Genomic DNA, 72,089 nt, shown 5'->3' on the forward strand with positions numbered 1-72,089 from the left:
GAAGTGGCAGTGGAAAGATCTTGGGATAGAATGGGACGTGTATCAATAGGATTAATTTATAGGAAACACTGAAAAGTGCAAAGTGTAATGTACCACTATACCACCATAAGGTGGTATAGTCAGGGCTATGATCTAGAAATTTCCTAGATTTTTTAACAAACTTTTTACATTAGTATTTTTTTGAAATTTTGCATGTCTGCGTACCTACTCTCAGTTAACTAAATCAGGCTCTCTGATAGTAAGTCCTGGGGACCTCTGATTTTTTTTATAGCTCTCCTTCTACAATATATTTTATAATACATTTGAAATAAATAATACTATATAATTACACAAAATATAGAATATATATTTAAATAATATATATCTACTTTATTATTGATATTATAGTTCAACTTAGATGGCAATAAACATGTATGTGACTGGCCAAAAAGAAAGATTATGATGAATGAGTCTCATGATTAAGGTTAAGGTTGGTTAGAAAATCATGGGAAGTGCTTAATTCCAGAATTTTACTTTGGAAGCAGTGAAATACAGTAAATTATTTTAAGCAAGTAATGATTCTACAAATGATGTATTTTAAGGGAATTATTATGGTTTCTGTAAATAATATTCACCAATAAACTTCCAGTGACTTAGAGTTATTCTACTCATGTGTTTGGAATCAATATATTTAGAACAACATGATTTTAAACCAAGTTTATTCAAAATTTTGGTAGAAATGAAAACTAATCTGTAATCTTCTAAGCATTATGTTTGTCTGATGTTGAAAATCAAACATACATTGTTATTATGATTTTAATGTACAGTTATATTTTATACGGTAAGAAATTTATTTAAGTGGAAAATCATTAGATTTTACTGTACTATTGATTTTCAGTTTATGAAGTGAATTAAAAATTACTGATTTTTAAACTCAGAAACAAAATTTATATACCAGCGCTTTTTATTTACTAAAAAAAATGATCATCTTTAGCTTTGTTCTTTGGACTAATGAATTCTCTGGTGGAAGTTAAAAATCCTAATTTGGTGAATTAAAAACAGTCTATTTTTCATTACTCTGGGGCATACAGAGTGACTTATTTTATGATTTCTGAAGTTGCATATCTTTTCTGATCTTCCCTAAAGCAAAAATTGTGTGCCACCTTTGTAAACTTTTCCTTACATTTGGATCTGTCTCTGAAGTGACTTTTAAGAACTATCTAATTCTGATCAAGAATTCTGTTTCTCTCTGAAAAATTCCCTTCTGTATCTGATTTTGGATGACATGATGGTGATTACCTTTGTTCCTACTTAGATATGTTGAGATTGCCTCCAGGCTTTGAAGTTGTGAGAGGTAAAGAAAAGATGAAATACAAATACGTATGTGCTGTTTTCATATGGAAATGATATTCTGAATGAGAAATAACTTTTTTGTTGGCATGCACTGGGTCTTATAGAATAAATTAAGAGGCACTTGGAAGACAGGCTGCATGTATTTTCTTATAACTACACTAAGATACACTATTGAGTAAATAAAGACCAAACCTTCCAGGATTTTAAAGGATAATTGAAATTTTCATTAAATTTTAGCACCTAAGAACTTGAAGATTTTATGTTTATTTCTATGTTTGAAGCACATCCATTTCATTCTTAACTTCCAATTTCTTTTGTAAGTAGTTTTATACTTTATCCTTTCTGATAATTAAAGCTGCATGTTTTCATGGCAAAAAAAAAGAAAAAAAAAAGTGATACAGAAGGGTATAGTGACACTTTCTTGTAACCTCTCCACTCACACTTAATCACTATTCACCTTTTAGTATACATCCTTTCAGACTTTCCTGTCCCTATGAAATGCAGTCTGTAATGCCTCATTCTGGGGGTATCTTTGGTGGCCCTGTTTGGGTTTTCCTGTTTCTCTTTTTGTTGAGCGTTCTCTTTTAATGTGCTTTTCTCCATTCTATCTATAAGGGCCTCCCTATTTATCTCTTATTTTGGCTTCTCTGCCTTTCATCTTTTCTGTCACACTTTTGCTGTTTTTCACATTCTCTGTATTCATATTCATATGTATGGAATATGTGAGTATATATATATATATATATATATATATACGTGCAAGTGTGAGTATTTATACATATACTTATATCAAAATAAGACCATTATACACATGCTGCCTTGTAATTAAAAAAAACTTTCTATAACAATCAATATAGATCCAAAGCTCCATTTTTATTTATTTTTATTTTTTAAATTTATTTTTATTTTTTTATTTTTTTTAAAGATTTTATTTATTTATTCATGAGAGACACAGAGAGAGAGAGAGAGAGAGAGAGAGAGAGAGAGGCAGAGGGAGGAGCAGGCTCCATGCAGGAAGCCGGATGTGGGACTCGACCCCGGGACTCCGGAATCATGCCCTGAGGTGAAGGCAGACGCTCAACCGCTGAGCCACCTAGGGATCCCCAAAGCTCCATTTTTAATGACTGAGTGGTGTTCTATGGTATAGTGTGGTATAGATTTAATCTATTCACTGAATCCTTTTAAACAATTTTTTTTGGACATTTAGGTTGTTTCCAGTTTTTTGATTACTGTATTTAGTCCTTTCATTGCACATTTTTATGTATTTATTCAAAACATGTATTTATTATGTATTTATTCACTTTTTAGTAATTGAAATAAGTTATTACTATTACTAATAACACTTACTGTAAACATCCTTAATCCAATGTTCTAAATTATATAAACTTAGAAATTCACTATTAAGCTAAGCTCAAAGTAGTTTTTTTTTTTTTTTAATTAACTTTTATTGGTGTTTAATTTACCAACATACAGAAAAACACCCAGTGCTCATCCCGTCAAGTGTCCACCTCAGTGCCCGTCACCCATTCCCCTCCAACACCCGCCCTCCTCCCCTTCCACCACCCCTAGTTCGTTTCCCCGAGTTAGTCAAAGTAGTTTTTATGAGACTTCCCTTTCTTGGGAAAGATCAGTTTTCTTTAAATAATAAGATTTTTTTTCAGGATTTTATTTATTTATTTATTCATGAGAGGTATACACCGAGAGAGGCAGAGACATAAGCAGAGGGAGAAACAGACTCCCTGCGGGGAGTCCGAAGTGGGACTTGATTCCAGGACCCCAGGATCAGAACTTGGGCTGAAGCAGAAGTTCAACCACTGAGCTTCCCAGGCATCCCTAAAAAAAATAACATTTTATAAGGCGTTACTAGCAATTATTGGTGGGATGTGGCTTTTTGTTGTTTTTGGACATTTCTAACAGTGTATTGGCTGATGAATATATTCTGAGCTCTCTTCTTTATGACTAACAGGCTCAGTGTCTAGAGAAAGGCAATTAGGGTTATGGCTGTTGTTTAGGATCCAAAGAGCAGAATTAAGCAGTACAGTCACATAAGGAAGGAGACTTACCACCTTGCCCAAAACAGTCAGATCAATCATATTCTTTTCTCGCAACAGCAGGCCCTCCTTTTAAGTTTTGGCTCCCCATTCTTTAGTTCTTTGTCTAAATAAGCTCTAAGCTGCTTGAGATAGGAGCCTTGTTTTCACTGTGTTGTTTTGTAAAATGCCATATGCACACATGACATTTTGTAGATAATAAAAACAGCAATGATTATAGGCTGTTGGTAGTCCTCTGTTGATATCCCTGCTGGTAACAATACACTAAGATATCACTTGACATTCTATTGAGTTAACAGAAACTGTTGTGTTGATTTTTACTGCTGTTAAGAGCAGAGAGAGTATTGATTTTAATCAGAAGGAACAGGGAGAAATTGCTTTGACATGTGTTTTTTACTTGATCTTTGAGAATGTTATGAAAAAATAAGAAGAGTAAATAATAATCTATGCGGAGTTCTTTCAAAAGGGCTGAAAGGTTGTTTGAAAGTAGTGACCCCAGGGTAGAGATTTAGTCTGGGAAATGAAATATTTAATCAGCCATCTCAAAGTAATTTCTTGCATGAGTGTTAAAAGCCTTTCATTGGAATATGAAATAATTGTATTTTTAGTCAACCTGTGATTGAAATATTGAAAAAGTGGTTTAATTTGTTCATCACTTTAATATTTATATATTTATTCATTCAACAAATAATAATCACCTGCAGTAGGCTGGTGATGTCCTAATCTCTGGAGGGTACGCTAAGGAACAAAGCAAATAAAATGGGAGTCTTAATGGAAGTTCCATTCTGGAGGAGAAATATTCACAATTAAAAAATGTTATATAATATGTCAAGGGGCAATAAGTACTGTAGAGGGAAACATAGAGCAGGTTAATAGAAGATAATAAAAGATGATGGAGGCAATAAAAGACACCAGTGTACGTGGATTGATAGTAGGCATTTTACATGTCATAGTTAGGGATAGTGACTCTGGAGAACTAAAGAAGCTCTGAGTCAGCCATGTAAGTATCTGTTGAAAGAATACTCCAGGCAGAAGGAAGAGCAAGAACAAATGTCCTGAGGCAGGAATATGTTCAAGAGACTGCCAGGAAGTCTATGTGACTGGAAGAATAGCAGATATCACCAAGGAAGGTGTCAGATTTAGATTTTATAAAGCCTTGAAAGCCATTATATGACTTTGACTCTTATCTAAGTGAGATGGGAAGCCAGTAGACAGTCATAAGACAAAAGTGACCAGATCTTACTTTCACTGAAAGGGAAAAGTCTGGATGCTATAAGAATACCTACAAAGGTGGTCAACTGGAGAAACACTAGAGTGGACTAGTTGAAATCCAAGCAATGGGAGATAGTGGTCTGGATCTGGGTGATAAAAATAGAAAATGTGAAAAGTGATTAGATTTTTTGCCATAGTTTGGAGATAGAGGTGACAGTTTCCTGATGGATTCGATGTTGATTGTGAAGTAAAGCAAGCAAAGATGTCAAGTCTGGATGTTGCAGAGTTTAGTGTTTAGTTTCTAGTTCTATGAGAGGTCATGACTGCACATGTAAATTTGGCAGTCATCAGCATAAAATTGACATTTAATTCCATTAAAGACAAGAAAGCCGGAAGAGACCATTTCTGGAATAAGTTTAGATAGAGAAGTTCTGAGAGCTGAGGGTTAGGGGTTGGAGGATCAGTAGTGAAGACTGAGAGGTGAAATAGTGGCATGTAAGCAGAAAAAAAAGAGTAATGCTTCAGAGGCTGAGTGAAGTAACTGCTTCTGGAAGGAGGGAGGAATGCCCCGAGTTGGAAGCTATGGAGAGGCCTAGTAAAATAAGGCCTGAGTTGGTAGCTGGGAGTTATTGGCCATCTTGTGAGTTGTTCAGAGGAATAATAGAGGCAGAGTCTTTCTGCAGTGAGAATAAGAAAATAAAAAAATAGCAGTATAGATAATTATTGAGGTTTGCTATAAGCAGAATGGGATTGTTGAGTGAATGGCCAGACAACACACATGCCGGGTGTACTGGAACAGTGTTTGTTTGGTGAAAACTCATAGGGGCAGGATCAGTATCAGAAGCTTGAGCCTCCGCTGTCCTGTGCATTTAGGGCAATACATAGAGAGCTAGCAGGTTGAGTGTCAGATTTCTGAAGAGCTACTTTGATATGAGGCTGTGGGGCTTTAAAGCTGCACCAGCTCCTCTCCTGATGTTATCTGGGACTATAGTGATACTTTGATTCTAGCCTGATTCCTTCAGTCCCTGCCCTACCAGCTCACAGGGCAGGGGTTCAGGTTTCTGGTCGCCCGTGATTGATTACAGTAAGTACTAAGTCCCCAGTTTCCATGGGAGCTCTGTAAGACAGTGAATTCTTTTCTGGGAGCCCAGGCTAAGAGATTAGTCTTGGCAAGGTAAACCTTATTATCTCTTAGGTCACCAGAGAGGCAGTAGAAGGGTATGGGAAGGTTTTTCCTTAACTTCTTTCCCTCTCCTCTCCCCTCCCCTCCCCACCTTTCCTCCTTTCTTTGCTTCCTTTCCTTTGATGTGCAATATTGCAGATTTTATATGCTCATAGGAATAATCTTCTAGAAAGGAAAAACCATTGAGAATGTAGGAGAAATAGTCACTGGAGTGATTTCAGTTGAGAAGATAAGAGGATTAAGATTCAGTAATAGTGAAGGGTTTGGCCTTTTTGAGGAGAATAGATAGCTCATTCCTGTTAGAGAAGACAGGGTTTATAAGCATAAATATGCTTATGTTGGGGTCAAAACTAGTGGCCATTCTCTTAGGATTGCATCTAATTTCTTAGTGAAACAGACATTTGCATTGAGAGCAAGGAGACAGAAGCAGGTGTTGGAGTGATTCTAACAATGTGTGATTAACAATTTTATTTTCCCAATGAAAACACATTTTATTAATTACATGCCCTGAAAAAAGAAACTACTTTCCCTCTCTTGCGGAGGATTGCATTTTGTGGATTTCTGGTAGACAGTCTTGGCTAAATCCCTTTAGCTTTTGGTCAAAAGTTTATTTTCATGGGGTATGTTCCATATGAAAAAAACCTCATTTTTATGGTGTTTTGTGATTTGAGTCATGTTAGATGGATTCTGTAAACATCACACAGAAATAAGCAAAATGTACTTGTGCTTATGTGGCATGTATGTAGAAGAACCTGTTCTTAGTAAGCATACAAATATGTTTAAAATTCAGTAACCTTCACGTGGCTCATAGCAGGCAAAAGCATGACATTTGAAATTGTGTCTTCATTGCCTTCTGAGGGCATAGAATGATTGACACATTCTAACCTATTTATAACTGCGAGACTGAACCAGTTATTCACATAAATTCTCTTCCCCCCTACATTTGGAGTTTAGATAATTGGATTAAATTATAGCAAAATAAGTTAGAACTGCTATGATTATACTCTCTTGGTGGATGGGGAGACTGGCTATTCTGGAAAAATGCATTTATTTTCTATGTGTCATTATTATGTATGATTCTTGAAAAAGCAAGGAAAACTCTTCTATTTCAAAATAAATAAAATAATAGATAATAATTGGATTCCATAATCCTCGACTTTAATATGGAGTTAAGGTTGCACTAAATGACTCCTATACACCCTTCAATTACAAAATTTTATGATCTCTCAAAATTGTTTTAGCATGTGAGCCATTCGTAGCTGAGTAAGTTATTAACTTAGATGATGCCATATACTAGTATTCCAACACCTCTGTTTGTTGCTTCTGAGATAGCATTTCCTTAGTTCCCTTTGAGATGATTTTGCCTTTTTACTTCAAGTTGTTAAGATAGCTCAAATAGAAATGGGAATTATTTCAAACCTCGTATCTTAATAGCAGGAGTCTGGAGGCAAAATTTCCACAGAACTTGTCAAAACCGCAAATTTCCAGGACCCATCTTTTAAGCTTCTGAAATAATGATTTGAAACTAGGCTTAGAAATCTGCATTTAAAAAAAAAGAAATATGCATTTTAATAATTACTACTCAGGTAATTCTGAGGCGGTTGGCCAATCCCCACTTTGGAACATGGCCCAAGTTAACATGTAGAATTTATGTAGTTTTTTTCATTAGTGTGATTTAGTGACACTGGACATGAGGACTAACTGCCATGACGCTTAGCTAAAAGTCAAAAGATGATGAAAATTAGCAAAGTTAATAGAAAGTAAAGGGCTATGTGGCCGGGTGACTCTTACCTGTTAATTTTTGGGGTTGTCATGATGTTGGAAATAAACTGAACCTGGGAGAAGTTTATAAAATATTGTAATGGGAGAAAGTATCTTAACTAAATTTCATTCAAATGTTTAACCCTTGGAGTGGGTTGGGAGACACTCACACATTGAGTTCTGGAAGTAATACCTCATGTTGTAAAAAAAAAAAAAAATCTCAGGTATTTTATAAACTGGATCAGCTTTGTCCTCTGTTCGTGTTTCTGGAACTACAAAGCAACAGTTTCTGAAATTATGATCCTTGAATCTGTAACATAATCTATCATCCATTCATCCTTGGACTCTCTCTTGAGCCCAGAAAGCCGTCATGTTGGAAGTTAGCGGAGATGAAGAATCCTGCTGCACTATACTGGTAAATTTCACTCTTCCTACCCCCTCCCCCTTTTTTAATCTGGTAGTTTGTTCATATCTGGAACTTCTCTAGCCCAGGGAAAATCTTCTTCCATATTTTGCCTTTAAAAATTGTGTTTACATTTTTAAAAATGACAAGCTCCATAAAAGTGAAGAATGGTGACAAATGTTTATTTTACAAACCCTTAATATTTTCAACTGTAATTGGCAATATTAGCATTGCAACCAATATTTTAAAGAATTCTTCTCTGTTTCCTTTGCTTCAAGTGTACTCATTTCTTCCTGGGGGGTGAAATCCTACCAGTTCTTTGAAGTTTAATTAACTTACTTTCTCTGGAAATGTCCCCTGATCACCACTCTTAGCCTTCCTATCCTCCTTAAATGAATTGCCTCTTCCTCTGAGTTTTCATAACAATTTGAACATGATACTTATCAACTTGTAAGCTCCATAAGTAGCATGACCATATGTCTTGATTTGCTTGGGTCAGCTTTTCTGGCATAAGTATTAGCAGAGCCCCTTTCATTAGAAGTGTCCCAGTTTGGATAATAGATAATATCTCCATCCCATAGTGAAGGGGCTTTTTATTTCTATTACTTAGCCTGTTGTCTGAGTCTGAATTGATTTTATCATTTAATGGCTATCAGGATTGTTAGAGGTCTGGAAGAAGCCTTTGGTATTTTATAGGTATTATTAATTATATCTATTATTTATAGGTATTAATGTTCAAAGACAGCTGAAGTAGGAGCCCATGAAAGCCATTAGGTACTCCAAAAGAGGAAGAGATAACTTGGTCCAGACTTTTTGAGGAATTGGCTGTACCTAAGTCCATGGTATCTGACTGCTGATCCAGAGGAATGTCCAAAGGAGAGGGAATGCCCTCAAAGATGCTTTTATTGTTTGATGTAAAAAAAAAAAATAGTGTCTAGGTAGTAAGTTAAATATATTTATTGGATTGTCCTTTATTTTAAAGTTATGCCTAGTGTTAGACTATTGTTTGTAAGGTAAGATTTTCTTCCTTTTTTGAATTGGTGGTAATTGAAAAGGTCTTTATCTTTCCTTATCAAAATAAGAAGTTGGCAACTCCCAAGTCCAAACATTGGCTAAGAAAAATGGGCTGGGAGTGGAAGGTGCTAACTGGACTCACAAGGTAAGAATAATGGAAGGGCAAAAACTTGTCAATGTAGAAAGACCTGTCACCCTTCCTGTCCACTTCTAAAAAATCAGAGGGATAGTATCTATTTTGTTCATTGGTTTATCCTTGGGTCTTACACAGCCCACTAGACAGTAAGTATTCAATAATTATTTGTTATATACATAAGTTAATGGGCTCCATGAACAAATTACTCTACTGAAAACATCTGAAGTGACCAACTTGGCAAACAGTTGGGTTAGTTGTGCCCTATTGGGTATGCAGCCCTCACTGTGAGTAGGGATCCATGACTCCCACAGTTATTGGTTCTTGCCTTGGTTCTCTCACTCAAAGTTTTAGCAAAGGATTCCATTTTTATGTATGTGGATTATTGTAATGGTCTCCTTCTTGTTTTTAATTTTTTTAAAACATTGTGGCAAAATTAACATAAGATTTATCACATTCACCATTTTTAATGGCGCAGTTCAAGGGCGTTCAGCTCATTTACACTGTTGTGCTACCGTCACCACCATCTATCCACAGAACTCTTTTCACCTTGCAAAGTGAAAATTCTATAGCTATTAAACAATTGCTTCTTATTCCCTCTTCCTCCAGCTCTGGCAACCATCATTTCCACTTTTTGTCTTTGTGAATTTGACTATTCTTGGTACTTCATATGAGTGTAATCATACAACATTTGTCCTTTGTGACTGACATATTTCACTTAGCATCATGCCCTCAAGGTCCATTCATGTTGTAGCATATTTCAGAACCTCCTTCTTTTTTAAGGCTGAATAATATACCCTAAATATATAGATATATACCCTACATACCCCAAAATGGAATCACTGGATTATATGACAATTTTATTTGTAATCTTTTGAGGAATCACCATACTGTTTTCCATAGCAGCTGCAAACGATGCAATTTTACATTTCTACCAATAATGCATAAGCGCTCTGATTTCTCCACTTACTTGCCAATAACTGCCATTTTCTGTTGTTTTTGGTAGTAGCCATCATAATGAGTGTGATGTAATGATCTCTTACCTGCCTTCTTTGTTGCCAGGATCTTTCTGTTCTGATCCATCCTCTTCACTATAGCTAGAGCATTTTTTCTTACCTTATAAATCTGACCATATCGAATCTATTGACTCCTGATTTCTCTTGTTTTGAATTCTAAGTTTCTTCACATGCTAACTTCTCAGGTCTCATTTCTATCCACTCTGTACTCTAGTCATAATGATGTATTTGCTCTTCTTTATGTTCACTATTTGCTTTCATGTCCCTATGACTTTATACTAGTGATTTCTTCAGCTTGGAGTGCTTGTACCTTTTCCCTCATTGATTTTCCATTTGTACTATTACTTTTCCATAATTTTTTCTTTACATGTATATTGAACAGCTCACTTTAAAAAATTTAGTTCTCATTCCAAACAAAAAAATCCATGAAATAATGGGCTTAATAACCTGATCATGTTAATTCTTAACACATCTTAATAAATACATTATATAGCACAGAAATTAATCTTGAACACCACCAGTGCTGTATGTACTACATTTTGTGAGAAACTGTGTGAATGCATCTTCCCTCTCTATCTGACCAGCTCCAACTCCCCCTTAGGTAAGTAGTATAGAGAATCATGGTGTTGGCTCTGTATTTAGAGGAGTGGGTCCAAATCCTGACCTACTGCTTACAAATTGTGGGATGTTGAACATGTTATTAACCTCTGTGAGCTCCAGTTTCCTCTTTTGTAGAAAGGGGATGATGACAGTTTTTACCTGGAGACTTCCTGTGAGGAGTTATTAGGGTAATGCTTGCGGAACTCAAGATTATCTTAGTGTTCTGGCTCTCCTTTTTTCCTTCATATCGTTAAAAGATGATCAATGTTTGCTTCTGTAAATTCATTCAAAGTTATTTCATTATGAAATTGATGAAAATAAAAGTAGAATTGAATCAATTCAGGATATGCTTTTTTTATAATAAATTTATTTTTTATTGGTGTTCAATTTGCCAACATACAGAATAATACCCAGTGCTCATCCCCTCAAGTGCTTTTGTGATTATTCCATTATAAGGTTAGTAATTATAGTCATTTAAACTTGACTTTTCTGAGTCCCTAAAGTAATATTTCAGAGCCAAATGGGAGGTCAAGTTGACCTTTAGGATGTTTTTTCCTACCTGTTTCAGTCACCATCTACAAGATTAGTCAATTTAACTCTAAGTTAAATACAGGCCGAAGGCTGTGAAGCCAAGTCTTCAACCACTGCCTCTTTCTCTGCAATCCCAATGGCTTCAAAGAAAACCACATAACACTGAGTATTTACTTCAATCTCTACTAGTGAAAGAACACAGGAACAGTTGGAGAAATTGGTTCTATCTCTCAGCCTTATTCTTTTCTTAGTCTCTTGTGTCCTGGTTAGGTTTTTCCCTATCCTCTGTCATGTTCTCAGCCACCCTTTGTCCTTGGAACTGTCCCTTCCTTTAATCTTTTTTCCTCAAAATGAAATGAAAGTTCTTTTATTTACCCTTTCTATCAAAATCCTTTGTGCAAAGAAACTGAAAGAAGAAAAGAAGAAAAAATGAAGATAGAGGAGGAAGAAAGGGCAAACAATTGAAGAGCTGCTTGAGAGCCAGAGTTACTTCTGTAACTCTGACATTTAACTCAAGTATTGACTTTTTTGTTATATGCAAATGGCTTTGTCTGCATTTCTGAGATGGTAACTACCTTGGATAGAAACTGTACCTCTGCCTTCCCCCCTGGTACTGTGCAAGTACAGAGTGAACATTCCATAAGCAGTGATATCATATTTTCATCTTCAAATTTAAAGATTCTCTTTGCCATTTAAGAGATATTCAATGAAGATAATACCATTTTTTTTCCTGCCAGATATGTTTCGGTCATAAGCATTGAATAACAACAACAACAACAACAACAACAATAATGATATTTACTAAGTAATTTTATTTCCATGTCAATAAAAAGGAAAGCTGGGTATGATTTTCCTTTGAAATGATCCTCTTTTGGCTTGTTATTAAAAATATAAAAAAAATTTTCCTTAGTAGTTGCTTAACATATTTATGTATCCAAGACCTTTATCTTACAACTTTATAGACTTCCAACATTTAACCCACGTGAACCTGACATTTCAGATAAAGTAGGTGTTATGGCAGTGATAGTTGAAACTTCAGAGGTGTTTACTGTTTTTCAGGCATCTAGTTTCAAGTTTTTATGATCCCTTCAGAGACATTAGACCTTTTGATCCTAATACAATATTTTTTATTTAAGAAACTAATTAGACTATTTGTCAATAATACTCATTAAATGAAAGGTCATATCTTTTGGCAGAAAATATGAATTATGGATCATGCAAGTAAATTTACTAGAGAATTCAAATTATAGTTCTAAAGAAGCTCACAAGTTTAGTTTGGTAAGTGAGTTCTTCGTACTCTTAGCTAAAATTAATCAATTCTGGCAGAAGGAATGATATCTTGAATACAAGAAGACTCAGATCACCATCCTTTTTCCATTGATTGATTTCTCCCTAATTTCTGTGAAAAGCTGTGTGTCAAAAGAAACTTTGTTTTTATGTTGTCATAGCAAAATCTAATAACAATTATTATTTAAAACAACCTCTATGGCAACAGAAGAGATTTAATTATATATTTCCATGAGAAATGTAATCAAATTGTATAAAATAAAATTAAGGCAAATAAATCCACTTCTGGAGTAGCTGCAAATGGAAGCATCTTCAGCAAAAAAAATATGTGAATGATCGGATGGGATATGGGGCATCTGAAGGATGATGGACTGCCAGATATTTCCAATTATTAATTTGAATTAAAGGATTAAAATATAATGTGTATATAATTTTTATGTAGAGAAAGAAGGTCTTTTAAATATAATTTTAGGGATCCCTGGGTGGCGCAGCGGTTTGGCGCCTGCCTTTGGCCCAGGGCGCGATCCTGGAGACCCGGGATCGAATCCCACATCAGGCTCCCTGTGCATGGAGCCTGCTTCTCCCTCCGCCTGTGTCTCTGCCTCTCTCTCTCTCTCTGTGACTATCATAAATAAATAAAAAATTAATAAATAAATAAATAAATATAATTTTATTTGTTGCCTGCTTTTATCCCCCTCTTTTAACAGTTCATGTACTAATATGAATCTCTTATTTTGATCAACATTGGCTTACTCTACAGAGAACTGGAAACCTAGATTTGGAGGTGTTTGGTTAATCTCACACAGACTCAGAGACTAGGTCAGTCTTTAAGCCAAGCCTGGGTAAGGCCAGGATCTGGGCTTCATGGCAGCTACATTTGTTCGAATAGCATATATTGGCTACAGCTGAAAGTTGGCTGTAGCAGCGCTAACAAGGTCTTTCTAAGAAGTTCTCTGTAAGATTGACAGAGATTCTAGATTAGCAGCTGCCAACAGTGACTGAGGATAGGAGAGTTAATAGTTCAAAACTGGTAGAGAACCCGTGGTTAGGGAAGCAGGGAGTTAGCGGTCAGAGAGTGCCCTAATTTAGAAGCATTTCGTTGTGCTGGATGTCTCAGAGTAAATGATTGGGATCTCCAACTCAATGCCAAATGGTTGCTGCATCTTGCAGGTATTTCCCCATGAAACACTCAAACAAACCTCAGTATTCCAGAACTGTGGAGTTTATTTTAAAAACCACATTATAGGGGAGGGGCAAGATGGCGGAGGAGTAGGGTCTCCAGGTCACCTGTCCTCAGCAAATTACCTAGAAAACCATCCAATCATCCTGAAAACCTACGAATTCGGCCTGAGATTTAAAGAGAGACCAGCTGGAATGCTACAGTGAGAAGAGTTCGCGCTTCTATCAAGGTAGGAAGACGGGGAAAAAGAAATAAAGAAACAAAAGGCCTCCAAGGGGGAGGGGCCCCGCGAGGAGCCGGGCTGAGGCCGGGGCGAGTGTCCCCAGGACAGGAGAGCCCCGTCCCGGAGGAGCAGGAGCTGCACCGAACTTCCCCGCGGAAAGGGGCTCCCGGGGAATTGGAGCAGGATATCCCCAGAAAGGCGGGGACGCCCTCGGGCTCCCTGGGACAGTAACAGAGGAACTGCGCCCCGGAGAGTGCGCCGAGCTCCCTAAGGGCTGCAGCGCTCGGCGGGGCCCGGAGCAGCTCGGAGGGGCTCGGGCGGCGGCTCCGCGGAGGGGGCTGCGGGGCTCCGGGAACAGCTCAGCGGCGGCGGCTCGCGCAGAGGAAGAAGCTCCGCGCGGAGGGGGCTGCGCGGCTCCGGGAACAGCTCGGAGGGGCTCGGGCGGCGGCTCCGCGGAGGGGGCTGCGCGGCTCCGGGAACAGCTCAGCGGCGGCGGCTCGCGCACAGGAAGAAGCTCCGCGCGGAGGGGGCTGCGCGGCTCCGGGAACAGCTCGGAGGGGCCCGGGCGGCGGCTCCGCGGAGGGGGCTGCGCGGCTCCGGGAACAGCTCGGAGAGGCTCGGGCGGCGGCTCCGCGGAGGGGGCTGCGCGGCTCCGGGAACAGCTCGGAGGGGCTCGGGCGGCGGCTCCGCGGAGGGGGCTGCGGGGCTCCGGGAACAGCTCAGCGGCGGCGGCTCGGGCGGAGGAAGAAGCTCCGCGCGGAGGGGGCTGCGCGGCTCCGGGAACAGCTCGGAGAGGCTCGGGCGGCGGCTCCGCGGAGGGGGCTGCACCGCCGGGAGCGCGAATCCAACAGCGCAGGCCCCGGAGCACAGGGCGCCGGGACACAGCCCAGGATCCGGCCTCCCCGGGACAGGCAGAGGCCGGGAGGGCCCAGGACAGCAAGGACGCTCCTGCCTGGAACTGAGCAGATCAGCGGCCCCGCCCCGGAGCCCCCAGGCCCTGCAGAAGGAGAGCCCCGGAGCTACTGCGGGGGCTGACTCCAGGGTCCCAGAGCTGCCCCCGCCACTGTGGCTTCCTCCCGGGGCCTCACGGGGTGAACAACCCCCACCGAGCCCTGCACCAGGCAGGGGCAGAGCAGCTCCCCCAAGTGCTAACACCTGAGAATCAGCACAGCAGGCCCCTCCCCCAGAAGACCAGCGAGACGGACCAGTTCCAAGGGAAATCAAGGGACTTAAACTACACAGAATCAGAAGATACTCCCCCGTGGGTTTTTTTTGTCTTTTGTTTTTTTGTTTTTGTTTTTGTTTTTTTTCTTTTGTTTTGTTTTGTGCTTTTTTTTTCTCTCTTTCTTCTTGATTTCTGATTGCTTCCCCCACCCCCCCTTTTTTCTTTTTTCTCCTTTCTTTCTTTTTCTTTCTTTTTCTTCTCTTTTTCCCCTATTTTTTTCTTCTTTCTCTTTTTTCTTTTTCTCTTTTCTTTCCTTCTCTCTCTTTTTCTCCTTTTCCCAATACAACTTGTTTTTGGCCACTCTGCACTGAGCAAAATGACTAGAAGGAAAACCCCTCAAAAAAAAGAATCAGAAACAGCCCACTCTCCCACAGAGTTACAAAATATGGATTACAATTCAATGTCAGAAAGCCAATTCAGAAGCACTATTTTACAGCTACTGGTGGCTCTAGAAAAAACCATAAAGGACTCAAGAGACTTCATGACTGCAGAATTTAGATCTAATCAGGCAGAAATTAAAAATCAATTAAATGAGATGCAATCCAAGCTAGAAGTCCTAACGACGAGGCTTGACGAGGTGGAAGAACGAGTGAGTGACATAGAAGACAAGTTGATGGCAAAGAGGGAAACTGAGGAAAAAAGAGACAGGCAATTAAAAGACCATGAGGATAGATTAAGGGAAATAAATGATAGCCTGAGGAAGAAAAACCTACGTTTAATTGGGGTTCCCGAGGGCGCGGAAAGGGACAGAGGGCCAGAATATGTATTTGAACAAATCCTAGCTGAAAACTTTCCGAATCTGGGAAGGGAAACAGGCATTCAGATCCAGGAAATAGAGAGATCCCCCCCTAAAATCAACAAAAACCGTTCAACACCTCGACATTTAATAGTGAAGCTTGCAAATTCCAAAGATAAGGAGAAGATCCTTAAAGCAGCAAGAGAAAAAAAGTCCCTGACTTTTATGGGGAGGAATATTAGGGTAACAGCAGACCTCTCCACAGAGACCTGGCAGGCCAGAAAGGGCTGGCAGGATATATTCAGGGTCCTAAATGAAAAGAACATGCAACCAAGAATACTTTACCCCGCAAGGCTTTCATTCAAAATGGAAGGAGAGATAAAGAGCTTCCAAGACAGGCAGGAACTGAAAGAATATGTAACCTCCAAACCAGCTCTGCAAGAAATTTTAAGGGGGACTCTTAAAATTCCCCTTTAAGAAGAAGTTCAGTGGAACAATCCACAAAAACAAGGACTGAATAGATATGATGACACTAAACTCATATCTATCAATAGTAACTCTGAATGTGAACGGGCTTAATGACCCCATCAAAAGGCGCAGGGTTTCAGACTGGATAAAAAAGCAGGACCCATCTATTTGCTGTCTACAAGAGACTCATTTTAGACAGAAGGACACCTACAACCTGAAAATAAAAGGTTGGAGAACCATTTACCATTCAAATGGTCCTCAAAAGAAAGCAGGGGTTGCCATCCTTATATCAGATAAATTAAAATTTACCCCGAAGACTATAGTGAGAGATGAAGAGGGACACTATCTCATACTCAAAGGATCTATCCAACAAGAGGACTTAACACTCCTCAATATATATGCCCCGAATGTGGGAGCTGCCAAATATTTAAACCAATTAATAACCAAACTCAAGAAATACCTTGATAATGCTACACTTATACTTGGTGACTTCAATCTAGCTCTTTCTACCCTGGATAGGTCTTCTAAGCACAACATCTCCAAAGAAACGAGAGCTTTAAATGATACACTGGACCAGATGGATTTCACAGATATCTACAGAACTTTACATCCAAACTCAACTGAATACACATTCTTCTCAAGTGCACATGGAACTTTCTCCAGAATAGACCACATACTAGGTCACAAATCGGGTCTGAACCGATACCAAAAGATCGGGATAGTCCCCTGTATATTCTCAGACCATAATGCCTTGAAATTAGAACTTAATCACAACAAGAAATATGGAAGGACCACAAACACGTGGAGGTTAAGGACCATCCTGCTAAAAGATGAAAAGGTCAACCAGGAAATTAAGGAAGAATTAAAAAGATTCATGGAAACTAATGAAAATGAAGATACAACCGTTCAAAATCTTTGGGATGCAGCAAAAGCAGTCCTGAGGGGGAAATACATCGCAATACAAGCATACATTCAAAAACTGGAAAGATCTCAAATTCAAAAGCTCACCTTACACATAAAGGAACTAGAGAAAAAGCAACAAATAGACCCCACCCCCAGCAGAAGAAGAGAGTTAATTAAAATTCGAGCAGAACTCAATGATATCGAGACCAAAAGAACTGTGGAACAGATCAACAGAACCAGGAGTTGGTTCTTTGAAAGAATTAATAAGATAGATAAACCATTAGCCAACCTTATTAAAAAGAAGAGAGAGAAGACTCAAATTAATAAAATCATGAATGAGAAAGGGGACATCACTACCAACACCAAGGAAATACAAACGATTTTAAAAACATATTATGAACAGCTGTACGCCAATAAATTAGGAAATCTAGAAGAAATGGACGCATTCCTGGAAAGCCACAAACTACCAAAACTGGAGCAGGAAGAAATAGAAAACCTGAACAGGCCAATAACCAGGGAGGAAATTGAAGCAGTCATCAAAAACCTCCCAAGACACAAGAGTCCAGGGCCGGATGGCTTCCCAGGGGAATTCTATCAAACGTTTAAAGAAGAAATCATACCTATTCTACTAAAGCTGTTTGGAAAGATAGAAAGAGATGGAGTACTTCCAAATTCGTTCTATGAGGCCAGCATCACCTTAATTCCGAAACCAGACAAAGACCCCACCAAAAAGGAGAATTACAGACCAATATCCCTGATGAACATGGATGCAAAAATTCTCAACAAGATACTAGCCAATAGGATCCAACAACACATTAAGAAAATTATTCACCATGACCAAGTAGGATTTATCCCTGGGACACAAGGCTGGTTCAACACTCGTAAAACCATCAATGTGATTCATCATATCAGCAAGAGAAAAACCAAGAACCATATGATACTCTCATTAGATGCAGAGAAAGCATTTGACAAAATACAGCATCCATTCCTGATCAAAACCCTTCAGAGTGTTGGGATAGAGGGAACTTTCCTCGACATCTTAAAAGCCATCTACGAAAAGCCCACAGCAAATATCATTCTCAATGGGGAAGCACTGGGAGCCTTTCCCCTAAGATCAGGAACAAGACAGGGATGTCCACTCTCACCACTGCTGTTCAACATAGTTCTGGAAGTCCTCGCCTCAGCAATCAGACAACAAAAAGACATTAAAGGCATTCAAATTGGCAAAGAAGAAGTCAAACTCTCCCTCTTCGCCGATGACATGATACTCTACATAGAAAACCCAAAAGCCTCCACCCCCAGATTGCTAGAACTCATACGGCAATTTGGTAGCGTGGCAGGATACAAAATCAATGCCCAGAAATCAATGGCATTTCTATACACTAACAATGAGACTGAAGAAAGAGAAATTAAGGAGTCAATCCCATTTACAATTGCACCCAAAAGCATAAGATACCTAGGAATAAACCTAACCAAAGAGGTAAAAGATCTATACCCTAAAAACTATAGAACACTTCTGAAAGAAATTGAGGAAGACACAAAGAGATGGAAAAATATTCCATGCTCATGGATTGGCAGAATTAATATTGTAAAAATGTCAATGTTACCCAGGGCAATTTATACGTTTAATGCAATCCCTATCAAAATACCATGGACTTTCTTCAGAGAGTTAGAACAAATTATTTTAAGATTTGTGTGGAATCAGAAAAGACCCCGAATAGCCAGGGGAATTTTAAAAAAGAAAACCTTAGCTGGGGGCATCACAATGCCAGATTTCAGGTTATATTACAAAGCTGTGGTCATCAAGACAGTGTGGTACTGGCACAAAAACAGACACATAGATCAATGGAACAGAATAGAGAACCCAGAAGTGGACCCTGAAATGTACGGCCATCTAATATTCGATAAAGGAGGAAAGACTATCCATTGGAAGAAAGACAGTCTCTTCAATAAATGGTGCTGGGAAAATTGGACATCCACATGCAGAAGAATGAAACTGGACCACTCTCTTTCACCATACACAAAGATAAACTCAAAATGGATGAGAGATCTAAATGTGAGACAAGATTCCATCAAAATCCTAGAGGAGAACACAGGCAACACCCTTTTTGAACTTGGCCACAGTAACTTCTTGCAAGATACATCCACGAAGGCAAAAGAAACAAAAGCAAAAATGAACTATTGGGACTTCATCAAGATAAGAAGCTTTTGCACAGCAAAGGATACAGTCAACAAAACTAAAAGACAACCTACAGAATGGGAGAAGATATTTGCAAATGACATATCAGATAAAGGGCTAGTTTCCAAAATCTATAAAGAACTTATTAAACTCAACACCAAAGAAACAAACAATCCAATCATGAAATGGGCAAAAGACATGAAGAGAAATCTCACAGAGGAAGACATGGACATGGCCAACATGCACATGAGAAAATGCTCTGCATCACTTGCCATCAGGGAAATACAAATCAAAACCACAATGAGATACCACCTCACACCAGTGAGAATGGGGAAAATTAACAAGGCAGGAAACAACAAATGTTGGAGAGGATGCGGAGAAAAGGGAACCCTCTTACACTGTTGGTGGGAATGTGAACTGGTGCAGCCACTCTGGAAAACTGTGTGGAGGTTCCTCAAAGAGTTAAAAATAGACCTGCCCTACGACCCAGCAATTGCACTGTTGGGGATTTACCCCAAAGATTCAGATGCAATGAAACGTCGGGACACCTGCACCCCGATGTTTCTATCAGCAATGGCCACAATAGCCAAACTGTGGAAGGAGCCTCGGTGTCCATCGAAAGATGAATGGATAAAGAAGATGTGGTTTATGTATACAATGGAATATTACTCAGCAATTAGAAACGACAAATACCCACCATTTGCTTCAACGTGGATGGAACTGGAGGGTATTATGCTGAGTGAAATAAGTCAATCGGAGAAGGACAAACAGTGTATGTTCTCATTCATTTGGGGAATATGAATAATAGTGAAAGGGAATATAAAGGAAGGGAAAAGAAATGTTGGGAAATATCAGGAAGGGAGACAGAACATAAAGACTCCTAACTCGGGGAAACGAACTAGGGGTGGTGGAAGGGGAGGAGGGCGGGTGTTGGAGGGGAATGGGTGACGGGCACTGAGGTGGACACTTGACGGGATGAGCACTGGGTGTTTTTCTGTATGTTGGTAAATTAAACACCAATAAAAGTTAATTAAAAAAAAATAAATAAAAAAATAAAAACCACATTATACTATCTTGGAAGGAAACTCAAGGGAAGGGCTACAAAAGAAACATTAAGTAAGACCACTTCATGGACCAGGACACGAAAACAACTTTGAACTATCATCTATCATATTGTATGGTTCCCTGCTTCAGTCCTGAGAACTAGTTTGGCAGAAACTCCTTTAATTTCATAGAACATGGCAAACATTAATTATTCAACCTTAAAAAATTGCTTTTATGTTATATAATGTTTACAATTGCTGGTGGCTTTAAAATCAACTATGAAACTGATCTTCCTGACCCTCCAAATACACAATAGGGGAAGGAAAGTACTAGCTCTGGTATTTTCTGATGTGATGAGTGATCTGACTGATGATGATGACTTATTCTAGATTTTCAGCTGATGGGTCTTTCCACAGGGAAACCACAAGGGCTGCCAATTATATTTCAGCTTTTTCCTCTAAGTCATTTTGTAAGATTAGAACTCCCACAGCTGAAATGACAAAATTAATGACAGTGTATAATAATGTTTGGTTATAATAAATGATGCCAAATGGAATTTCTGTCATCCAGTCCAGTAGATCTGAGACTGACCATTATTCTCCAGTGAAAACTTTGAGAGTAAAAATAAAGTCATAATGAAGTACCTTGCTAAGAAGTAATAAAATCTTGGCTAAAATTTACCTTCCAATTCAGAGTCAATAATATGTTAGCTGAGTCAGAGTGTGAAGCAAAATAAAACTTCTGAGTTCTCTCCCTTTGGCTTGGCTACTTATTTGAAAAGAGCAGTAGGGAGATTAATATTGGTAGAACTAATAATATATAGAAGGCACAATAGAGAACACAAAGATGAATAAGGCTTAGTACCTTTATTAGATAATTTCCCATTTTGGGGGAGAGATAAAACCTAAATACAAATGACACTAATAAGGAGGAATATTATAAATCAAATATTTGAGAATAAATAAGACTGAAGATCTGAAGGTCAATACGATCATGGGAAGAGGGCATAGAAGAAAATCTATCCCTTTCTAAAGATTTGGTGATTGTTACTCCTTATGAATCATATACTAAATAGATAATGTTTATGTCTTCATGTGGAAACTCTATAGGCTCCTTGCATCTACTCTCCTTCTTCAATCCTCCCCAAAGTGAAGGGATACTCATTTAATTGGTTAAATTTCAGAGCAATGACTGGGCAATACTTGTTTGTAGGCAAGGACAGCACCCACTGATATATTACGTACAAAGAACTGTTGTACATTTTCTCCTTCTTGCCCAATGTAGTTGAAGCAATGACCTGATTCAGGTTGTACTGGCAGAGAAATTGTGACTATGTTTTATGATATAAAACAGAATATGATATATTCTGTCTTTTCTCAAAGAGCTTTGTCTAACTCTGTAAGATTGGTTCCATGCCCATTGCTTCCCACTCTCTGGTTCCACAGCCAGGTCTGGGCTTCAAACTTTGACCCCATTCTTTTTAGATGAACTTGACATTGGCCTTGAGAGCAAATTCCTCTTGTTCCATCTGTTCCAGCATTTAGGAATGTGTGTTTAGTATGGCTTTCCAAAAAAAAAAAATAATAATAATATGGCTTTCAGCATACTGCTGTGATAAGGTCCCATACTTGGGTCTAAGAGTGATGGAGAAAAAGACATTGCATCTTCTCTTTTCTTTTCCTTTCCTTTTTTTTTTTTCATTGCATCTTTTCTAATACCTGGTGTGGTTTTCTCTGGTCGAGTAGGGACATATAACTGGGAACTTATGTTTGGAAACAATATGCTTCATAACAAGATAGAGTTTCTACCCTGGGAGTTGAGAGATACACCTAAGATGGGGGGACATCAAAATATGAATAGCTCTGTGGAGCTAGTTGGGGAAGAATAAGAAGTTACACTTTGCAAGGCTGTGCAATATCAAGGGCTATTATTCTTGAAAATTATGAAAATTTTAAAGTATAAAGCATCACACAATTATAAGTTGTTAAATTACTGTAATATAAGAACTTCAAATGTCTTAACCAGGCAATGTGATATAGTAGGAAAATTAGACCTCTAGTTGCAGATACAATTTACTGATAGAGTAACTTTGACCTTGCTTTCCTTAACCCTCAGTTCATTTTATAAAATGGGAGTAATAAACTTTACTTTATAGAGCTATTGTGAGATTTAAAGTCCATATAGCACATTAAGCTCCTACTGGCACACTGTGGGACCTCAATAGATTGTTGCTATTGGTAGACATCTCATGGCCCTTGGTAGGTTTCCAATAAATATTAGTTCTTCTAAAGCTTTTAATCATTCTGTAGCTAGTTATGTACCTAGTTCTGGTAACAAATATGCTATATCAGCAGTAAAAACATTATCTCAATTTTATTATACATATGAAGTCTTAGGTTTTGATGGTGGATATATGGCATTATTATGCAAAAGATATTCAAGGATAATTAAACCCTGCCCCAAATTATGGATGACCCTCGCCTGTGGTCCTATGAAAGATCTACACACAAGGAATATAACCATGGAAGCAAAGAAACTTTTTATTACTTGTGCCTGAAATTCCAGCAGAGAGTTTTTATAACTTGACCTTTTCCTTGCCTCTCAGTCCAAGTGTGAGGGCTTACTGTGCTACTGCACAGAAAGATAAAATATTTTTAAAAACAGAGAATGTACTGACGTGAAGGGATGGCTATATTTATGGGCCACTTCATTTATTCATTTATTTAAATACAGTTACCTTATTCACTAGTAAACATGGCTAACCTCCATACTGGAATCAGATTAACATTTTTCCTTCTTGGAAGGAGATGCAAAGGAGGGTGCAACGAAAAAGTCTTAAGAGGCTTCCCTCTCATACATTTATGTTCCATCCCCTTTGATTCTTTCTCTAAACCGATGGGCTTAAAAATCAAATGTTACAATTAGGTCATTTCTCTTGGAGGAAAAAGTAGAGAAGTGTCAGGGAAGTTCTCACCATCCCTTCCATGTGTCTGCTTTTCTAATAATATCTAATGGTCTAAAGAGATAGATAAAGAGTATTAATTTCAAGGCCATACTATACAAAAGGCATCTATTCACCTCAGTTTGCCTGTTGCCAAGGAGATATAAAACTTCTGATACTGAAGAGAAAGTAAACTTTCAAAATTAGTTTTCCTTCCTTATTCTACGGTAAAATTAAGCCTTCAAGTCTACAAATTTCTTTCTTAATTTTCTTGTTCTGTTCCATTCAATTGAGAATGGCTTCACACTGGCAGAGTTTGAGTTTGAGTTACTCTTTCTCATTGAACTTTCCTTCAGTACCTCTAGAGAGGAAACAATACAGCACCAAGTCTTTGCATGGGTCCCACATCACCAAAGATCCAGTAGTCTGCCAGATATTTGAAAATCACATCATTGAGCTCACATCCACAAAAATGAGAAGCAAATACAATATTCTAATAGCTCAATACATGTTACTGTGTATTTGTCTTTGTATGAACAGATATTTTCATTTCTCTTGAGTGCCATTTCTGTGTCACATGGCAACTATCTGTTTAATTTTACAAGAATCTAACAAACTGTTCTCCAAAGTAATTAAACCATTTTTAAGTTTCCGACAGTGGTGTTGGAGACTTTCAGACTCCACATCTTCTCCAGCAATTGCTATTGTCAGTTTTTAAAATTTTATTCATTCTAGGTATAGAATGGTATCGAGTTGTGGTTTTAATTTACATTTCATTAATAACTAATGAAGTATTTGCATGTGCTTATTTATCACCAGTCTTTTTTCTTTGATGAAATGTTTGTTAAAATATTTTGCCCATTTTTTATTGGGTTGTTTCGTTTCTATTAATGAGCTATGAGAAATCTTTATATATTCTAGATAATAGTTATTCATCAGCTATGAATTTTACAAATAGTCTCTTTCAGTCTATGGTTTGCCCTTCAAAGATTTATTTATTTTCTTATGAGAGAGAGAGAAAGAGAGAGAGAGAGAGAGAGAGAGAGAGAATCCTGAGTAGACTCTGTGCTGAGCATGGAGCCCAATCTGGGGCTCAATCTCAGGACCCTGAGATCAGGACCTGAGCCAAAGAAACAAGAACTGGATGTTTACCTGACTGAGCCATCCAGGCGCCCTGTGGTTTGTCCTTTCAAAGAACAGACATTTTAAAATTTTGCTTGTCTAAATTATCTTTTTTTTTAATGGATTGTGCTTTTGGAGTTATACCTAAGAAATCTTTGCCTAACATAAAAAGTTACAAAGATCTTCACCAATTTTTTTTTTAAGATTTATAGTTTTAGCTTTTACATTAGGTATATGATAAACTGAATTAATTTTTACAAATAGTACAAGGTTAGATTCAAGGTTCTTTTTTGTTTCCTTTTTCCTTTGTTTCTCTCTGTCTCTATGTAATTTCACGTAGATATCCCAGCAGGATTGCTGAAAAGACAATCTTGTCTTCATTTATCTCTGTCTTTAACAATTTTGTCAAAAATCAATTGACCCTAGACATGTGGGTCTATTTTTGAATTCTCCATTATGTTCCATGGATCTGCACATGTGTCCTTAGACTAGTAGTTTATTACTTTAGCTTGATACTAATCTTGAAATCAGTGACCGTGAGTCCTCCAGCATTGTTCTTTTAAAAATTATTTTGGGGGAGCCTGGATGGCTCAGTTGAGTAAGTGTCTGACTCTTGATTTTGGCTCAGGTCATGATCTCAAGGTCCTGGGCTCGAGCCCCATAGGGCTCCTGCTCAGCCAGGAGACTGCTTATCTCCCTCTCTCTCTGCCCCTTCCTCTGCACTCTTTCTCTCTCTCTCTTAAATTAATAAATAAATCTTTAAAAAAATAAAAATAAAAAAAATCATTTTGGTTATTCTAAGTCCTTTACATTTTCATATAAAATGTATAATTATCTTGTTAATGTCTACAAACAAAAACAAAAACCTCTACTAGGATGTTGTTTGGATTGCATTGAATCTAGACAGTGATTTGGGCAGATCTGACACCATAACAGCAATAAGTCTTTCAGTTCCTGCACAGGATTTAGTTTTGGTTTCCTTTATTTTTTCTCATCAGTATTTTTTCCAGCTTACAGCATGTACTTCCTACCCATATTTTATACTTATTCCTAAGGAGGTATCTTCTTACTTCTATTTTGCTGAAATTCATGAGTGGATGCTAAATTATGTCAAATGCCTTTTGAGGTAGCATCTGTTGAGATCATCATATCATTTCCTCTTTTTTAGTCTGTTGACATGGTGAATTAAATTGACTGGTTTGGGGATGTTGAATTTGCATTCCTAGGTTCAGGCCCACTTAATCCTATTTTATTTAATGTTAGGATTTTATTTGCTAACATTTTTGGTAAGAATTTAAGAGTAGTTTTTATTTTTTTTTATCAATTTTTTTTAGACAGGGAGAGAGAAAAAGGGTGTGTGAGCTAGCAGAGGGACAGAGGGAGAGGAAGAAGACAAATCTTAAGCAGGCTTCACACCTAGCAGGGAGCCCTACCCAGGATTCAGCCTCGCAACCCTGAAATCATGACCTGAACTGAAATCAAGAGTTGGACACTTAACTGACTGAACCACTCAGGTGCCCCTTTATTTTTTCCTTCTAAAATCCTTGTCTTGTTTTGGTATCAGGAGAATGTCAGCCTCATAAAATGAGTTGGGAAGTGTCTCCTCTCCTGTATTTTTTGGAAGATTTTGGGTAGAATTGGTATTAATTTCTTTGGTATTTAGTAGAGTGCCCTAGTGAAGCTTTTTGGGCCCCAAGTTTTCTTTGTGGGAACGTTTTTTTAACTCTAAATTTATTGCATAGACATTGGGCTATATTCATCTCTTCTTTTTTTTTAAGATTTATTTATTTATGAAAGACACACACACACACACACACAGAGAGAGAGAGAGAGAGAGTCAGAGACATAGGCAGAGGGAGAAGCAGGCTCCATGCAGGGAGCCCGATATGGGACTCGATCCCAAGACTCCAGGATCACGCTCTGAGCTGAAGGCAGGTGCTTAACTGCTGAGCCATCAGGCATCCCTCATCTCTTCCTTCTTGAGTGAATTTTGATAGTATCTCAGGAAATTTTTATTTTATCTAAAGTCATCAAAAATTACTAGTATGCTGTTCATCATATCCTCAATATCCCTTTAACTATGCGATAGGCAGAGATGCCCCCTTTTCTTATCAAAATATCAGAATTTCTCATCCAAATATTGTCTTGTTTCTTCTTTTTGACCAGTCTATCTAGACATTTATCAATATTTTTGCTCTTTTAAAATAACTAGCTTTTGCGTTTGTTGATTTTACCTGTTGTTTTCTATTTTTGATTTCATTGTTCACCAGTCTTTATTTCTACCTTCTGTCAGCTTTGGTTTTAATTTGCTCATATTTTTCTGTAAAAAAAAAATTAAATTTTTCTTTCTTTCTAAGGAAAGCAATTGATGGTGTGTCTCTGTAATAACTGCATTAGCTATATGCCACAAATTTTGACATGCTGTGTGCTCATTTTTAGAGTGTAAGGAATTTTCTGACTTCCTTTGGGAGATTTTTCTTTGATCCATAGAGGCACTTAAAATTGTGCTGGTAAATTTCTAAATCTTCAGTGGTTTGCCAGATAGCTTTCTGTTATTGGCTTTTAGCTTCAGTAGTTCATAGCTTACCTATTCTTCCTCGATCATTTTTGACTAGTTCTAGACTGTTGTTACCCCTTTATGCTAACCTGTCATGCTTGCCTTTAACTTTGTATCTGCTTCTCAGATCTCTGCTTTTATTGCAGTCACTTCTTCCATGCTCTGCCAAAAGTAAAGGAGTGCGTGTGTCCTATTTCCCTGACAAGATGCTTATTACTCATTGGACTTTAGTTCATTTGGATGCCGGGTAGCTTCAGTTCTCTGACAGGACCACGAAATATGATTGTGTAAATTGTCCAGCTTTTTACTGTTGTTAGAAACAACGGCTCAAATGATATTTTCTTATAGCTCTCTGCATCTTTAGTGAAAGTGGCACTTCAATGACTGAGATTTTTGGTATTTAGATATTAAGTAAATGATCCGAGTTTTCATAACTAGGAGATGGTGTTGAACTCCAAAACTCATTTTCCCTCCATAGCATCACATTGAATTATAAGCTCTTTAAAGACTCAGGGTAATATTAAGTTATATTTATATAGGGTTTTTCCAGTTAAGAACACTTAAGTTCTTACATTTAGTAGCTAATTGAATCTTTGTAGTCTTGTGATTTGCCCATTATTAAGGTCCTTATAAGTGAGAAGAATCACTATTTAATAACTTGAGCTGAGTAATAAAGATAAAACTCAAACCTGTTTCCAAGCCCACAGAGCTTCCCCAATTCCAGGTCAATATAGATATTTAAAATGGACATAACCCCACGGATTCTTTAAATGTTGAGTTTATTTCCTGAAAGATAAAAAAAAAATTAGTGAGAAGTTTAGTTCTCAAAAAGGAAAATGAATTACTGAGAAATAGGGCTTAATATGGTTTTTTAATTCTAGAGCTACTTTTAGCCATCAATATCATTCCTTTTTCTGGATGAAAGTAAAATGGATGACACTCTTTGAAACTGTGCTGTTATCATAGAAAAAAAAAAAAGACAATTTTGCTGTTCTTATAATGAGCTAAAACTGCTTCAAAAATAATGTCAACATATCTTTCCTAGCATTTGTCTATCAGTGGGAGATTGTTATTAGAGCACAAATTAGTATTTTATTAATATTATCACTTACACATGCCATTTTAAATAATCTGTGTCAATTATACTGAAAAATTAAAGACATGCAAAATTCATCTTAAAGGCAAAGCAAACATTATTTGTAAACCTACAGATATTTCAGACATTAGGATTTATACAATGTGAAGTTGAGGCATATAGATAGCCCACTCATGCCAAAATTACAAGAGGACATAAATGTGAATAAAATGTTCTTCCTATTATATGTTTTAAGTGAAGTGCATTCTATTCCTAAAAATTCTTCCAAAGCCACATGAAAAGAAATGGTAAAACTTTGAGTTTATATGGTGGGAAAATTCTACCCCAAACGCTTTTATATTTTAGTAGGTTTAGTAGGTTTCGGGTCAAGATCCTAGAAATAATTAGTAATGAGAAGAATATGGGAAGATTTACAGAACATCACAAATCCTACTTGTCTCAAAATATGTTCTATAGTGACTAGATTTTTGCCTTTGAATTATGTTTATAGGCCTAGTGTATTTCTTCTATGTGGAGCCTGGATATTTCACCTTTTTTTCTGAAGGAGGGGGAAAAAAAGTCAACGTTAACCAGTTTGCATTTGCAAAAAGAATGGCACTGAGAGAATGGAATTATGGTCAGGTGAGTTTGTATAGGAGATAGCTCAGAAAGGGTATAGAGCTTATGACGTTTCCTCAGAGAGAGTGATCCTGATAAACATGAATACTCTGGGCGTATGAGACAAGAGAATAGTAATAGAGTAGAAGATTTCAACTCTGAAGGCTTTTCCCAGAGATTTAGTAAAGAACATACTTGCTAACATGGATTCTGGACTCTATCTAGTCCTTGTTAACTACAAAGGGTGTACGCTATTTACCAAATACCCACCACGTCTGAGGTATTATTTTGGGAGCAGTGTGATATAAAACTAAGAATGTTTTGTCTTTTTTTTGCTTTTTTTAAAAAAATTTATTCATGATAGACAGAGACAGAGAGAGAGAGAGAGAGAGAGAGAGGCAGAAACACAGGCAGAGGGAGAAGCAGCCTCCATGTAAGGAGCCTGTTGCGGGCCTCGATCCCGGGACTTCAGGATCATGCCCTGGGCCAAAGGCAGGTGCTGAACCGCTGAGCCACCCAGGTATCCCCTGTTTTGTCTTTTAGGGGGTCTATGATCTATTTGGGGATATATCATTACAGAAAAAAGTAGATAGGCAATAGTAAAGAAAAATATCCTCAAAAGGAACTTAGAATACCCATTGAGTTTGCAGCAAGGTTCCTAGAATGAGATAATTTGGACCAAATTCCAATGAGGAAGTAGGATTTGAAATGGTCCTTGAGAAAGGTTTGGAAGAGTGAAATGCAGAAGTGGCATCTTCTAAAGGGAGTTAATCAGAAGAAGCAAAATACAAGAGAAGGAGATAAATTTGTCTGGAGTGATACTCAATGGGGAAGGGTGGAAGATTAGTGAGTTTTAGGACAGGATTGGATTGTGGAGTCTACTGCTCAAGCCCCTCTGTTCTATTCCTTAAATGTAATATTGCCTTAGTCTCCAACCTCAACCCCCTTTTTCACTTTGCATAATCGCCTGAGGGAACTCACATCCTCTCCAGAGACTTCAGGTAGGAAGAATATGTGTTGAAAATTTTCAAGTTTGTATCTCTAGCCATTAAATTTCTGTATTTCAGTGCCTCAGGCTAGTATATCCAGTTGCTCACCAGATTTCTCTACTTGAATATCTCCTATTAGAGAAACTAAATGGTTTTCCAATCTGATATCATAATCTTGCTCAACCACCTCTCCAAACTCTTTCTCCTTTTCCCACAATCTTGTCTTTTGAACTCACTACTTATGTGATGCTGGGCAAGTTGTTAAGGTCTTTATACCTTGCTTACGACATTTGAAAAAAAAAACAGGGATACAATTATTGTTATTTTTAGGAGTTTCTGGGAGGATAAAAACAAGTCCAGATATGTAAAACTATAAGAACCGTGCTTATTACCCAGTAAATTCCCCCGAGATGTCATTGCTTTTTTAGCCATTTAAGCCAGTATGTTGCATTACCTTTCTCCCAGTATTGAATTGGTCAGAAAGTGCTATCCAATATGTGCTTCTCCGTTTCCTTCTCTCAATCCCTGCTGGTGTGACCTTAGTCCAGATGTGCATTACTTCTCAACTGCATTGTTTTGATAATTGCAATAAACTGATGAATGCTCTCCCTATCTCCAATTTCACTCCTCTCCCCCTCTAATTTCAAAAATGCCACCATCGTGACCTTTTGAAACTGCACTGAACAAAATGCTTCGAGGAAAATGAGTTGCATTCATAATGAGACTCAAATTCCCTTGAATAGCAGCACACCAGGCTCTACGTGATCTGACCCCGTCTGCCTGTTTGGCTGTCTGTGATGCCGCTTTGCCAATGAATCCAGATGCTTTAGCTATATCAAGTCTTCCTCTCCTTTTCCATTTTTGCAAATGCAACTCCTTCCACTTTCACAGTCCATTCTCCAATCCCTTTCCTTTCTTATGCAACTTTTATTTCTTCTTTTGACCAACTGATATACTTTGGCTTCCTAAATGTGTTCCTTCCCAGGCCATTTTGGGTTGGATGATGTATCAAGAAAGCAGCAGGAAACAGATGATAGAAACTCAAAATGAATAATGTGAGGAGGGCTTAATATAGGGATTATTTACAAAGGTGTAGATATGATTAAGGAAAACCCATAAAGGATAGTGCAGGGTCTTAGAACTACCAACAGCTGGAAGCAGTTATTACCCCTGTGCCTGATGGGGCAAGAGGAGCTAGTACCTCATGGTTTACCCTGGAGAGGACCACCTAACAAGAGATGTGCTCTGTTGCATCACCTGTAGCTATCTCTCAAAGAGGAATCCGGGAGTAAACACCCTGTCCTCAGAATTCTTGTACCTTCTGTCCTGTTTTTAGTGTCTTCCACTGTCTGAGCTCAGTGTGAAGCCAGAGGGTAAGACTGATGAAATAGCCATAAAGTCTGCCTCCTGAGAGCATCACAGAGTAAAGCAGAAGGGGAATCTGGAAGAACAATAGAAAAACATTTAACAAAGGTACTTTCTTCTGCAGTATCTAGTCCCCAGAACATACCCTTATTACAAGGTATATTGGTATAGTTGTATTGAATACGTGTCTGTTTTTGTCATCAATTGAGAAGTGTTTGATCATAGGGACTGTCTTTATATTTTCTCAGCATTTAGCCAGGACCCAGTGTATTACCCTGTACTTAAATGAACAAACTAAAGCAACAAATGAATGAATGGTATATCAGGGTGAGGTCTGTGCCCTGTAAAGCATGGGAATTGGTACTGTTTATAGCTAATTATCTAATTCACCTTCTAGAACTCTAGATGTGTATGCTGCAGTTCAGGCTTTTATGTTAAGACATGATGTCTTTTTCTCTTTTGTGTGATATGTAAATGAGTGCAAATATGCACATGTGTTGTTTACTTCATAATGTTTAAAAATGATGATGGGTCAGACAAATACCAGACAACTTACAAGCTTTAGATGTATGAGAAAACAATTTCTCTAAGAAAATGATCTCCGTTTAGTCATTTATTCACTTGACTTAACCCCATGCTGCTATTAGTTATGCAGGGAAAATAGTGTTTTAATGACTCTTCAGAAAATGTTCACCCCAGGAAGAAATACTGTATGACTGGAATAGGCTAAGAGGATATTTATCTCTCTGTGCATTTTGTGGGTCTTAATACTATCACACCTACGTGCTCCAAGAAAGACATTATAGTAGAACAGCTGCTAACAAAGGTGTTTATGATTCATATGGAAATTAGGACTTCAGAAAGAATAAGGTCCTTTTGAACACATTAACTGGCCTAAATATAAAATATAAATTACGGGATCTACCCTTTATATGAAGCAGTATAACTATGATTACAGTTAAAGATAACTCAGAAAAAAATATAAAGAGTTAATAATGTAATTCTGTCTCTGGGTTTTTTAATGAAGCATTCTGATTTTGAAAAAAGTGATGTTAGCTTATTGTGAAATTATGGTTAACCAAATTCTTTTGTAACAAGAAAATTAAGTTTTTAAGATTTTGAGGAAGATGTACCCCCTCCTTTTTTTTTTAAACAGTTGAGGAAACTGATCTTCAAAGAGGTTATAACTCATAGAAATCACTTTTTAGTTGGTTGCAGGGATAGAACCCATTTAAGGATTCTCAAGCCTAAATTCCTTATACTACATCATGCTGTCTCCCTAATGCACTAGGGGAATAAGGCATCATGTAGACAGCCAATCCCCATGGGATTTGATTTCTGGAGAGAGCCCAGGAGTTCTAGAATACAGTGATTCATTTAATAAGAGCTTTCATACAGAATATGAAAACCTAGATCCATTTATAAACTATAGAACAGAAAATGTCTCTGCTAAGGAAGCTTTGTGGATGAATGATTACAAGATGCCATAGTTAATTATTTCCCTTCATAATGGCTTATCAAAGGAAAGCAGAAATGGTGCCTATGTTGTTTTTAGGAAAAAAGTTTTGCTTATTTTTCTGTTTTCATAAACAAGAAGGAAATTTTTTCTAAAGTACTTTTTGTGATAGTAACTTCTTAGAGGAATTCCACATCTTCCCTTTTGCTGATGCACGCCAAATCTCACTGCCTTTATGCTTCCATACCTCAGATTTACTGTTAATTTTCTTTGCTCCCTTCCCAGTCTCCTCTATAGTCATTTGTATGGACTTGAAAGCTGGATAAAGGGAAAATGAGCTAAGAAACAACTATCCAATTGATTAAATGGAACCCATTTATTCTTGTATCATGGATGAAAACTAATCATCTGAAATCTCATCACCATTTGTTTCCACCTGCTCTATGTTCTAGTTGCTGAATGAGAATCTTTAAGGCTCGGAGCTATTTTTTGATGTTTATCCTTGGAAAGCTGGTACTAGTCTTTGTCATTTATGACAGCTCCTACATTGGGACTGCTGAATGCCAATTTGAAGAAAATAAAACATAATGTTATCTGAGTTATTTTCCCCACCTGGCAAATATTAGGAATATTTCCTGAAATAAGGAAGAAGGTTTGTTTTCTAGGCCTGAACTTTACCATAAGTTTCAGAGTAAGGTGTCTGCCTCCATCTGGACTTTCCTCAAAAGCTTCTTGATCTTCACTTGTCTCTTCCTCCTCATACTTGCTCTTCCACCAGTCTCCCCCACTTCAGTATGGAAGATGTGGTCCCAATTTGGGTGACTAAAGAAGAAATATGGAGACCTGAACTAAACACCTAGAAGCTCATCTGATGGTCTCTCAAGAATATGGTTAATTATGCCACATAGGAAAAGAATATACAAACCAGTCCACCCACCTGCCTTGAGGTTGTGGCTATACCGAAACTCTCACTGATAGGAGAACTAATCCCCTTAAGACATTTTAAAAACATATTCTGAAGTAAGTATCATGACTTGTCTTTGAAAAGATGCATAGAAAGTGCAATATCGGGGTGCCTGGGTGGCTCAGTCAGTTAAGCGACTGCCTTAGTCTTGAGTCATGATCTCAGGGTCCTGGGACTAAGCCCCCCCATTGAGACCCACATTGGGGTCCCTGCTCAGTGAGGGTCGGCTTCTCCCTCTTCCCCAGCCCCTCCCCACCACTTGTACACTCTTTCTTTCTCTAGGTCTCAAATACATAAAATCTTTAAAAGAAAAAAGAAAGTTCAATGTGAATTTGAGATATGTCGATACAAAAAAGAAAAAAAAAAAGACACAGTAGTTGAAGTCCATTCTGGGTATGGGGTAGTATAACTGTCTCAGATAGAAGCCAATGTACTTTGTGAAGGAGCACTTAAGTTCAAAACTTCAAAACTTCTTTCTAGAATATTTTGTGAAATAACTGGAAATAGATGGGACTCAGCTTCAGTAAAGCTTGGAAAGCTTTCAGAGCTAGGCTTAGATGCCTATAACGGGTGGAAGTAAACTGCATGTTATAAATCATACCAGTTTATTAGTAGCAAGTGGGATAAATCCTGAGGCAAGTGAGGAGAGAATTAATGAGAAGGTGCTCTATACTTAAAGCATTTTGCAAGATATATATAAGATATATGTATATATGATAGATATATAAGATAGAGAAAGAGCATGTGCAAGTGAGCTAGCTATAAATAAAAAAGCCTGGCAAGAAAGAGAAGGAAGAGAGCACTGACGAGGTGTCATGCTCTGAAACTGTAGGTATCTGCCACTAAACACCTTGATTTCAGGACCAAGATTGCTGAACATTGCAAAAATAATGGGTTGTGTGTCTGAAGAGATTATAAAAAATGACTGCCTGAAAAAGGCCAATTATTGTTTTTAAAAATAATTTATCCTGGGATCTTAGCACCCGTGAGCTGAGTTTGTTCCTCTAAAAACACTGGGAGACTGGCAAGGGACTAAAGGAAAACCTATATATGAAATGAGAGCTTTGTTCATCCTTAAAGACTCCATTCTGACTCTTCTTAGGAGTTAGTTTTATTCCCGAGCTCTCTCATATCTTCATGATTTTCCTCGTCACTGGCCCTTTATCAGGTTGTCAACATATAAAAATGTCCACACGGAATTATTACCCCTTCCCTTGGATCTCCTGTACACCTCTTGCTCAATATCATCATTGTTCTTTGTGGCCAAATTTGAAAGAAAAATCTCTACTCATTGCTTTTTTCAGTGTTTTCTAGAATTCTCACACCCATCACTCTACAGAAGCCAGCTTCGGAGGGCACTCATTGATAGCCTCCAACCTGCCATCGATTGGCTTCTTTTCAGTGGTTCTCCTCCCTGACATCTATGGTATTTGCCATGACAAAGCATCCTTTGTCTTGGGAATCCCTACTTTCCTACAATTTCCTCTTATTTTTTTTGACCACTCTTTACGAGCCTCTTTCTAGGTTTCCTTTCCTTCCAGGAGCTTGGGAATATGGGCATTACCAAAGGATGAGTTCTTGGTTTTTTGCTGTTCTCATGCTTTTATCTGTTGCCATCCCCTCAACTGTGCTTGATTTCCACAAACCTCTGTCTCCAGTCCAGACCTCGTGTCAGAGCTGCCAGTTACCAGCTTCATGCGGTGGGACTGAAGGCCTCTCAGAGATCATAGGGCTAACTCTGTTCCTGGGTAAACTTGCTCCTTCTCTTCTGCACTTCTGCCTTCTTATAATTACTTTGCAGTCCTCTCCCCTGGAAACTTTGACATCTGTGACTCCTCTTTCTCACATCCCCAGGAAATGATCAGTAAATCTGGCTGATAGCACACCAAAACTCACTCTGGGGTTCCTTATCCCTTCCTTTATTTTTTTTTTTTCTGCCATTCCCCTCATTTGGCTTTTCTCATTCTGAGTGAGTTTAGATCATCTAGTCAGCCTCCTAATAGTGGTTTTGTCTTCAGGCTTCTCAGTGCTTCTCCACACTTCTCCTAAATTACCACTCTGATACCTTTCCCTTATCATGTTCTCTCCTCCTCCTCCTCATTCCTTTTTTAGAGAGGGGGGCGAGGGGCAGAGGGGGAGGGAGCAAGAGAATCTCAAGCCCTTGGTCCGGCTCTGCACTGGGCAGATGGTCTAACTCCCCAGTCACACTAGACTATACTTGTCACCCCAACTGCTTGTCACCCCAGACTACTTGTTGTCTAACTCCCCAGTCACACTGGACTACTTGTTAGATCATGCTCAGCTGAGTCTTGATTATTTTGCAGGTGCTTTCCCTGTTTGGAATTTTCTTCTGCTGCTCTTTGCCTCCCAATGAGGTTTTTTTTTTTTTTTTTTTTTTTTTTTTTTTCAAGTCCTAGCTCTTGTCCTGCTGCCTCTGTGAAGAGGTGGGATGAAGCCCTACTCGTGTCTCTTCTCTGCACACACTGAGAAGTAGTGGGGCAATGAGGGTAGGTTGTGAGTTTTGATGTCAGACCAACATTAGTGCCAATCACAGCCTCTCCACATTTTAGCTAATTTGCTAAGTTATTAATTTCTCTTGGTATGTTGTTTCAATCATTTCTAAAAAGGATCATTGATATATTCCTCCCAAAGATGCTAATATTTATTGAGAATTTATAGTGTGCCAGTCATTCTTTTAAGCTTTTGACATGAATTAACTCATCTAATTAAGGAGTAGATTTAAAGAGCCTGTCACATCATAACTATGTGCCAGCACAAAATACTTACTACACTCTATCAGTGCTCCTGGTTTATGAAACTCTTATACCACTATACCATGAGCTTTCTGGAGGTAAGAACTAACTCTGTCATTCATCACCTTCTTTGTGGTACAGCATTAGCATATAGCAAATGCTAAATAATTGCTGCACTTTTGAAATTACAGCAAAGCAGAGTTGACCATTGAACTGATATTGAATTACATGCAACTTGATATTTTGGTTAATGGGTTTCCATATTCATACATAGGAATATTCTAGCCAAGATTACATATAAAGGCATTAGCATTTTAAAATGCTAATTTTTGTGGGGTTCCTGGCTGACTCAGTCAGTGGAACATTGCTAACTCTTAATCTTGGGGTTCTGAGTTTGAGCCCCACATTGAGTGTAGAGATTACTTAAAAATAAAATCTTAAAACAATAAAATACTAACTTTTGTATTAGAATAAATATAATAAATCACATTGTGATAGGGTTGTTTAAATAATTTAAAATTGATGCTCTTATCTTCTTGTTGACACATGCTTCTTTTCTTTTAAAGGCTATTTTTGGGCAGCCTGGGTGGCTTAGTGGTTTAGCACCTGCCTTCGGCTCAGGGTGTGATCCTGGAGTTCCGGGATCGAGTCCCACATAGGGGTCCCTGCATGGAGCCTGCTTCTCCCTCTGTCTGTGTCTCTGCTTCTCTCTCTCTGTCTCTCTCTCTCTTTCTGTCTCTCATGAATAAATAAATAAAAAGTCTTAAAAAATAAAGGCTATTTTGATGGGGGATAGAGTGAATAAAATTAGGAGTGGATAGGTCTCTCATAAGAAAAAAAGTCAGAGAAAAAATTATTTGAGGTTAGGTGAGATTTTTATCGTTTACTTTTGGTTTTGTGATTTCAAAAGGACCACACGGTCAGTATTGACATTTGACATCATAATTTGAATTCAACATTCAAATGGCAAATATCTGATAAGAACCCAGAATGGCCTACTGGACCTGTTCCCTGGGGTTTTTAGTTAACTCAGAAGAGACAAAACATGAGAACCTTAAGCGTCCCCTTAGAGAGATGGTTCTATCCTCCATGTCTGTTTCATAGTGACCCAGATGTGCTAAGAACATTTGAGTTTGGATGCTCTTTTGTCCATAAAGGGAAAGGATCTTGGAGTAGATGCATATATTTCATTGTCCCTGATTCTGCTTCTTAGAGACTGCTTTGTACCCATCCCACCCCACAGTAGAACAAAACAGAGCAGCTCCTTTATGGGACATTCCAAAGAAGAGCTGCGTGCATGTATGGGTGGGTATATATAGCAGGGTCCTAAGGAAACATCGTCCTGAAAAGTCAAGTCCTCATTAAGAGGTAAGCATGCAGTGAAGGAAAGAAATTTGGAGAGAGGGAATACAAATAAGGCAGTAGCTTGGGTAGTTTATTCTTAAAATAACTTGTGACATCAAAAGCGAAGGCAAAGGAACAAAAATTAGCAAATGGACTACATCAAACTAAAAATATTTTGTGCGACAAAGGAAACCATCAACAACATTAAAAGGCAACCTACAGAATGGGAGAAAATATTTATGATTCATGTATGTGATAAGGGATTAATATAAAAATATATATGGGCACCTGCTGGGTGGCTCAGTTGGTCAAGCATTTGCCTTTGGCTCAGGTCATGATCTCAGAGTCCTGGGATGGAACCCCACATTGGGCTCCCTGCTCAGTGGGGACCCTGCTTCTCCTTCTCCCTCTGCGCCCCCCTCCTCGCACTTGTGTTCTCACTAGCTCTGCTCTCTCTCTCTCTCAAATAAATAAATAAATCTTTAAAAAAATAAAAATATATAAAGAACTCACACACAACTCAATAGCAAAACAACAGCAACAACAATCAATGCCCTGGAAGGCAGCTCACTGATGTCCCACAGAAAATTCAGCCTTACTTGAACGAAACTTAATTCCTTCTCTTTTGCACTCTCTCCTCCAATGTTAGCTCATCCTACATTTTTAAGTTAGGTGAATGTCATCGCTGCTTAGCCTTCTAAAAGCCAGAAATATGGGCATTATCTCAGATTTTTCCATTCCTCTGTATTCTATATCCAACTAACTGGTCAGTAAGTTTTATTCAATTTCCTTAGTATTTCCAAAATAGGTTACATTTTCCCACTTTATTCTCAATGCGTCTGTTTAGATCCACATCATTTCTTGTCTTGGAAACAGCAGCAGCTTCAGTCATTGGAATTTGTGGTGTCTGTTTTCTTGTCTGCATATTGTGTAGTGGTCCCTTCTTTCTTCCTTTCCTCCTATGTGTACAAAACATATCATCCTTTCAGTAGTTGTATCAACTCTGTGCTCATTGCTTTGATTTTGTTCTGTGAGGTTTTCTGGAGAAATAGTCATATCATCAGATTATGCTTCAAGGGAATGTTAGGGGAGCCTGGCTTCAAAAGATATCTGGAAGACTAAGAGTACAAGAGGTTCTTCTGCTGTTTTCCTAAAGCAATAAAAACCACGAGCCCATCCATGAGATATTAGACTTAACGATTCTCCCCAAGCTGTGCATTTTCTCTCTTGATCTGTATTTTGCTTCTCTGCTTGTATTTCTTGGAGACATTAGTTCTGGTCTTGACAGATGCTCCAACCTGTGTGGGAGCAGTAAGACCATCGGGAAAAGTCTCACAAGGACTCTTGCCTCTGTCACTTTTATCATCTCCTTTTCATTCTTAGCGTTTTGTTACTGTTAGGTAGGAGGAAGTGAGAATTGAAAGTTTTCTAGATTAGCAAAATGACTGAAAGTTACTGGATTGTTAAAAATGACTAATTTGCCAATTTGTGAGATTCTCTGCCTCAGTTGCATAGATCCTGAGTCTAACTAGCCAACTTGGAATTGCACTAGTTAAACTAGATGCGCCTTTTCCTCACAGGATCCAGTAAACAGTCCCCTACACAGTCTTTTGTGACTTTAACAGGTCTCATTGAGCCCTTGATTCACTCTCAGGGGGAGTGATCATTCTAAAATTTCAAATAAACACTATCACTTTTCTACTTTTTTAAGAAGATTTATTTATTTCAGAGAAAGAGAAGAGAGGCAGAAGGAGAGAGGCAGAGAGAATCCCAAGCAGACTCCCTGCTGAACACAGAGCCTGATGGGGCGCTTGATCTCATGACTTGAGTGGAAATCAAGAGTTGGTTGCTCAACCAGATTCACCACACAAGGAGCCTCTGTGGCTTTTCTTCTTAAAATCCTTCAGCTGATTACCTTTAGAGTAAGATGTGTGTTGGATGATTTGCTTTTCACATACATCCTATGCTCTCCCCCTTCAACTCACTGTCATTTTATCCATCCCTCCCCACAACCTTCTCCCTGCTGCCGTGCATTTCTTCATCTATCTCTGCATTTTTCAACAATTAAAAGGCAGCACCAATGCCATCTGGTCAAGGAAGGCTTTTCTCATTGTCATTGCTTCCTCCCCCTTCCTGCACAAAATGGGATGGGTGACTTCTTCCCTGTCTTGTCTCATAAAAGGATCCAGTGCTTACCTTTGTTTCAGTGTTGGTGTGCTTCCTGATTTCATAATCCACCAGACTGGAGAGTTCCAAGGTCAAAGGTTCTGATTTATTTGACTTTCATTCTCCTAGGTCTAACACAGTGCCTGGGGCTTAGCAGGCATATAATATATCTTTTGATTAAAATTAAGAACTAAGTATAACACCATGGGAATGGAGCTTTTAATGAAATCTCAAACTTTCTCAAACCATTTCCACAGATAACCCAATAATTTCTGGTTTATATCACACCTGGTGGAGGATTCTTTGGGGCTTAAAGTTGGCCTAAATATTTCATGGATAAGAGAAATTGTCCATGTAAGTCTATGGTGTCTAAGCAGGCACATGTGAGGAAAGAATCCTTAACCTGCCTGTAAGTTCTCAGTAAATGCTTTCAGAGGATCTAACTGGATTTAGTTCCTTAGAGACGAGAGGGAAAGTTGATAGGGTACTATAGCTGAAGCTCCTTGGTTCACTTGAAATGGGACTGGATCAAGACCATCCTTTTGCTTATTATTTTGTACAAGTCGACATTATCATATGTTATCAGAGTAGACATTAACAAGGTTTAGTTAATTGTCCTCATTGAAATGATGGAATGGATTCTAGCAAATTTCTGTTCAGGTTCATGTGGAGCACCAACACACAGGAATATGAAGGAAAGAGAACAATAGCCTCCGCTCTCAAATTGCTCTCTTACTCTCATTTTGTCAGTTTTGACTATTAAATGAAACCTTGCTCTTTTAGCTGAAATAAACTACCTTTCCATCTTTCATGTGGACCCAAAATGCCAGATTTATTTTCCTTTTTTTTTTTGGAATGTCTTAGAATGGTGGCCGGTCAGAGGTCTCTCAGTGACTACACAGTAGTGATAAGCTGAATCTGCCACTAGGTGTCATTATATTTTCAAATAAATGGCTTTAAAGACCATTTCAGTAAAAGCTAGCTTCAAATCTTAGTTTTTTCGTGATCCTTTCCATGACATCTATGGAGTAAGTAATAAAGCTTTCATTCATCTTAACACATTTGCCCTATTTAGATTTTGGAATTTATTTTGCCTTATACCCAGCCTATCGCATTGTGAACTGGTACTTAGAATGCGTGGATGGTACTTTTCGTGATGCAATACTGATCTTATCTTCACTTAAGAAGATGTGAAAACTATTCAGAAGCACAAAACAATATATATTTAATAGCCTTTCCATTACAGAAAGCTAATAAAAATTCCAACATGAATAGATTTTGCTTAGGAAATTGCATTTCCATTTCTCCTGGGAAAAATGGGTACTTTATTTTTTTATGTTCCTTTGTAAATGACTACTAAATTGCACAACTTCTGTGCATTCTAGAGTCGTGCAGCAATTTTATCAATTTTTTTTTAAAAAGTACTACTAAATTATTGTGATCAATTATAAGCTTTCCAATGAACTCCTGATATGGTGTTACTCATACTTCACCAAAGGGCTGTACATACATCTGTTTTTCCTTCAAAAAATAAAATAAAAATGTAGGAGAAGGTAATCAGTGAAGCATAGCGATCTCACACTTGCATATTTTAAAATCTATGATCACAGCAGGAATAGTAGTTATCTAGTTGCATATCTAAATAATAGGCTTTCAAAATTCCAAGCTAAATTTAGTGTTATTTGGAACTATGTGTGCTCTTTATGTTTTTTGAAAAGATTTTTAATAATTGACACTTTTTATAGAGAACCAATGCCTAGAGCTGGAAATCTCATTTTCTATATGGTATGGTATATTCCATCTTTCTGACCATTTCTCGGGTATAAACTAGAATTTTCAGATTTGGACATGAGAAAGATCTTCCTTCAATACCATCATCTGTCACATCTATTCCACTTACACACTGTTCTCTTGTATAGAGGATTTTTCTTCTGGAACAGCCAATTCATCCAGCTGGTGAAGCCTTCATAATACAGGTACCAAAGCAAGACAATTGTTATGTGTGGTTAATGTTCTAGGATTCTTCACACTCACTAACAAAGTTGATTAAATCCAGGGAATGAACCCTAGCCTGAGCCTATCCTGGGAACTTCTTTCCCCCTGAGGCTGTTTCTGTGATGCTGAATTGAGTACTTCCTTCCTATTGTGGCCAGATCAGGAGAAGCACTGGAATTTTTCACTGTTGAGAGAAAAGTATTTAAGGATGAGACTTTCACCCATGATAGGAGAGAAATTGTTGACAGATGAAGGTTTACAAATGAGCAAGGATGATCATGATTACTATAACACACTGACAAGGCGATACTGTGTCACTGTCATCTTGATATGACTGGTACCAAAAACAGACTGGGGGCTGGATAAATCTTTACTGAATTGAGTTATAGGAAGGATTTTTAAAAGTATGTGGAAGTTTCTTTTGCTACTATCTGAGGTCTATGTTCCTGTGGATACAAGATTATACTTTTGAACAAGTGTCATACAGGGTGATATGCTTGAGTTTCTCCCAGGATAGTTGAATTTGGGCAAGAGGTTTGCTGGTCATACTCTCTTGCCTAAGTCTATCTTGGCCAATTGTATTCACTGCAGACCAGGGCTCATGTTTTGGGGATATGTTCTACTTCATTCAACAGAGAAAGAAAAAATAGGGCTTCAGAATGAGAGAAGGACCTTGCACTTGCAGGAGAGTACACTATGATTAAAACCCTTGTCTACAAACAGACTGAAGTGAAGACACCTACCACATGGAAGTGAAAACCATACCTTTTCCCTCTTTATACATTCTTCTGACCACCATGGTCATTGGACATCTATTGAATATGTAAAGGACAGAGTTCCACGTGGTCATTACTCTCCCACAATCAGCTGACATCCATTTTAGTCACATGTAGCTGCTCTGAACACTTATTTTCCTTACGAGGAATCTACTGTTTACTTCTGCTCCAGAAGGAAACTTCAAAAAATTGTTTCTCATTTGCACATGACTGTATCTTAGAGCTGACTCTGGAAAATTAAATGGAAAAGGGTTGGATATATTTAAAAACAGTAGATCATAAAAGGAGAGACTTCTGTTTAGTAAATTCAAGGACAACCTCAGAAGTACTTTCCTGATATCTACATATGAAGTGCTCTGAAGGCAGATTTCATTTAGACCACTAGGCAGTGCTTGGGGAGTCCATTCACTCCCAACCAGACAGCTCTGCTATATATGGAAGGAAAGAGTATAAATGAGCTCCGGGGTAGACTTGTTTGAAATCTGGCTCCTTCCATTATAACTTTGGTGATCTACACAATTTACTTAAACTCACTATTACCAACTTTCTTCATCTAGTATAAGCTGGGTGTAATAATATTACCGATCTCTGGGTAATGCTATGAGTTTTAACTATGTTAATGAGAATATTTAGAATAGTACCTGGAACACAGTTATAATAAATATTAGTTATTGCTATTATTGTTGTTATTACATTGGATTTCTGCCTACTAATTCCTTTGAAAAAATGGAACAATTTTCTTCAGCCAAGAAATTTTGAAACCTACCAATCTAGACTATTAATGTATGAAAATTCTCTTTTCTCCACTCTAAGCATTTTGCCTGGTAAATTGGAAAGGGTTCCGTAGTTCAGAGCAATGAAGCGCTCAGGTCAGTGCTGGGTGAACTCCGATGAATTGTTCTTTGATGAGTTGTCATTTTCTATTCTTAAAAGAGGCATTAAGAATTTATAACAATGTTCTAGTTGCGTTATCATTTGGATGGTGTGTTTATGCTAATATCTACTGCCAATCCTAATTACCAGCGGTTAAATTCATTAAAAAATAATTTTTTTTTCCAGACTCTCGTCTGATTCACCTTGCTTCCTAGAATATCTCAATTTCCTTTTGGTTCACTTGCTGCAAGGATCAAATGATTTATTCACCAAACGGTATAAATCAGAGGTGCTTTTACTTATTCACCAGTCATTTACTCAATGCTTCTTGACACTTTGTGGCTATCCAAACATTTTTCCATATAACCTTAGAGGTCATATGGTCCAACAGATTACATATTATAGAATTATTTTTGTATGCTCAGTGCCAGGTGGTTCTCTGTCTGTTATACCAGGGCTAGGTTCTTGCCTGGGAATAGCTCATACTATAGTTGGTGACACATTATATAGACCTAAGAGTTAAGTTACAAAGCTTTCACATTTTTCAATCTAATAAGTCATGCACACAAATATTACTCACTTGTCCAAGATGCAAACTAAGTAGCAGTCAGGTTGAGAGCAGAATCCAGATGCCCTGCTTCTAAAATACAACTTTGTCATGACACTACTTTGCTCAGAGCCATTTTTTCTTGTAAAAAGTGTTGTAAACAGTGATTAGCTATTTAGAATGGCTACAAAATAAACTTAGTTTAATGAAAAAAAAAATGCTTGTTTTTATGGTCAGAAGTCATGGGTAAGAGATGAAGTTTTGAATGAATAAGAAATCTCAATTTTATTAATCTACAAACTCAGATTATAGTGCTTGTCCTGTCCACCATATAAGCTAGGTTTGGCACCGCATGAAATTACTCTTGAGTAACGCTCATACTCTTTTGTAGGAGGTAAGATTTCTAAATTTAGGAATATCCCATTCATTAGCATATCTTTTTCCAATCTTGTGGAAGTACTTATCATTTTGGAGGAAAAACCATGTTCTTTACCTCATACAACTTGCAAGACCTCAGTACCGGGTGTTGAACGAGACAACCTAAGCTTTTGTGGCAGGAAATGAATCTCTACTCATAAACCCAGTCTTTTAAGAGATACCTCTGGTAGAAGGTGATAATTGTTCTCTACTAGTTCTTCTCCCTCTCTCTCAGAAACAGAACACCCCAAATCTTAGTTCATGACTTCTCAGAATAAAGATCACATTCCCTTGACCCCAGGATGTGTCCCTGTGAATACATTCCTGCCAATGGAATATAACTGCTTGTGTAAGCAATGTGTGAACTTTCACGGGGGAGGAGTGTCCTCTCCCTTCAGCTTTCTCTTCTTACTCTCTGTAATATGGATATCTGTAAATAAAAATTTACCTCCACCCAGCCTATAATTATAAAATTATAGACCAAACAATACCCAACAACACTTGAAACATATATACTGTTAGTATTCTCACTCTGCTAGTGAGGAATTTGAGGTATAGAGGGGCCAGGTATCTTTTTTAAAGTTTTTAAAAAAATATTTTATTCATCCATTCATGAGAGAGACAGAGAGAGAGAGACAGAGAGAGAGAGACAGAGAGAGACATAGGCAGAGGGAGAAGCAGGCTCCTTGCAGGGATCCCCATGTGGGACTTAATCCCTGGACCCAGGGATCATGCCCTAAGCCAAAGGCAGATGCTCAGCCACTGAGCCCCCTGGGTGCCCCAGGGTCAGGTATTTTATCAAAGAAACGTAATCCTGATGGAGCCAGGATTCCCCACTCAGGAAGTCTGGCTGGTGAGACTGTGTGTGTACTTACTGCTTCTCCTCAGAGGGCAGTGGAATTTTTGCTCTGCCCTTTTCCTGGCTGGGCTGGAGGGGATGTGACTGTAGTCATCCCTGTGTCTCCTCTTTCATGTACATTAGTAAGGTTCCACATACATTACCGAGTTTTTGGGGAGGCCTTGGTGGTCTGCTGGTCATCTTTCCACCATAGATATGACTGAAATGTCCATTGTGATAAGAGTAAATTTAGAAACACTGATTGGAGCATAAAAGGCTCTTCATATTTTTAGCCCGAGGAAGGAGAGAAGCCTAGAATACAGATGTTAGACACAGTAGAATTAACATTTCAGAAGTGGTATAACTGTACCTCTTCTGCTCCCAGTTGCCTGGACAATGAGTCTTAATTTTATAATGATTTTATAATGAGAAAAGCTCCTTTTCCTCTCTATTCAAGGAAATAGTGAGGTCTCCTGCTCCTTTGTCTAGAAAAATTTGTGAGAAGGCTTTATGGGTTTTATTTTCAAAGCTGAAGTCCAATAGGATTAAGGCAAGAGGGATTTCTTCCAAGGTAAGGAGACTACTAGAGACTGAATCAGGAGCAGAAAAATGACTGTAGCTCAGGGAAGAAAACTAGAAATTTATATAGTTTTACAACTTCATTGGTAGAAGGAGTTCAGGGGGAAAGGTCTTTAATGATTTCATACTGCAGATAAAAGATAAAATGATGAGGAAAGTAATTTTTTAACTATAAAAAGACTACATTTATGCTGGAGGTGTAAAAGCTGGGAAAAAGAGCATGAATGATGTTCCGTGACAAATCAACCAAGCAATTGCAAATCCACATGGTTTTGCCTGTATTTCCCATCTGCCTGTGGTCTGAAAGGGACTTTGTGCTAAAAAAAAAAAAAAAAAAAACAAAAAAAACAGTTGTACCTCCTTCCAGCCATCAGCCTGGCTGGAGACTATAGTGGTCTGTGTGTGAATGTTCTTTCTGTCCCGTATTATTGGTCTGAAAATTTGGGATTGCTTGGAAATCATAAATAATTAGAACCCCTGAAATACGTATCCTCTCAACCTGCCTTATTCTTTCAGTCAGATTGTTCTGCTCTGTCATGCCATTCATTCTTAGATTATGGGATCCTGGTCAATCCAGAAGACCCATGTAGGATTCTGTTTCCTTGAAGTTTTGTGTGACTACAGATTATAGTACGAATTCCAGTCCAAAGGCTCATAATTCAGCCTGGGAACATTCTCTTCAAACCTCATTCTTCCCAAGGTGCTAAGCGTGTCAAAAGGAAGACCAGGTTGCTCTGCCATGAGCTTCTCCTGACACAAACATGGAGCCCAATCTCTGCTTCAAAGCAAAGGAAGGGAAAGAGAATGCAGGCCAAGCAATATATCCTAAAGTTACCCTGTTCCACACATAGCACATATACACATATTTTATCTATAGACTGAGAATGGGCAAATAAGGATCCAGCAAAATAATCAGTCTTTGAAATGTGCAGCTGCCTCATGATCATTGAGGGCTTGGCTAGTGAGTCTTTCCACCCTCCGTTGCCCATCAGAGGCCTTTGCCATGTGGGTCACTTCCAGTTTGTAGGCATTCATGGTCCCGGTTTCTTCTGCTTGCCAGGAAAGCTGTATTCAGTTTCCTCTGGGATCCCTAAGCTTAGTCCATCTTTATTGTAGCCTTTGTTCCTTGAATTCCAGGAGGCCCACTGCTGGCAAATAACTCACCTTTCATCTTGGACCAGGTGACAGTGATGTCCTTTCAGTTGTTTTCCTCTGGCATTACTCTTTGTCTTTCTTTTCTCCCCACATTGTCTGGCATCACCTGCTAACCTGTATTCCAAAATTCCCTGACATAAAGCTCGACTCACAAAGCATTTTATGAAGCATGTAGTGCTCTATAAGTGAGCAGTATTTTTCTGTATTTAAGCAATTATACTTGCTAAAATTTGATTTTTCTTAAATAGTTGTACTCAATAAAAGCAGTTTTAAATGGAGGAGGATAAAACAAGCAAATGATTTTGGATCTTTTCAAAAGCTTCAGAAATTGATGGCCCTTATTCTTTTTATACTTCCTACATTGGAACTACCTGTGACAAATGGAGACTAGGGTATTTTGTGTGCATGCATTTTTTGGCTCTAGTCCCATAAAAAGGGTCAGAAGAATCTTTCCATTTGCTAGTTCAGAAAACTGCCATAACTGCTAGTTCAGCTGACAATTGCCAACTTAGTTGTCCAACTGGCACCAGTAGCTTATCTGAGATTGAACGTGAAATGTTTAAACACTAATACTTCTGAGCCACTGAAACAGTGTGTCTGTGCTGTGGGGGAGACATGTTTTCAGCTGTAATTCCAATCACAAAGTTATGTTTTCTTCCAAAAAGAATGAGCAGAATCAAATCCTCCCATTATTACAAGGCAGTTGGATAATGCAGAACAAAATCAAATGGCCAGGCTGTGTTGTAGACGTGGATCTTGCAGTGTAAGAATAGTCTCATGAGCAATGAGGATGTCAGAACCTGAAGAACCATTAGGTGTGCATCATCTACTAATAGTGTTTCTGACACATAGTAGATGCTCAAAATATGTTAGCTGAACATGGAAATGAAAGATATTAGAGGGAATGCATCCACTCTGGATGGCAAGTGTAAAGACTCAGAGGTGAGACGTAAGTAATTATTGATTAGAGATTGAGATTTGCCTTCAGTGATAGGATGGGTATTACTATCTGATTATATACACACCCCACCCCTTTAAAATTCATTAAAACTCCTTAATGACTACCTGTTGTCCTTAGGATAAAGTCCAGATTCTTCAGTGAGTCATATGCCTTGATTTTTGTCCTGTCTTCTTTTTTTAAAGATCATTTTGAGATACATTTCCCATTCTTCAACCCATCACCATGCATTAGCCATCAAACAACCTGCTCCTTGAATAGATAAACAAATTACAGTATATCCATATGTTGGAATGCTATTCAGCAATAAAAAAGCAATGTAGTACCGATGCACCCAGTTCAAAAACTTTATGTTGATACCCAGACATTGGAATATATACCAATAATTCCATTATGCTTTTTGGTTTTCTTTTTTAAAAGGTTTTATTTATTTATACATGAGAGACAGAAAGAGAGAGAGAGGTAGAGACACAGGCAGAGGGAGAAGCAGACTCCATGCAGGGAGCCCGACGTGGGACTCGATCCCGGGTCTCCAGGATCACACCCCGGGCAGAAGGCAGCACTAAACCTCTGGACCACCGGGGCTGCCCACCAATAATTCCATTAAGAAGCAATTCAAGAACAGGCAAAACTAATCTACGGTGATAAAAGTTAGAACCGATATTGACTGTGGTTGGTAGCAATTGAATTATAGGGTCACAAAGGGGTTGTCTTAGGGAGTGGTGATGCTCTATACCTTGACTGGGGTGGAAGTTACACAGTTGTATATGTGTGTCAAAATTTACTGAAGTACTTTTCAGGCATGTACATTTTCCTGAAGAAGACTTCTGTGGTTTGCTTTTTATAGATCAGATTATGCTACTTCAGGTATTAGTATCTTTGTTCATGTCCTCTGCTGGGAATCCCTATATTCTTTCTCCCTAACACCTCCACACTTGGTGAATGCCTACTAGTTTACGAAATTCAGGTTGAATAGCCCCTCTGCGAAGCCTTTCCTGACATTATTTTGGAGCACTAATGTGGCTAAAGTAATCCTGCCTTTGTGCTTTGTTCAAAAGTCCCTTAACTAAAAAATATTAGATATTTTTATCCACACCCCAAGAATATGTTATCTAGAGTTGTTGATTAGTTACCCTTAAATTAACTATACAGTAGTGTCTATAAATGCTTGTCGGTTGTGGTTTCAGCCATTTGCAATAAGTTAGTCAGGAATTTGCTTCACCATCCTTTCACTCAAGTGTGAATTCCCTGCTGTGGTTGTTTCTCTGTACTTCTCCCCTCTGCATGCTGCCCTTCTTCTCACGGTACTGGGGAGTACAGTGGAAAGATGGAGTCACATAGACTTTCAGGAGACTGGCTTCCCTCATGGGTCTATGACCTTAGGAAAGTGAGTCAATTTCTCTGAATCTCAGTTTTCTCTTATCTGAAATGGGAACATATGACCCAACTCCTGGCATTATTAGGAAGAAGTGCAAACATAGAGAGCGGCTTCTAGTTTAGGACTTGACCCTAGTAGTAGTGCTCCTCCACACATATCAGCTCCTGGTTCTGCCTGCTGACCTAATCAGACTGTTGTTTTTAACTGATGTAGGTCCAAGGGCTTGTTGGGCTTGCTGCCCACCTCTGGCACCGTTTCAGTTGTGCTGTTTCTCCTGGTCAGACAGATATCTTCACCAAGGGCAATCGAAGCTTTTCCTGTTTTCTGGCTCTTGAGACAGGTAGGGTAATCGATAGCCTGAGAGTTCTCCAAATACAACTTTGCCAGCATTTTTTAAAATATGTACATAACTCTTATAATAAAGTACTGAGCTTTCCTCTTGAGTTGTGTCCTCTCTGTTTCCATGATAATCTCATCTCCTTTTCCAGATACTCACCCAGAGTTGTGCCTCTGTTAATTTTCATGAAGTAGCATCTACTTTCTTCTTTGAGGATTAAATTTTTCTTGACTACTGAAGGTCATGAAGCCATAATACGTTCAAAGAGAGTAGTTGACATCCCAGACCGGCCATAGTAAAGGAAAAAAATGTCTTTCCCATGGACAGATGTCTTATCATTCTCATCGTCATTTGACAAGAATAGTCATGTTTCCAAATTTCCAATAGCCAAATATTGTTGGCAAGTTATATCACCACCATACTTTCCTAAGTAAGTTGGAGGAATGAGGTATGGTGAGGATAGACTCAGGATCCTTGCTGTAAAAAAGTTGAGATAAGAATATTTGTCTCATGTCTGATACAACTTAAAATTTTCCTTCTAATTAGCACACATATGTTGTTATCACTATTATTAAATCATCAAGACTAGGCTAGCTTTTGAACTCATAAAAAGAATGAAGAGAAGGAACACATTTTCCTGAGGTTAATGACTGACACTAGTGGTCTGGCACATTATTTGTTAAATGAAAACTACAAAAAGAGGCAAATTATGTGCAAAAAGATTAGAGAGTAAAAATCATATAGAATTACTGTGCTTTCAGTAAGAAAGGCAGAAAGTGAGGGGTCATATGACATGTTGGCTAGATAAAAGAAAAGTACTCTTGAGAAGAAAACACAGCATTAGTTCACGAGTGGAGAACTGTGTATGGAGAAGTGTTGGGGAGGAATGGGACCAAGAAGGCAAGAGGAAGCTGGCTGTATCCATATACTGGAGATGTAGATAAGCAGGAGTCTGGAAAGAAGGGAGTGGACTATGTGAAATGATTGAACCCATTCCTTTAAGTTAAGCTTTCAAATGCTTTTGTAATAATTCACAGGACTCTTCAGAGGAGTCATGTAATTGAAATGACAGAAAAATAAGGAATAGGCCCCCCTGAAGGCACCATTGTGAAAGAAGAGCTGCTTGCCTGATCTGTCCATCCTGGGTTCAGCAGCATCATCACTCCAGACACTTGGCTTACAAGGTATGAATGTTTACTTATGGGCCTGGGTTTTACAGAAACAGCATCAAATATGACTAGATCAGGGGCTGACCCCAGATATATGAATTGTATTTAATTAATATAATGCTACTAAATAAACATAAACATTATACTTTACATAAATGTATGAAGAACTCCACTATGACTCACTCCCGGTATTGTTCTACTATTAAATGGCAACTAAGAAATTGGATGCTAAGGGAATGTCCAGTGCTAGACCTATTCTGGGTCTTCTTTCTTTGAAAACTTTGTGTGTAGGATGATCCTTTGAAAACTTTGTGTGTAGGATGATCCTCTTCTGTGTCACCAGGTTCTTCATGATGTGTTTTCCCTCTGTGACTCAAGATTGATTGACCAATTGTTAAAAATTCTCAATTGTTTCATTTGCAACTGGTAAAAACTCACACTTGAAACACGGGTTTTGTTACCAGCTCTCTATCTGTTCTTAAGTTGCTGCTTTATATGTTTAATTGAGGGACCTTGTAACAACAGCAATAATAATTGGAAACACTTATCTACTTTACACACGTACATGTGTGTGGACAACTTAATTGTAACCAGGACCCCATAAAGTAGGAAGTAGTGCCATCCCACCGTATTGCTGGGACACTTAGGCACAGGGACAGATGTAGGGTAACTTGCTCACACTGTCTGTGCTGGTAATGAGCAAAGGGGTTTGAGCCTGGGCAGCTTGAATCCAGAGCTGGTGCCCTTAACCACTGCCATTTACTCTCTCTCAAAAGCTTCATTCTTCCTCCTATGTAACCTAGCTATTAGAATTAATCAAAATGGTTCCTCTCTCTTCTACATAGCAATCAGGAGAATTCTATGGGTCATCCTTCATTTTGATGGAAGGTTTGACTTTCAACCAGACCTATAATATGATAAAGCTAACTCTACTATGCAGAAGTCTGTTTTTTCTTTTTTTTTCACACTATCAAATGTCTCATAACCTGCATTTTTTAATAAATATGTTTTCATTTTAACCTATGTGCTACTGTTTAGTCATCAATATATTTTGCTTTAATATATTCATAATCCAGAAGAACGGGCCAGGATATATATTCGAAATTTGTATAGGATTAGAGTAGAATTTTGGGATGGAGAATGAGAAGTTGGAGTGGGCACATCAGAATGTGCTTCCTGAGCAGCGAGGAGAGTGATGATGATGATGGTGCTCTGATGTGGATGTTTCAGGTGGGAGAGAGAGTTTATAAATGGGTAGGGAGTGGAGTGGCGCTAAACCTGACTGCTGTCTCAAGAGGAGTAAAGGACCACTGAGAGGGAAGGGCTAGTAAAGTGAGTTTTGACCCCGATCTTGAAGGAAATAATGGGTGTACTGATAGCACCATACAACGTAATCTGTGTGGATGAGAATCTCAGCAAAGTTTGGAGGCAAAAATGGCCAAGATGCAGCTAATCTGCAGCAGTTCCCTTCGTTTTTCAACAGATGTAGCAATCTCTATTATTATGGTTATTGTTTTTTGGCTTCTCAGATAATTTGAACTTATTTCTAGAAATGTTATCACAGCTTTATCTTTATTGTGACCAGATGCGAGCAGATTCAAAGCAATTGGGGTTGTCTGGAAATGTTAGAGTTTGTGTAAAGCAGACATATCAGTCAGAGGTAGACTGCTGTAGATTATAAACACAAGCCAAAACACTTTGCACAAATGACAAAAACAAGAAACAAATAAAAATCTCTGTAAGACTACATTGCTAATTTATGTGTCTATTAAATATAGTATAAAGTTTATTAAGTTGCTTCAAATGCATATTTCCTATAAAATCACTAACTTGTAAGCTAATGCTATTTATTTTTGGTCATTAATTCACCCTTCTTTATGAGAGGTAAGAGCCTCATAAAAGCTTAGAGTTACAAGGACCTGAGAGATAATTACATATATGCCTTCCCTTTTGCAAATGACAAAACAGAGGCTCAAAGAGATCAAAAGATCTTCCTAAGGTCACATAACTGGTTACCATCAGAGCTGAAGCTAGAATTCTGATCTTCTGACACTTAGGTCATGAAGTGCTTATTTTCCTAATATTCTCTGAAGTGGCCTTTATGGATACTTGGAAAGTCAACCCCTTAAGAGTCTAGTTCTAATTACATCACGTATTATACACCAACAGTGTGATACATTATAATTCAGAAGAAGACTTTATGAAACTAAATAAAATATAAACAGGATTGAATTTTTGTTATATGACACGTTTGAGAGATTGACATTAGAGGCAAGGATAGAGAATTACGGTGCTGTTTTAGGGAGACTTAGATTTAAAAAATAAAAAAGGAACTTGATATAGCAGTAAGCCAAGGTAAATTCTTCATTAGGGAGTGATGTGACTTTATGATGTTCTAGGAAGATTATTTTATCAGTTATATGGATATTGGCAAAAAGTCAAGTAGAAATCAAGAGAAGGAAAATGCTATCAGAGGCTTCTGAGATGATCCAGAATTGACATGAGTTAAGTATACCCTCCAGTGATGGTGACATCCGTGGACCACTCTTCATTTAGTGTCTGTGTCTATTCAGGCTGCTGTAACAAAATACCCTGGACTGGGTGGCTTAAACAACACAAATTTATTTCTTCCAGTTTTGGAGCCTGGGAAGTCCAAGATCAAGGCACCAGCAGATTGTGTGTCTGAGATCCAGCCACCTGGTTCACTGCCATCTTCTTGCTATGTCTTCACATGGCAGAAGGGGCAAGGGAGCTCTCTGGGGTCTCCTTTATAAGGGCACTAATCCTATTCATGAGCTCATGCTCTCATGATAAATCACCTCCCAAAGTCTCCACCTCTAAATACCAACACATAGGAGATTAGATGGCAACAAAAGGATTATGACACAAACATTCAGTCTGTAGCAATTAGCGACTGGATAACATCAATAATGGGGAAAGGTGAAAAACTATTTGTCATGGTTCCTAACCAAGGCTTTGAAATCTATGGAAATTAAAAAATGCAGCCACCCAAGCTCAGCCTTTGTGATTCTGATTTGATCCCAGGTGGGTTCTTAAAAGATGACAGTGTGTATGAAGTGCTAAATACGAATGGGGAGACAACAGGAAAAAATCACTTTTCAAAAAGAAGATGTAGGGATTCTTCAGTTTACAAAAGCAATTTTATTCTTCTTCCTTGAGAAACTGTTGAATAAGTAGACTACTGCTAGTTAATGATAATGCCATGTGTTCCTTACAGGTGACTGAGGTTAGACTCAAACACAACACCCCTAGACGTCCTAATGTAAGCAGATAGAATTAAGGACATATTAAAAGCATAAGAATTACTTGCTTTCAAGTGTCCTGTGTTTTTATTTCACCTTTTCTCCTTCTCATTTTCCATTCTCTTTCCCAAGTCCCTGGATACTCTCTAATTTTCCTTTTAATGCACACCTCTCTGTCTGTCCTCGGGCCCCTCTCACCAGATGGAGTCCTCTGGGAGGAAGAGTGGAAAGGGCGACTAATGGCGCCAAGCCTCCTACCTGAGTGAGAGGACAAGGAGTCTTGATCGTTTTCCTTTAGAGAGACTGGGGCGTAGTAGGATTTGTTTGTGAGCACAGAATCTGTCCCTAACTTTCTCATTGTCCTGTTCCACTTGAGTCATTCTAATCTGAAAGTCCTGCTGTAAAGTGTGGAGGATGCACAAGGGGTCTTCTTTCATCTTTGAAAGATCACCACTCACTGTTTTGCATTCTAAGAGTGTGCATCTCAGCCTCTACCTCATAAACTCCAAAAGTGGGATCCCTGGGTGGCTCAGCGGTTTAGTGCCTGTCTTCGGTCCAGGGCATGATCCTGGAGTCTTGGGATCGAGTCCCACATCAGGCTCCCTGCATGGAGCCTGCTTCTCCCTCTGCCTGTGTCTCTGCCTCTCTCTCTCTCTCTATCTCTCATGAATAAATAAATAAAATCTTTTTAAAAAAATAAATAAACTCCAAAAGTACAGGCTGAAGATTCACAAATTCATTTCTCCATTTTGGACTTCTTTGAACTCCAGATCTTGTATTCCAACTACCTGCTCGACATCACCACTTGTGTATGTAATAAGTATCTCACTTTTAACATACTCATAACTGAACTGATCAAATTTTGCCCCAACCTGTTTCCCCTACATGGCTTTGCTCTTCTTAGTTACTTGTAATTCCATTTTTATGGTTTCTCAGGACAAAACCCAAAACTCTCAATCTCAGAGTTTGATCACCAGCCAAACAAACAAAAATCCTTGGAGTCATTATTGACTAGTTTCTTTCACTCAGCTCACACATCTAATTTGTCTGCGAATCCCATTCACAGTATCTTCAAAATATATCCTGGCTTCCAGCTATGATGGACTGGCTTGGAGCTAACTAATCCTCCCACTGAGAGCAACTAGAAAATCTGGATAAAATATAGAAAAACATCTGTTTGAAGGCATTGTATGGTTTCCAAGGCAGCCAGGATTTGAGGAGTCCTAATCCCAGAATAAAGAGAATTGCAGAGAAGTGAGGTTTACCTTCTAAGCCAATTCTGCCCTTGAGGTAGTATGGGCCAGGAGTCAGAAAAGCTGAGCACAAAATAGTTATGGGAAGGCTGGTGGTACTGGGGAGATAAAAACTGGACTATAGGGCCTGCCAGATGGATGGGCCCAGAATCCCAGCTGAAAGCCCTACATGTCAACAGGCAAGATATATAAGGGTAAAACAAACAGATCAGGCCTGATAAAGCTTAAGCCCTGAGTGGGTTAATGGCTCCACTCCTACTCAAAACTGCCTTCTAGAAGCTTAAGAAGGGCCCTTTGGAGAAGGATGACATCACCCTTTTGATCCTCTAAATTTTTCTATAAACTGTCCTGATTTATCATATATAACCTTAGGGCGGAGTAGACAATGAAAGATCCCCACAGGTGATTCAGATATCGGAATTTAAAATAACTTTAAAAGTTGTGTTCGGGAGGGACCCCTGGGTGGCTCAGTCAATTAAGCATCTGCCTTCCACTCAAATCATGATCTGGAGGTCCTGGGATAGAGCCCCCGTCATTGGGCTCCCTGCTTAGCGGAGAGTCTGATTTTCCTTCTCCCTCTGCTCCTTCTACCCCTGCTTGTGCTCTCTCTCTCTTGCTCAGTCTCTCTTAAATAAGTAAGTATGTAAATAAATAAATAAATAAATAAATAAATAAATTTAAAAATTGTGCTTAAACAACTTAAGCTTAATGACAAAATGGAAAACTTTGCTGAAAAACTCTAATAAAGAATAAGTGGAAAATCAAGAACTAAAAATTATCATTTTCTGATGGTGGTAATTTTTTAAATGCCTTCTTTAACTTTGTTTTGATAAACCAGAGGTTTTTCAATTTTACTAGTCATCTCAAAGAGCAAAGTGTAGGCATTGGTTCTTTCCAGGGAAATGGGCTTGTTTGCAAGAGGCAGCTATAGATTAACCTAGTAAAGCACACTAGGATTTAGTTTTCACATCCAGAAAATGCAGGGTTTAGATTAAGTGAATATTTATTGAACTTCAGGAAAACATTGATTTTTGAGTTATAAAGAAAACAACGAGGTGGAGATGTGCCACAGGTAGAGTTTAGAAGTCTGGGTTAGATTCATAAGCTAGAGGGTGTTTCATCTGCCAAGAAGTGGCAGTTGTAGCTAAAAGAGCGTATGGGATCACTAAAAAAAAAAAAAAAAAAAACAGTGAAAAGACAGAAGAGGGAGCATGGAAGGGATAGGGATGGAGATCTGGACATCTGTGCATTTCCAACTAGTTGTCGTTCTCAATCTCAGAGTTTGAGCACCGGCCAAACTACTAAAAGGGCAAAACAAATAAATACACTTCCCCTGAAAAATAAAACAATTAATTTGTGTTTTGCTAAACAATTTTTCTTCTTCTTCTTCTTCTTCTTCTTCTTCTTCTTCTTCTTCTTCTTTCTTTAAACCTTTTCTAGTAGAAGGTATATGTGGATATATATATGTATGAATGAATGACTTATGCTTCAAAAAAGTAGGATTTTTGAGCACCATTAAAGAAAAAATGGCATTTAAAGATAAAGTAAGAAACTAAGGTTATGCAGTCCTATTCTCAGAGAATCAATTAATTTAAGGACAAGGGTATTGAAATGGCCTGAATTGTAGGTGACTCCAGGGGACATGGCAACACCAGGGTATTAGAAAATTTCCATGGCTATGTGATTTTAGAGCAGATGTTGGGTTCCTTGGAAGATAAATCAAAACATCTATTAAAGCTATGTGTTTATCACAACCATAATAGTTTAGGTCTTCCATTTTAGTCATTCACATATATAGCTTGCCCAAGATTGAATGCTTTTAATTTCTTGAGCATATAGGCCATAAATACTATGTAAACCTGATGACGTGTTAGTCAATGACCTATAATCTCAAATTGAAAACTGTGCTGATCTGGCAGGCTGTGTAAGAAATTTTCATCACTCTGGTATTATCAAAATCCTGACATGCTTTTAAAAAATTGTTAAAATTAACTACGACACTTGCTTTAGTGTACACATGGCCTTATAATTTACAATGCATTTGCCATGCTGAAAGATTGATTTCAGATAGGTCTAGCTTGTCTGACTGGGGAAAAAAATTGTCATTCTGTTTCATAGAATAAAACAAGACTCCACAAGACACATTCAGTTAAAATGAAGCAAAATCTGCAGTGTTTGAGAATGGTAATGCCTTGTGTTATCTGGATTTATTGATCAAAATAAAATCAGTGTTCCATTTCAAATCTGCCTGCAGCAGCATGCTCTTTTCAACAGCCTCAATTTTTTTTTAAAAGCTTCCCACTAAACTCTCCACCCCCCACCTACCTACCCCTTTTCAGCATAAAAAAATCTTACAGAATTGCATACTAACTGGAAGATTAATAAGTCATTTCCTATAAAGTTAAGGTAGAAATAAGCCAATGAATTAAAAACCCATAGGTAGGGGAGCTTCTGAAAGGTACTTTCTTAGCACATGAAATTACAAGACGTTTCTATTGAACCCAACAGGTTAGATTTGAATAAAACCTAATCTTACATTAAAAATTATAGCATGAGAGCCTATGGAAAATTCTCTTATAAAGTCTTAAAACTTTTTCTTTTGTGAAGAATTATGTACATAGGGTATTGATTTTTTATCTCAACTAAACAAGAGAGAAAAATCTATTGCTGAGAACTACCCCAAAACTTAATGTTTAAAACAACAACTGTTTGATTTCATCTCAAAATTATATGGATCTGGAATTCAGGCAGAGCTTCGCTGGGTGATTTTTCTGCTTCCCCATTGTCTTGATGGAGATAACTTAGTGGTACTCAGCTGGCAGGTGGACTGATTGGCAGCTTCGCAGGTGTTTTCAGTTGACATCCTGGTATGGGTGGTTGGAAGACTGGGCTCCCTGACTCTCCACCATTTAATGGAAGTAGTTGTAAAAATTTTGCAACAGATTTTAACACAGCAAACACTGTTTCAGTTTTAGGTCTTTCAAGAAGCCAAGATGGGAATAGATAGGAGATTTATTGAGGGTAAACATCTGTGAAGGATAAAGAGAGAGTGAGCAGAATAAGGAGAGCCTTCATACCACAATGAAGGTCTGATATCTACGAAAGGAAGGAGGAGAAGGAGGATTAGGTAGTAAAAGACTTAAACTTTAATGGAATCCTGGCAAAGTCTCTGCCCTGAGCAAAAGTCGCTCATTAGAAGAGTACCATGACAAGTGAAAATGAGCTAGACCTAATACTGCATTGTGCTAAGTCATTGGCTGGAAGCATACTGGGAAAAATAATTGTCCAGTGGATCCAGAGGGACGACAGCTAGAGTTAATAATCAGCTGTGCTTCCCACAGTAGGTTCTGTTGAATGACAATGTAAGACACCTCCATGACTGCCATATCTACCGAGGTAGGCAATTGCATAAATAAGATGAGATATGGTAATAAGGCAAGTAATTATGCTTATAAGGGTAAGTAAACACCAATGTCTGTTCCATTTCCTAAAGTGTAAAAATCATCAGAGAAGAAACCACTGTCTTGATTAGCAGACTTCGAGAGAGTCTGAGGAGTTGTGCTTGCTCTCTCAACCGAAAAGAAAGCAGCTATACTCTGGCTGCAAGCACTCAAGTCTTTGGCCAGGTTTATCTTCTGGGCCATTTATGATTTATTATATAACAAACTTACCTTTTTGTCTTTCAGTGACTGATGGGCCTGGGCAGGGGGGTTGAGCGTGGGTTGGAGGCTTTGTTGGGATGCTTAGGGAATGGTGCGGTCAGTCTTCTGTGGACATGTATGGAAAATAATACTGGCTGTGAGCTACGCTTTGAGTCATTATGCAAAATCAGTAGAGCCAGAACAATTCTATTTGATTTACAAATTATTTACGCCCCGAAGAAATGTGGAAATAAAGTTTCTGGGAGCTGGAATGTTAATTTTCTGCTTTGGCTCTTCAACTGGAACTGTCTAAATGACTTCCAGGACTGAAAATCCTTTTACATTTCTTCTGGAACTTCAAGGGAAGCAGGTTGGCAGTGACTAAGATGGATTATCCTCTAATGTGGTAAGTGGGGACAGAACCTTCTACCTAAGGCCACAATGGGGAGACAATAAGAATATTTTCTGATCTTTGTCCTGGAATGGAAACTGATTTCTTTCAATTTTTGAGACTCTTAGGCTGTCTGTGGTGGAGTCATTAGGAGTTGATGTGTATGATGCTTATCTAGGCAACTTGCTGATGTTTGATTGAAGTATAGTTGGCATACAGTGTCATATTAGTTTCCAAAATAGTGAATTGACAATTCTATACATTACATTACACTCTATTCTTTACTTCTTATTTAAAAAGCAGATGTCAGGGCTCCAGCTCTTGAGTTTCTGGTTATAGTAGGTCTGGGATAGGGTTCAGAGCTTCTTTCTGTATTATCTGTATTCTTCTAGCTTCACTAGAAGGCTGATGAACACTAAAATTTGAGGACCATTGTTATCAGAGGTAAAAAAAAAAAGGAAGCATTTATAAGGATAATGCTCAATATAAGATCTATCCACAATGCTACTATTAATTATAGGCATGTGTATTTTCAAATTGTTACTTTCAAGAAATGCTTCATGCACACTTATGTTTTATTGGGATTTATTCTAAGATACAGGGATGCAAAAAGAATGGGACACCATCTTTTCCTGAGGCAGCTCACAATTTGATGGAAGGAATAGGTGAACATACAGTAATGTCAAATATATCTTAAATTAAAAAAATATTTATAGAATAAAAATGTATAGAGGGAAGTGGTATGCTCTGGGGCTATAAATAATGGCTTTACAGAGGAAGTGATATACAAACTGGATTTTGAAGGATATATTGGTGTGTGTTAAATGAATTAGGGCAGAAAAAATAATCTAGAAAGAAAAAATGGTTTATACGTAGGTGCAGAGGTATACTTGAGTATCTGTAAGTAGTTTAAGGAGAACATAAGATGTAAAGCAAAGCGCTATAAAGGATGAGTCTGGAGAGGTAGGTAGGATACAGATTATAAAAGGTCTTATATTCCATGCTAAATATTTTAGTGTTTTTTAATATTTTAGGTTTTTATCCATTTTGCCAAAAGTGTCATAATGTGTTTTTGTTTTTATTGTTTTGTTTTGTTTTCTTTAGTGAGTCATGGATTCCTCTGGAATAGTCTACCAGAAATTTTCACATATTTACACATGCAAAATTTTTGCATTTAAGTTCAGGGAGTCAGAGTCCAAAGAACGCCCATTGTACACAATGCTTAAAGAGAGTCACATTGTCACTTTATGCTTTAGATTAATTGCTCTGGTTAGTATCAGTTCAGCAGTTGAACTGGGTGAGAGAAGGCCAGACTACATGCATGGAGATGAGTATGCAGGCAGTGGCAATAGAAACAAAGTGGGCGGGATCCCTGGGTGGCGCAGCGGTTTGGAGCCTGCGTTTGGCCCAGGGCGTGATCCTGGAGACCTGGGATCGAGTCCCACGTCGGGCTCCCGGTGCATGGAGCCTGCTTCTCCCTCTGCCTGTGTCTCTGCCTCTTTCTCTCTCTGTGACTATCATAAATAAAAAAAAAAAAAGAAAGAAACAAAGTGGGGAATCAAAAATGCCAGAACTGGGATTATTACTAAAAAGGAGATTAAAAAAAATTAAAAAATAAAAATAAATAAATAAAAAAAAAGGAGATAGTTGAAGTCTTCTCCCAGGTTTCTGACTAGGCTTTTGATTATATAGAAGTGTTACCCAATGCAGTAGGAAATATGAGAAGAGTTCTTATGGAAGAAGGGATGCAGATAATGACTTGGGTTTTGCACATGTTAAGTTTGATATGAGAACTGACGTTTCAGAAACAGTTATATCCACGGGTCTCTTGCTCAGAGAAGAGATCAGCGTAGCAGATACAGTTGTTAGCCAACTGCATCTGTAACACGTTGCCTCTTTCTTGCTGGTCAAGCTCTGACTTTGTGGCTTCCCTCTCCTCTGTGCAGCTTGGGAAGGTAAACCTGACCTCATTCTCAGGAAGGGTTGCCTCTCGGCTGGAATAGTCTGTTCTGATCATAGTGAAACCATTTCCCTTGCCAGTGATTTGCTTAGGAAGTGGCTGGTGATTCAATTCTGGTCAATGAGAAATAAAGAGGTGTCTTCTGGGACCTGCTGAGAGAGTTCCTTAATGCTTATAAGGCCATTGATGTGTGAGAATTTGCAGCCTGGAGCAGGTGTAATCATCTTTAATCCATGGAGTAAACTAGCCATTATGCTGAGGATGACCTTTCTGCTATTTGTAACCAAAATTATCCTAAACTTGGGATTTGGGATTGATCTATCTATCATCTGTTCATCTAACATGGAAAAAAAATAGCACAACATAAAATTTGCCAACCTAACTGTGTTTAAGTGTACAGTTGAGCAGTGTTAAGTATGTCCACATTGTTGGGAAAAGATCCCCAGTATTTTTCATCTTGAAAATATGAAACTTTATACTCATTAAATGATTTCTCCTCACTTATCTGCCCCCACCTCCCACTCACCTCCCAGCCCCTGGCCACCACTGTGGATTTAGTGAATGAATAAGTCGTAACTAAAGCCATGAGAGAGAACAAAACCTTGTCCAGAGAGAACATAAAACTGAAGATTCTGGTATGTTAGGAGGACGTAGAATAAGAAAGGTCTACAAAGGACATGGAAAAAGATCGACCAGAGGTAGAAAGAGACCTGCTATCACGCAAGTTCATGAGGCTCATGAGGGAGAGGCTTTGGGAGATGGATTAATTATCACGTTGGGTGCTGCAGGAAGGTGTATTCAATGCAAGGCCTAGAAGTGTCAACAGTGTTTTGTAATCGGGAAGTCATGGGTAATGTCGATGAGTCTCAGTGGAATAAGGTTGGAAGCCAGAGCTGAAGAGTGAATAGTAATTGAATAGGAGGTTTCACAGCAAGAGAAAAAGCCATGCAGTGAAATCCCCCCTTTTTTAAACTCGCCCGTTGAACACCCAGCTAATATCTGCCCTGTTTTCAGCTCTATGATATAGAGAGCGTTACCGCAGAGACTAGAACAAAGCAGAAGCTTGAGCTTTAGAGGCCCCGTTTATCCTCCTGCTGCCTAAATGAGCACATATCCTCTAGAGCAACTTTGACTTCTGGCCAGCTTTGTGAGCTTTGTTTAGCTTTGTGAACCCTGTGGCTCTATATTGTTTTATGCTTACATGAGGGTCCAGGAAGAGGTATCTTTGAAAGGGTTGAATTTGCCCAATGGAGGGATCTAATTTAAACAGTGTCCCAGTTTCAGGACTGTACGCACCTTAGGAGACATATCTGGTCCTCTCTAAGCACAGCTTCCAGCAAAGCCTCGTCTGCTTTAAACTTAAAGCAGCTTCGTTATTATTATTTGTCCATTTCCCCATATCAGTTGAGATGGAAAAAATATTAGTATTATGCAGTAACAAAGGTCACTTTAATCTCCACATTTTTTTCTCTGTAACTACAAAAATGAACATTTTAATGAAAGGTTGCAATCTGTTTAATTATAACCCCAAGTGGCTGAGCTGCCAGGTGAGTGGTCTAATGCCATTCATCCTTTGAAGCCCTATGAATTGAAAGAATTTATAGCAGATTCCTGGATATCCTCAGGGCTAACTTTAAACGTGACTAGGTTGTAGATTTCCCAGGCTTGACCAAGGTGAATTGTTTTTGTTTTTTTTTCTTAAAGAGATTAGCAGGTAAAAATGATCTTAAACACCACAGAATAAGTATATTCAAATCATAAAAATATACATATTTCTAAGAAAATTATGTTGAATATAAAATATAGATTTTGATGAACATGTCCTTTGTCATCTAATTCATATTTGGTGAATGAGTCAAGTATCTACTATGTGTAAGAACTGAGGCAATGTCCAGGGGTACCGTGTAACAAGCTCAAAATATTTTATAAAGTGAAAAAGTCTCTCATTTTTGGAGAGCTAATTTTTTTGTATGCTAAATTGTTTTAGGTGAATATGAGGATGACATGTATAGTTAAGTGGCTCTACTGTGCTGGAAAATAGTTATCTTTCCTCCTCCTACTCCAAATCCTTGCTCCTAACATGGCATATGGATCTGAGTGATTCTCCTTGTTGTCAATTAAAATTCAGAAGGTAAATTCAGAGACTAAAGTGTTAAGATATTAAAATATGCTGCACTACTCAGTAGAAGTCAGAGTATGAGTAGAACCATTTTTGAAATATTGTGTAAAAAAATATTTTGGACATACATACTGGTTCACAGAATGTTTGGTGTTTTCAATGAATAAAATAAGTTTTGAAAGAAACTTGAGGCAGTAAATGTCAATTAAGCCCACAAAGATGGACATATGTTTATCTGATAACAAAAAGTTTTTGGAGAACAAACCATCCTGGGCTTCTGAATACTTAAATGAGAACATTTCAATGTTCTATCAATATACTGGTGTTACATAAGAAGACAGTGACTGAGAACAAAGCTCTTTGCTTTTGTTTTGCTGCTTTGCAGTCAGGGTATTTGCTGGAGTCAAATCTAAGATATCTGTTTATTTATTGGCTTGGTTCCCAAAATGCCTCAAATGGAAAATTGCTTGTTGCCATTTAGTCCCTGTGGATTTCTACAGACCTGAGGATTTAATTACCTAGTTGTTCACTTTATGAAGTGGTCAGCCTGTGAAGCTGGCTCTAAGCTGATAATCACCTGGGAGAAAGAACTGCTGGTTTTTACCCTGATGATTTTAATTATCTTTGGTAGCTCAAGAAATAGTAAGTCTCTTTAAGGTAGTTGTTAACAAGAATTTTTGACAGTAGAGAAGACAAGGGATATATTTCAGTGCTAGAAACGCCAGATCGAAAAGAGATGCTATTCATAAGTGAATGAACTAATGGAGGGGAAGACTGTAATTGGATGTTCTCTCTTATTCCTCTTCCTTTAAATTCCCACAATAACCAATTTATTCTGGAAGGGCCTTCCGTGGACTCTAAGCATTATTCTCTTTGTTTTTGATGTTGGCAACTTCTTAAAAAAATGACACAAAACCAAAAACAAAAATAAACAGGAAGAGTTCCAAATTAAATAGGCCTGCTGGTTGATTTCAGCCTATAGGCCACCAAATTCCACCAATTTCTGCTTGAAATTTTTCCTTGATATATATATACATATATATATATACACACATGAAAGTGATTTCTTTCTCTTCTAAATTCATATAACAATTATTGTCTGTGCTCCTCATTTTGAAATTAATCACGAACTGCCTCATGACATCTTTCCTATTATGTCTTGAGCTATTGTTGAATTTTTTATGGCTCTGAAACTTTTCACTTGCCTTGAGCCTCTAATCAATTGTTAACTTCTTTCGTGCAGAAACCGTGTCTTCTATTTCTTTGCATTTCCTCTAGTGCCAAACCCAGTGAAGCCTCAATGAATGAATGTTAGTTTTGTTTCATTTCATAAGATGCATAATATTCCAAATGTATAGTCACCTTTTCTGTAAGAGTACTGAAATGACAGAAAATGAGATATAATCAGTTCATATTCATGGAGTGATGTTTATTTCTCCCTGGAAGAGCTGCGGAATTTGTAAAAAGAAACAAATACTTCCAAGGAAACCCAGGAACCAGATCACAACTGCCTCAGATGTGTTACCAGGGAGAAACATCTCCCCTTCTCTCCTTTCCTACACTGAAGAATGAGCAGATAAAGATTAGGTGAGCAGAGGAAGAGATAAAGCAGCATGTCCGGAGCTTCACATGCCTACTGCTTTAATTCGTACAGCTCCACAGGTCGTGATCATCATCCCCATTTTACAGATGAGGAATTGTGTGGGGAACGGAGGTGACACAGAAGGTCACACAGCGACTGTCAGAGCTTGGGTTTTAATTTGCAAATCTGGGCTGCTTCTCTCAGCCTAGCAGCTTTCTACCTTGCCACCTCCAGGAAGGTGGGTCATTGCAAATGTTCAGGATGAAAGAGCTAAGAGACAAAGTCAACGCAATGCCAAGATGTGTTTATCTTTTGCAGCTCCTTCCTCTCTTCTCTTCATTTTTCTTCCTTGGCTTCAATTCCCTCGTGCTTCTCTTGGCTTTCTCAATCTGCACCGCTGCTTCTGATGCAGGCCCTCCCAGGCCCGAACACCGAACCTAGAATCCTATCGAGATCTTCACTTGGTTGAATTCCTTTTAAGGCGTTAGTTCCATGTCCCATGTTCTGATAAATCAGTTTCCAATGGCACATTAATGACCATTGATGGATTAATATTATTCTTCTAGATAGCATTTAGAAGACGACAGGTATTGTTAGGAATTTTGGATATGCTAGGAGACATAGAGGGGAAAGTTTTCAATTAGGAGCTCCTCATTTCCATTTCAAGACAAGTTCTGTGATAGACTTATCTGAAACGCAAAAATAGAGGCTTTCTTTATTAGGTGCTCATTTATGTTAGTCTTTAACAAGCGGGAGCTATTTGAAACAATACAGAAAGGGCCTCAGAGTTTAGATTTGGTTAGGAAAGCCCTGAAGAAGTCCATCTCATTGACTGCGTATTATAATTTCTTGTGCGAGCTCAGTAAACATTCTTCTTTGTGAGGTATGTGATTCCACATGGTCAAACTGAGAAGTTCATTTATATGAGCAGCTTATTTGCCTAGGCAGTACTAAGCAGCATCCCTGAGCACCTGCAGGGGTATTTTCCTTGGTCTCCTCTAAGGGGATTGTCTCTAATACAAGTGTATGGAGAAGTTCTTACAAAGCAGTATGTTTGAAAGCGTGCTCCTGCATCAGGATCACAGAGGCGCTTTTTAAAAATGCTAGTTTCCAGACCCAATGAATCAGAATCTCTAAGATTCTGTATTCTTAAAAAAATGTTACTTTAGATGGGTAAGGGGCTCATGGGAAATCTTTTGTAATCGGAACAAATCACTTCCTGGAAAAATGCATTGATTTCAGTTAATTTTGCTGCTCACAAGTGCCAAATGCATTTGAAGACAAAACTATTTCATACTAGAGAGATGTAGTACCAAAAAGAGTCACTGGGTCACTGGATTACCAGTATTAAAGAGAATCTGCACAATTTTCTGGAGTATATTAAATACAAGTGGAGACTCTCTCTGCTAGGTAAAACTATCATAAATGTGTTTCTTTATCTTCCAACATTTCCCAGGGAATAGCTGAGATTTCGTACAAAGAATGAAAATGTGCACTGCTTCCAACTGTCAAAACAGTGGGCTATGCCGTCACTTTAAAACCCCATTTGAAGGTTGTATTACATCCTAAGGTATTTTTTCTCTTTTTATGCCCTTTATCTCCTTTCCTAGTTTTTATTTTCATGGAAGGTAGTCCTTTTAGGAAAAGCAGTTGTATCTGAATTAATTTTTTGAGTAGGAATACCATGCTAAGAATACCACGGTTTTTCTGCTTCAGTTTCCTTACATTGGAGAATGATTGGTCCATGGAAGAGTTTGGTCCTGGCTTTGTGGCTTTTGTGGACTGTGCAGTCTTGCTAATGTAGCTTCATCTTGCCATGCCCCAAGTTTGCCACCTGTAAAATGAAGAGGTTGTGAGGGCTGATTTCTGGGGTCCCTTCCAGCTGTAAAGTTGAGAGAACAGAGGCCCTCTTGGCAGGTGTTCTCCCTATTTGGAGATGTTAATATTCAAAGGAAGCTTTTCTACTTTCACTGTGAAATAATATGCATATTTCTCCTAAGAGAAGACATAGAAACAAAACATAAAATGGATCATTTGCATTTAAACTACTTAAGTAAGATGGAAATTACTCACTTATTTAAGTGAATCAGCATTTCCACGTGGAATCTAGTGTGTCATCCTACATTTCTTAAGTTAATCACATCAGGAAAATAGCTCTAGAGGTAGGTGGGCCAACATTAGCAAAACAAGGTTTTTTTTTTTTTTTTTTTAAAAAAAAAAACGACAACAATCCCTTTAATGTGTATTTGCTTGAATTAGTGTTTCCTTACAAAACAGGCGAAGTCAGCATTTCAGAACAAATCGACTAGAAATTAAGAATTGGCATGCTTTTTATTTTCTACCGATCTCTTCTTACCCCTTTCTCTGTTCTAGAAGAGTGGCCTCAATATTTTCTGACCTGCACAGCTATCATTAAAAGAAAATGAGTATGTGCTCCTCAAAATGTATGTGTATATTTATATGTTGTATATACCACCTAGTTAATATGAATATCTCGGGGAATAATATACAATTACAGGAAGCTCATCATTAGAGAAAGTAGATAGAAACCTTTTGATAATTTTAAGTTGGGCTGGCATAAGGTCTCATATGATTAAATCATTGTTATTTTTATTTACAAAGATATTTTTTGAAAGCTCTTTGACCACCTTGAGATTTAATTTAGTTGGAAACCTTATAAATATAGTCTTTAAATCTAATTAGGCATGCATCATCTGTAATTCACTGCAATATGTTGGAAACTAAGGAACCAGTGAAAATGGTGAGTTGGGGAAGTCCTGCCCTTCCCTCAGTCTCCTCTGCAGCACGTATGTGACACGTGACTCTCGGACAAATGGACTGGGAGTAGAAACCCAGGTTCATTCAACCGTAAACATTAGCCAAGTTTAATTTCCTTTTTTTATTTCTAGAGTAGAATAAAAGGAAGTTCAATATTTTCTTCCCACATCCCACTTCAAAAATTACTGCTCTTGCAGTGTAGTAACAGGGACAAGCTGTGCAGCAAATGAGAGGTGACTTTTTGAGTCATTATTAGTAGCAAGGCTATAGCTACAGTAAAGCAGATAGAGTGTGCTTCCCTTCCCTCTGTCGTGCTCCCCGTAATCACGTGTGCATCTTCTTAGTAATGGGTAAGTTGATATGAATTGAGGTGGGAAGAGTGGAAAGGAAGGACATGTCTGTTATGACCGGCTTTCCCTAATCATAAGCCACTCTGTGAGTTTCCTTTTGTGGATTTTCCCTTCCTGTAGGGTTTGTGGTCTTCTTAATCAGGAACTATTATCCACTGGGACAGAAACTCTGTGGTGTCTGTCCTTAGCAAGGGCTTTAAAGGTAGTTCAACTGCCAGTTGCCCATTTTCTTATAGGGACTATATTCCCTTCCTCGTGGGAAATGATGGAATACCATTGAAACAGAATATGTTATAAGGCTTTTAAATCACGATTAATATAGTTGCCCAACTGCCTGTTTTGACAGTTGAGAGCCATGCATATTTTCCTTCTGTCTTTTTCGAGTCTCGGTTATTCTCTGGGGCATGTTGTGAGATATATAAAACTAAATTTTGCACGCTGATGGTGGTTTTGCCCTGAATAAACATGTACAGTCTGCCCACATGTTTTTTTGTGTAGATTCTCTTGGTGATCTCATGGCTGCTTTTTAGTGCTGTACTTAACTTTCTCTAGTGTGAAACATTCGGTCTTCAAATGCATTTGGCACTTGCTAGTAGCAGAGTTAACTGAAAATAGTGCATTTTTCCAGGAGATGATTTGCTTTGATCATGAAAGAGCATTTCCTGGGATTGCTCTGAAATAGCTTGAAGAGAAAAATGATTATTGCAAACACAGTTTGATGTCCACCTTTAGATACACACTTCATAAATGACTACTGTATACCCAAAGCAGGCCCAAGATACATAAACTCAGGAGAATTTATCTTATTTTTAGAACCTGGAAATCTTTGGAGTTAAATAATATAAAGGAAAAGTATAAGGGTTTGACATTTTATAACCATTCCATGCTAAAAATGAATACTTACAACCCACTATCCAGTACTGTCATTTTCAGAAAGGGAGTAGAGGAAAACCTGCCAGGATAGAAACATCCTGCCACGTTATCCGCGAGAGAGCCAAGAAGTGCAGTTTTAAACCCCATGCTTCTAATTGGACTCGTTTATTTAAAATTGATTTTTCATTTAAATTATATAAGGAATGCATTCTTCTTGTAAAAAAAAATGAAATTAAAAAGTGAAGTTTCCCCACCCTTCCCACAGACCATCTGCTTCCCCAAATCCTGTCCACAGACTCTCCCAAAGTATCCATTATTAACTATTAGGATGAATTTCTTACACATGCTTCCAGGCATTTTCAATTCATATAAAAGTACATGTGAGAAGATACACACACACACACACACACACACACACACACACACACACACACTCCCCCTAATGTGCATGGGCTAATGCTCTCAGAACCATCCACCATTGGATAGTTGATGAGGTAATGTTTCTGGGGAACTTTCAGTGAGTGAATTGACACAAACACAATGTAGGGCACCATCCACATGGAGGTACATTTCATGCACCATGCAGAGCAATTACTTTCCCGTATTTATTTAATTTCCCAGAGATTAAATCTGCCTCTCTTGCCTCTGGCCACGATTTTTCCAGCTTTCCAATGATTTCATGCAACTGTTGCCCAGTCCTTTCAGATTACGGTGGTGTTTAGCATGTCCTTTATGATGTCAAAGCACTTCTGTTAGTTCTCAGTTACTGGGTGAGGCTTTCCTTGATTTCTTTTAGTGTTCTCACAAAAGCCTTTTGTGCATCCCAAAACTTGCATCGTAAGAAGCAATGTGAGCTTCTTCCTTGGTGATAGGTCTAGCACTGTCACTAACAAACCTTTAACAACCATTATGGATTTAATTTGTTTGTGAGTACATAGATAAATGGCAGAAAGGTAGACCATCATCCAGCAAATAATACAAGCTGTAGACCTCACTCAGTTTTTAGCCATAGACCTCATTGATTCTGTATGCATTTTGGGAAACTCATTGGTTGGAAGTATATAGTATATTCTGCTAAAATACCATCATTGGCTGAGAGCATAGCAAATGCTCAGTCATGGGAAGAAATACAAATGTATTTTTCCAGTTATCTATTCCTGTTATCTGTCTACACACAAATCTTAATGGCCCAGGGAGCCAGTTTCTAATGCTTAAAACCTCTGGGGTCAGGAATTGGACAGAGCAGAGTGTCAGTGGCTTGTCTCTGTTCCTTGCAATCTAGGATCTCTGCTGGAAAGACTAGAAGGCTAGGGCTGATAGCAGTAAGACGCATGTTAGCTTGTACGTGTGGTAGTTGATGCTGGCTGGTGGCTGTACTTCAGCTGGTTGTTGATTGAGCTGTCAGCCAGAACATCTATAGATGGCCTAGGCTTCCTCAGAGCAGGAGCTGGGCTCACAAGTGAATATTCTAAGAAGCAGGAAGTGGAAACTGTCAGTTTCTCATGGCCTGAGCCTGGAGATTGGCCAGTGTCATTTTCACCATATCTATTGGTAGAACAGAGAGAGACACAGCCCAGATTCTAAGATAGGGAAATAGATGTGATTTCTTTACGGCAGGAAAGTCAAAAAATTGTGGGACTGATTGTTTCTGGAATTCCATAAGTATGAACCATGTACTATAATGAGTTGTTTATCTATTTTCCCCTACATTAGACACAATTAATATCTCTAAATAGTATTATATCTAAACCCCTGCTTACAAGTAGTGCAAAAGCAAGCATCTTCCTCCTCCCCAACTTGGTATCATATTGACTTTCGCTGTTTTGAGATTTCCTTTTTTTACATAACAGCTTTCAATATCAATATTCAGTTTTAATATAAATTTATCATTCCTTTTCTCTTGCCTATATAGCATTCTATTGTATAGATGTATGGACTTACTTAATCTCCAAGTAGATTTGTATTTATTTTACATTCAAATTGTATTCACCATGTGTCAAGCACTGTTCTAAGCACTTTATAAATAGCCACTCATTGAATTTTTATAATAACCTGATGACATAGAGACTATTTATCTCTGTTTTACAGATAAGGAAACATGCGAACACAGAGGTTAAGTAACTTGCCTAAAGTCAAATAGCAATGAATAGTGGGGCCCAAACTTAACCTGAGTCTGCCCGACTTCAGAATTTACTTTTAATCATCATGCTTTGCCACCTATTGGTAGATATTTTCTTTTCCCTTAGCTAGTATAAGCCTTACTGCCATGGATGACTTTTTAAAAAAATATTTCTAGAAATTTCCCGCATATATAAATATACATATGTTTAAAAAGGACAACTTTTAATGATATCCTTATTCACACATGTGAGCATTTATCTTCGCAGAGGTGGATTTTTCCTGTCAATTTAATGAAGCTGAAGCTTCAGGACCCATCCTCACTCTCATGGCTCTTAAATGCCAAGAGTTGTGGAGTATTTTTGGTGGAAGGGAAATCAGGATGCAAACAGAAAGCATTTCTAAGTGAGCATTTCTGGTAATTATCCTAAAGACAACTTATAAAAAAAGAAAAGACCTGGTTTCCAAGATGCCTATAATTTGTTTTAATTTCTTTTCTCATTATAAATATTCACTTTGGTAACTAATTTTGAATTCACACTGCTGTATTATTTTTCTTCAAGAGAGCCTCCCAGATTGCATAAGCTTCTGGCTTGACAAAGTCTAGATCTGCCTCTGTTTTTGGGATAAATTTCTATAAGTAAAGTTGCTAAGTCCAAGGACTGCCTCTTTTAAAACTCGATAATAGTAAAGATCGTAATGACTAACGCTTATGTAGAATGTGTGTGTGTGTGTGTGTGTATCAGACACAATTCTAATTATGTATACTAACTAGTTTATTTCTTACAACATACTATGAATAAGTATTACTATTATTTCCATTTTGGGTTGAAGAAACTGAGACACAGCATTGTCATGATTTATAAAGGTACATATTTCCACATTGCCTCCTAGAAGGCTTCACCAAT

The sequence above is a fragment of the Vulpes lagopus genome, chromosome 13 (assembly GCF_018345385.1).
Source record: "Vulpes lagopus strain Blue_001 chromosome 13, ASM1834538v1, whole genome shotgun sequence".
In the NCBI taxonomy this organism is placed as follows: Eukaryota; Metazoa; Chordata; class Mammalia; order Carnivora; family Canidae; genus Vulpes; species Vulpes lagopus.